Source organism: Eubalaena glacialis, chromosome 2 (genome assembly GCF_028564815.1).
Source record: "Eubalaena glacialis isolate mEubGla1 chromosome 2, mEubGla1.1.hap2.+ XY, whole genome shotgun sequence".
Taxonomy (NCBI): domain Eukaryota; kingdom Metazoa; phylum Chordata; class Mammalia; order Artiodactyla; family Balaenidae; genus Eubalaena; species Eubalaena glacialis.
Genome location: NC_083717.1, coordinates 74,224,417 through 74,296,505, shown reverse-complemented (window position 1 = coordinate 74,296,505; position 72,089 = coordinate 74,224,417). Strand labels below are relative to the sequence as shown.

At 41.7% G+C, this 72,089-nt stretch overlaps 1 protein-coding gene across 1 annotated transcript; it reads left to right on the top strand.

Moving 5' to 3' along the window:
• Nucleotides 1–71,144: 71,144 nt before the first annotated feature.
• On the top strand, nt 71,145–71,672 carry LOC133085141 (ribosomal biogenesis factor-like). Its single transcript, XM_061182045.1, has one exon. The coding sequence runs from the start codon at nt 71,323–71,325 to the stop codon at nt 71,623–71,625; it is 303 nt and encodes a 100-aa protein (XP_061038028.1). The 5' UTR covers nt 71,145–71,322; the 3' UTR covers nt 71,626–71,672.
• Nucleotides 71,673–72,089: the final 417 nt, after the last annotated feature.

The following is a 72,089-nucleotide window of genomic DNA, read 5'->3' as shown; positions in this document are numbered from 1 at the left end:
GAGGAGAGACGTGATGAGGAAGGAAGTGGGACAGTAAAATCTGAGGCTTGGGGGAGGGGTCCCCAGATGGGGTATTGCCCCGAGAGGCTTTGGCCAAGAAGGGAACAGAGGAAGGGAACTGGCAAATGACAGCAGTAAAGGAGAATCTGAATAAAAAATGCAAAACGTGGACGACAATGTCTATCTTCCTAGTTTTTCCTAGTTGTGTCCTGGTCAAACTCAATGTAATCAGAAATGACAACTGTTTTTGTTTGTTTGTTCCTTTTAGTACATCATAGTAATAGCTAACATTTACTGAGTGCTTGCTCTGTGCCACGCACCGTTCTAAGTACTTTATATCATGTCTATGAGGTAGGTGCTATTTTTGTCTCCATTTAAAAAACAGAGACCAGAGAGGTTAAATAATTTGCCACAGGCCACACAGCTATAAGTGGCTGAGCTAGGACTATGGACCCAGTGAATGAGTCTTACTCTTAAGGACCACTTTCTGCCCATTCTATATAAGGGTTAGGAGGGCATATGGATGTGTATCTCAAAGAAGAAAGAGAGTACCTGCATCTTCTTTCCAGGGAGGGCCAACAGGCCATTTAGTTTCAAGCCCTTTACTTAGCTTTGAAAGAAGATAAACAAGTTTTATTTCTTTTAAGGGCTATTCGTCCCTTCAAAGGATGATTTCACATAGGTCACTGAGTACTAATGAAGAAGACAAGAGGTGGAGTTAAAACTTTTGTAGGTAAGTGCGAAAGTGGTGTCTATGGGAAGTGTGGTGGAGGGGAGCTCAGGGGTCCAGGGTTAGGACACTGGGCCCTCCATTCTAACAACGGTCTCATAGTCTGTTCGAGGCTAGTTGAAAGAAAAATGGCTTCTTACGGGGATACCATTTTATAGTCCAAAACTGACCCCAGCACTAAGGTAATGTCCTGATATTCCTTGCATCGAATGATACTTGCAATCACGTTTCTCTCTTGAAAAAGCAAAAAGGCTTCCAGTCTGAGCTGGAGGTAAATAGAATGTGATTTGGTTATAGAATGCCTTTCATGTCATATATTCATTACTTAGAAGGAGCACCACATTTGCCTTTATTTTAAAATCACAGTAATTTAAAAAACAAAAGCCTAAGTGCATCTGTTTATGGTGAAAGCCCCCATCTGTTTGATATGATTTTCTTTCTTAAGAGCTTGAAGAATGGCTTAGGCTTTCATCTCTCTACCTAGTGGTTTGGTTGACCTTCTAATGGAAAGGCCTGGAACTGCTTAAGTTCTGTGTGCAGCCAGCAGGGTGAAAGCAATAGCCCATGGGGACTTAAGCTGGACTAGTGGCTCCATAGGAGCAGGATGCTGCCTGTCTCGTCTGATGCTGCAGACCTGGTGGCCACTCTAGTGCCCAACACAAAGAAGGTCCTTAATGAGGAGACTACAGTTCAGAGAGATGAAGTTATCTTTCCAAGATCACTCTACAAGTGTATGTGTTATCTAACAAATGCATAACAAATGACTACAAACTTATTACAAATTATTAATGAGGGCTCAGAACAACACACATTTATTACTTCATAGTTTCTGTGAACTAGAAATACAGGTGCGGCTTATCTGGGTCCTCTGCTTCAAGGTCTCTCACAGTTGCAATCAAGGTATCAGCCAGGGCTGCACTGCATCTGAAAGCTCAACTGTGGATGGACCCTCTTCCAAGCTCTTGCTTGCTTGTTAGCAGGAATTACTTCTCTGTTCACTGTTGGCCAGAGGCCACCCTCCATTCCTTGCCTCTAGGCCTCCCCAAAATGTGGTCACTTGTTTCTTCAAAGAGTCTGGGAGAGAGGTCTAAGATGGTGGGGGAGTAAGAACCTGAGCTCACCTCCCCCTATGGACACACTGAAACTATACTTACATACAAAGCAATTCCTCTTGAAGACTTGAGGGCTGAATGAACAGCTACTGCACATAGAAGGACCATATAGAAAGGGGTAGGAAAGATGGAGAGACAGTATTCACAGGAACCCCACCCCTGACACGGTGACCTACAGTAGAGAGGGATGTTGCTGAGGGCCCCCAGGGAGTACTCCCCCGCCCTGGAACCAGTGGAAAACCCCAGATATTTAAAGGGCACATAGACTATATGAGAAGGAAATCCATTTACTAACCCTAGAGCTTCTGGCAAATGAGCAGGGAACTGCTGAAGCCCTCTCTAGCATTAGAGGCACTGGTAAGTGCTATTGTTTGAGTCCCCCCCAGGTCTCCCCTTGGCCCATGTGTGCTCCAGCTCCAGCTGCCCTACCAAGCTAGCCTTAACCCAGGGACTGACCCTGACTAGGGTCAGCTCCAGACACAGTTGCCTTGCCAAGTCAGCCTCGGGCTAAGCACTCTCCAGGGAATAACCCTGGTCTAGGCCCATTCCAGCCCCAGCTGCCCTGCCAGGATGGTCTCAGGCACAGCACTCCCTAGAGACTGCCTCCCCGCTCACATTTGCTCCAGCTCCAGCTGGCCTGCCAAAGCTGCAAGGTGCAAGCAGTCTACATAGGGGATGCTCCCACACAAGGACCACTCCTTCAAGACCAGGAGAAGTAGTTGTTTTGCCTAATTCATAGAAACAAAAAACGAAAGTTAAACAGAATGAGGAAATAGAGAAATATGTTCCAAATGAAAGAACAAAATAACCCCCCTCAAAAAAAACCCCTTAAAGGTCCACATAAAAAAAAAAAAAATCTTAAAAAAAAAAAAAGAATGCTCACCAAACTCAGTGAGAGAAGAATGGAGGAACTCAGTGAGAACTTCGACAAAGACTTAGAAAATATAAGAAAGAACCAATCAGAACTAAATCATACAATAACTAAAATAAAAATATATATCACAGGGAATCAACAGCAGATTAGATGATACAAAGGAATAGATAAGTTACCTAGAAGATAGAATAGTGAAAATCACCCAGACAGAACAGCAAAAAGAAGAAAAGAATTTTAAAATATGAGTAGAGTTTAAGGGACCTCTGAGATAACATCAAATGTACTAACATTCACATTATAGGGGCTGTAGAAGGAGAAGAGAGAAAGGGACAGAAAATTCATTAGAAAAAATAATGGCTGAAAACTTTCCTAACCTGGGAAAAAAACAGACATCCAGTGCAGGAAGCACAGAGGGTTCCAAATAAGATGAACCCAAACAGATCCACACTAAGGCATATCACAATTAAAATGGCAAAAGTTAAAGATAAAAAGAGAATTTTAAAGGAAGCAAAAGAACAAACAAACAAATAACTAATCATATACAAGGGAAACCCCATAAGACTAGCAGCTGACTTTTCAGCATACACCTTACAGACCAGAAGGGAGTGGCAGGATATATTTAAAGTGCTGAAAGAAAAATACTTACAACCTAAAAAACTCTATCTGGCAAGGTTATCATTCAGAATTGAAGGAGAGAGAGTTTCCCAGAGAAGCAAAAACTAAAGGAGTTCATCACCACTAAACCAGCTTTACAAAAAATGTTAACAAGTCTTCTTTAAGCAGATGAGAAAAAGCCACGACTAGATATAAAAAATATATATGAAAGGGAAAATCTTACTGGTAAAGGCAAATATATAACAAAGGCAGTGGATCGGGCACTTAAAAAGCTAGTGTGAAAGTTAAAAGACAAAAGTATTACAATCAACTGTAACTACAGTAAATAGTTGAGGGAAACACAAAATAAAAAGATGTAAAATATGACATAAAAAACATAAAACATGGTGATGGGGAGTAAAAATGTAGATCTTTTAGAATGCCTTTGAACTATCAGCTGAAGTGACTATTAGCTTAAAATAGATGGATATTTTTATACAGGTTGATATATATGAATCTCCTTATGGTAACCACAAACCAAAAACTTACAATGGATACACAAAAATAAAGAGAAAGGAATATAAACATAACACTAAAGGAATCCATCAAACCTTAAGGGAAGAAACCAAGAAAAGAAGACAGGAACAGAGAAGAACTACAAAAACAATCAGACAACAATTAATAAAATGGCAGTAAGTATTTACCTATCAATAATTACATCAGATGTAAATGGACCAAATATGCCAATCAAAAGACATAGGGTAGTCAAATGGATAAAAAAAAAAAGAACCATCTATATGTAGCCTATAATAGACTCACCTCAGATCTAAAGACACATATAGACTGAAAGTGAAGGGATGTAAAAAGATAATCCATGCAAATGGAAAAGAAAGCTGGGGCTGTAACAAAAGATAAGAAAGTACATTACATAATGACAAAGGGGTCAGTCCAACAAGAGGATAAAACATTTGTAAAAATATATGTACCAAACATAGGAAGACCTAAATATATAAAGCAAATATTAACAGAGATAAATGGAGAAATAGACAACAGCACAATAGTAGTAGGGGACTTAGCCCACTTACATCAAATGTTAGATCATCCAGACAGAAAATTAATAAGGAAACACTCGTCTTAAGTGACACATTAGACTAGATGAAATTAACAGACATATATAGAACATTCCATCCAAAAGCAGCAGAATACACATTCTTTTCAAGTGCGCATGGAATATTTCCAAGATAGATTATATCCTAGGCCACAAAACAAGTCTCAATAAATGTAAGAAGACTGAAGTCATATCAAGCATCTTTTCTGACCACAATGAAGACTAGAAAATCAACTACAAGAAGAAAACTGGAAAAAACACAAACATGTGGAGACTAAACAACATGCTACTAAACAACCAATGGATCAACAAAGAAATCAAAGAGAAAATCAAAAAATATCTTGAGACAAATAAAAATGGGAACACAAATATCCAAAATCTATGAGATGCAACAAAAAGAGTTCTAAGAGGGAAGTTCATAGCAATTCAGGCCTACCTTGGGGAAACAAGAAAAATCTCAAATTATCCATCTAAAAGTACATTTAAATGAACTAGAAAAAGAAGAATAAGCAAAGCCCAAAATTAGTAGAAGGAAGAAAATAATAAAGATTACAGCAGAAATAGATAAAACAGAGACTAAAAGAAAAGAAAGTATCAATGAAACTAAGAGTTGGCTCATTGAAAAGATAAACAAAATTGATAAACCTTAAGCCAGACTCATCAACAAAAAAGAGCCCAAATAAATGAAAGAGGAGAAATTAAGTTACAACCAACACCACAGAAATACAAAACATTATAAGAGAATACTATAAACAATTGTATGCCAACAAATTAGACAAGCGAGAATAAATGGTTAAATTCCTAGAAACACACAATCTTCCAAGACTGAATCATGAAGACATAGGAGATCTGAATAGACTGATTACTAATAACCAAATTGAATCAGTAATCAAACCCCCCCCCCGAAAAACAAATTCCAGGTCCAGTTGGCTTCACAGGTTAATTACACAAAACACTGAAAGAAGAGTTAATATCTATCCTTTTCAAATTATTCCAAAAAACTGAAGAGGAAGGAATACTTTCAAACTTATTTTACAAGGCAGAATTACTCTAATACCAAAAGCAGAAAATGACACCACACAAAAAAGAAAATTGCAGGCCAATATCCCTGATGAACATAGATGCAAAAAATCCTCAACAAAATATTAGCAAACTGAATTCAATAATACATTAAAAGAATCATACACCATGATCAAGTGGGATTCATTCCAGGGATGCAAGGCCATATATGACAAACCCACAGCTAACATCATACTCAATGGTAAAAAGCTGAAAGCTTTTCCCTTAAGAGCAGGAACAAGACAAGGATGCCCACCCTCACCTTTTTTATTCAATATAGTATTGGAAGTCCTAGCCACCGCATTAGGCAAGAAAAAGAAATTAAAAGTATTCAGATTGGAAAGGAAGAAGTAAAACTGTCAATATTTGCAGATAACATGATACTATATATAGAAAACCCCAAAGACGTCACCAAAAAACTATTTGAACTAATACATGAATTAAATAAATTTGCAGGATACAAAGTTAATATACAGGAATCTGTTGCATAAACTAATATACACATAATGAACTATCAGAAAGACAAATGAAGACAACAGTTCCATTTCAATTGCATCAAAAAAGCATAAAATACCTAGGAATAAATTTAACCAAGAAAGAGAAAGACCTTTACTCTGAAAACTATAAGACATCGAGGAAAGAAAATTGAAAATGACACAAATAAATGGAAAGCTATACTGTGCTCATTGATTAGAAGAATCAATATCATTAAAATATTCATGGTACCCAGAGCAACCTACAGATTCAATGCAATCTTATCAAAATACCAATGGCATTCTCTACAGAATTAAAACACATAATCCTAAAATTTGTATGGAACCACAAAAGACCCTGAATAGCCAAAGCAATCTCAAGAAAGAACAAACCTGGATGTATCATGCTCTCAGACTTGAAACTATACTTCAAAGCTATAGCAATCAAAACAGTATGCTAACCGCACAGCACAGGGAGATCAGCTCTGTGCTTTGTGACCACCTAGAGGGGTCGGATAGGGAGGGTGGGAGGGAGGGAGATGCAAGAGGGAAGAGATATGGGAACATATGTATATGTATAACTGATTCACTTTGTTATAAAGCCGAAACTAACACACCATTGTAAAGCAATTATACTCCAATAAAGATGTTAAAAAAAATAAAAAATAAAAAACTAAAAATAAAAAACACAAAATTAAAAAAAAAAAAAAGTATGCTACAAGCAAAAAAGACAAAAACAAAAACAAACTCCCCAAAACAAACAACAAAAAAACAGACATACAGATCGATGAAACAGAATAGAGAGTCAGCAAATACACCCACACTCATATGGTCAATTAGTCTATGACAAAGGAGGCAAAAATATACAATGTGGAAAAGATAGTTTCTTCAATAAATGGTGTTCAGAAAACTGGACAGCTACACACAAAAGAAAGAAACTGAATCACTTTCTTACACCATATACAAAAGTTAAATGGTTTAAAGACTCAAATTTTAGACCTGAAATCATAAAATTCCTAAAAGAAAACACAGGCAGTCACCTCTTTGATATTGACCTTAGCAACATTTTTTGAATATATCTCCTCAGGCAAGGAAAACAAAAGCAAAAATAAACAAATGGGACTACATCAAAGTAAAAAGCTTTTGCACAACATATGAAACCACTGACAAAACAAAAAGGCAACCTACTGAATGGGAGAAGATATTTGCAAACAATATATCCAATAAGGGGTTGATAACCAAAATATATAAAGAACTCATACCATTCAATATCAAAAAAAACTAACAACCCAACTAAAAATGGACAGAGGTCCTGAATAAACATTTTTCCAAAGAAGACATACAGATGGCCAACAGGTACACAAAAAGACGCTTAACATCGCTAATCATCAAGGAAATGCAAATCAAAACCACAGTGCAATATCACCTCACACCTAGAAGAATGGCTATTATCAAAAAGACAAGAAACAACTGGGAGAGGATGTGGAGAAAAGGGAACCCTCGTGCACTGTCGGTGGGAATGTAAACTGGTGCAGCCACTGTGGAAAATGATATGGAAATTCCTTAAAAAACTAAAAATAGAACTACCATATGATCCAGAAATTCCACTTATGGGTATTTATCCAAAGAAAATGAGAACACTAGTTCAAAAAGATTAAAATCTTGCCATTTGAGGCAACATGAATAGACCTAACAGTATTATGTTAAGTGTAATAAGTCAGACAGAGAAAGACAAATGCTGTATGATCTCACAAGTGGAATCTAAAAAACAAAGCCAACAGCAAACAAAGCAAAACAAAACAGAAACACACTCACAGGTACAGAGAACAAACTGGTGGTTGCCAAAGGAAAGGTGGGGGTGGAGGGAAGGATGCAATAGGTAAAGGGGATTAAGGGGTACAGACTTCCTGCTCTAAGATAAATAAGTCACAGGGATGTAACGAATGTACACATGGGAATCTAGTCAATAGTATTGTAACAACTTTGTATGGTGATGGATGGTCTTATTGCAGTGACCGTTTCATAATGTATAGAAATACCTTGTACACCTGAAATTAATTTGTTAATTATGATTCAGTAGGGACAGAGAGAGAGAGAGAAAGGGACTCTGCTAGGAAGATGGAAGTCACACTTTTACAACCTAGTCATGGAAGCAACATCCCATCACCTTTGCCATATTTTACTGAATAGAAGCAAATAACAAGTATCACCTGCCCGTGAAGCGGGTGGCGGGGGGGCTTATACAAGGGCATGAATACCAGGAGCAGGTAACTGGGGGGGCTATCGTAGGGTCTGGCCACCACACTCAGGCAAATAAAACCAGGACTACAACCTATGATAAGCATTGCCTCTCCACTCTCCCCTTTCCTTAGCTAACCATACATATGTACTTTGAACACACATATAGTATAACTTATTATGAGCAAGGCAATGTAAGTATCAGCCACGATTATAGTGAAAGGGTTCACAATCTACTAGGGGAGATGAATGAAAAAGCTACACAAAATATACAAGAAAATATTGATACCGAAAATTGTGGGGAGTGGGGGTCAGGGGGGTATTCAGGTCCAGAAACATAAGAAGTCCAATAAAATAAATTCTACTTTGGGGCTGCTATTGTTCACAAAGTATATAGACAATTTGAACTGGGTCTGGAAGAGTAGATAATAACCAAGATTTATTGCCTTTTGCGTGTTTTACTATGTTAAGTGTTTTATATGAAATATTCTACTTAATTTTCATAGTAATCCCCTAAGGTTGGTTTTATTATCATCTCCACTTTAAAAATGAGGAAACTAAGGCCCATAGAGGTGAAATGACTTGCCCAAGGTGGTGCATAGGGAACCAACCACATCTAACCCAGAGCCCACTCTTATAAGCATTGTTTCCAATGGGACTAGCCAGTCTAGGCAAGTGGGGGAAAGTCATTTCCAGCAGTGCAAACGGCATTAGCAAAGAAGTGAAGACAGGTAAGCACTAGCTAGCCTTTTGGCTGGAGAAACTACAGTTCCCTCTATCTAGAAAGTTCTTTCCTTAGCTCTTCATAGGGCTGGCTCATCAGTGCCTTTGGATCTTAGCTCAAATGTCATTTCCAGATAAAGTAGTTAGGAACTCCCTCCCCCCTCCCCTCTATCACCATCATTAGCTACTTTTGTCACTTCATCATGTTTGCTATTCTCATAAGTCAACATAAGCCATAATTGTTTTGTCCATTCCTTTCTCTACTTGGTCACTGTCCCCCCTCCTGAATGTGAGCCCTATGAGGGAAAGGACCTTGTTTGGCCATTACTTCTGTGTCCCCCATGTCTTCACAATGCCCAGTACAAAGGAGGTACCTGACCAAGTGTGAAATCATTACAGGAGAGAGGTAGGGAGGAAAGCTGAAGCTGGTTTTTGTGCAGTTAAGGAGTCTGGTTTTTATTCTGTAGGTGATGATGGAGCCTGTGGAGGATTTTTGAGCAGGAGAGTGACATAATGACAGCAGAGTTTTGAGAAAATGACTGTGTGGACTACATGCTTCTGGACAGTGATATTAAAGAACAGTTTGTTTTCAGAGTTCTTGTGACCCTTTCTATGCCCTCAACCTCTCTAGAACCAAAAGATTTTCAGCCGTCTATCTTTCTCCTGCCAAGAGGAAAACTCATTTCGAGGGAGATATAAAATACTTATTTCTGATCCTTCCAGGAAATTTTGCATTTTAAAGGAGAGCTGATACTTAACACTGGCCCCTAGGTTCCAGACCTGGTTTTGGATCCGGTGTGCTGTGTGATCTCAGGTAAACCCTTTATGTCTCTGAGCCTAAGTTTCTTCTGTGAAATGAGGAGGTTGGGCTAGATGCCAATCCTATGATCTCACTATGCTCATCTCTAATTAAAGGCTGGGGTGTTTTGATAGATAATCAAGGATAGAAAAAGACTTTTTTCTAACAGTAAGGAACTTTTTAAATTTCCTAACCAGTGGTCAAGAAAAATTGTTGACTTACATTTACCTAGATTACAGGTGAGTTGGTTTGTTTTTCTTGATACCTTTATTCATGTTCTGCTTCCTCCTCCAAAAAAGGTCCAGAAACATGCAGCCAACCTCTTGTGAGACACAGTCTCAGGCGATAGATGGGTCTCCATTGTTTCTGCATTTATAGCACACTGTCATGAACTATAAAATGAGCTTGAGCCAGAATCATCTTGGGGGTGGCCCAGACAGGACTGGCTAGTGAATGAAATATCACAGGGCTTCCAAGGATGTGAAAGTAAGAAAGACTTGCAAATAAGTTAACTCCAGAAATCCTATTGCTGCTGCCCAACCCCAAATCCTGCCTCTCTTGCCTACCTTCCTGATTCTCCCTCCACTCATCCATCCTCAGGAACCTTCCCTGCCATGTGGCTTTGCAGCCTCCAACAAAAATGTATTTAGTAACTCCCGGAAAGATTTCCATCTAGTACTTTGCTACAGAATACAAATGGGGCATTTGAGCAGTGTTTCATGGTTAGGATGTACCACAAATTGCCACATCTGTTTAAACTCCTGTTGAAACTTGTGCCTCCCCCTTTCCCTTTCTTTCAGCTTCCCCGCTGATCTCCCTGCCTCCTCATCCACACAAACACAAGCATTCTTCCTACTTCGGGAAGCTTAGATGATTTTCCCTCTAAAACTTCAGAGAAGGAGATTGCCTGGCAGTTTTTGAAAGTTTCCTTGAGTTCTATTAAATTGAAATATCATTTTTAGAACATGGAAAATAGTAGTGGAGCGCGATGGTGGTCTTCTCAGAGCATGTCAGGATAATCAATCTTTTTAAAGACCTGCAGGCGTGAAGTGTGACAGTGCTCAAGAGCTCGGATCCAATGTGTCTGACTTGCTGGAGTCTCTGCTGAGGAGGATAATTTATCATATCTTAACCGTGGAACCAGTTGGATTAATTGTTTCCCATGCATGTATGTATTTAATCGTGCATATGTCTCTAAGTGTGATAGAATCACTTGATGGGCTATCCTTTCATTTCCTAAACTAATCAAAGCCTCTCTCTTATCCCAAATCTGCCCACCCTCTCTCCCCCAAAATCCTTAAGGAACAAAATTCCAATCTTCGTATTCAAAACACAAAAACAAAGAGCATATTTAAATGTCTTCTTCTAATACTGTTTCAGAACAAGAGAGACTTCATTAAGTAGAAATTAATCAAGTTTTGCTCATAACTGCAGTTATTCAGCAAAGACTAGAGGGCATATCCTATGCCATCCTGACAAGGAAGGTACTGCCATGCATAGGAACTGGTGCTGGGTAAGGACTAGTCAGTCACCTTGACCTTCCATCTTGCCATCTGCAAAATGGAGACAGTACTAGAGCTCAGGTTGTGGCCACAGAGGCTTGTTTTCTGAGAAGTTACTCAATGCATCTAAGCCACAGTTAACTCACATGTGGAACAGATGTGGTATTGCTCAGATGTCATATGAAGTAAATAAAACACTTCATTTGAAGTGCCTAGCTCAGGGGCTGGTTCATCCTAGGTGCTCCATAAACAGCATAGGCCTACTAAGGTAATGGTGAGGAAGACACAGTCAGAAGCAGTAGTCCTCAAGGGGGTGCCAAGGTTATCCTTTGGTAGTGTGCGAAGAATATACAGTGATTTCTTTTGATATTTGTATTTTATCTACAAAGGAAAAGAAAATAGCTTCACGAACACTTAAAATACTGGTTGACCTGTGGCCTCTCTCAGTCTGCGTGTCAGTGCCACGTGACCTGGGAGGCAGGCGAGCCATCTTAAGGAACGGGCGGGCTCATCACAACGAGGATGGGTGGGCAGTGGGGCCCTTGCATTGGCCTTCATGTCTGTGTGTTGAGATGAATTACTGTGTGTGCAGTAAGGTGGGCTGGCAATATTATCGAGTTTTAACCAAACTAACCCTTGTAAACTAGACAAATGACTAAAAAGGATTCCTGCTCTACTTAAAAAAAAGAGTATTAAGGATACTCTTATCTTTAATTAAAAAAAAAAAATTTTAAAAATTGTGGTGGGGTCTGAGGTTTTTCTACTTGCAAGCTAATAAGCTAGTTTGCCACATTTCATGGAAACTGGTAGAAGACTCCTGGGTCAGAGACGAAATACTTGACTACTCACAGTACAACAGGCAGCATGGGCCGCGTGTCTGTCCTAGCTCCCCTTGCCCCAAGTCCCTCAGGGCCAACGTGGACAGCCTGGGTGTCACAGCTGAGCAAAGTCTGACGAAGGAAGCCCAGATAGTCTATAAAGGGACGGCTAGAAACCTGCCCACACTCTGCCCCAGAGAAAGACATTATCTTTATAATATTAGACAGCAAACAAACCTGTTCTCTGCTCTAGAAGGAGCCACTATTTTTATGTTTCAAGGCTGTTTGCTATACAAACATCCTTGAAAAGATAGCCCAGAATGAAAGCTGCCAGAGCCTGTGCTCACAAGACAAACAGAAAAAAGAGGAGACTGATGAAGACCTGACTCACAGAAGATATTATGTATTAATGAAGTACAAAGGAAAATAAGAAAATATCTCAGCTTAGACTCCTACCTCCAGAATGAGCAAGCCCTTTTATATGATATAAACAGTGATGATCTAATTAGATCAAACCAGAGGTCAGCTAAAAAAATTAGAAGTGATAAAAGACTATCTGAAATACAGATTTATATGTACTCCCATGAAACATAAACCTTGATGTAATTACATATATTGTGCCTTGAAATATTAGCAAATCATAATAGCATGTTTATATAATTTATCAATAAATGTACACATAAATAAAGAACTAAAATTTGGGATCTGTGCTCAACTTGTTTAACTTTGGGGGATATACATTCATATCCTTGTTCTAGACTAGAGTGGTATGATATGCTGGGAGTTGGAAGGATTCCAGAATGCAAAAGACTTTGGTATAATTTTCTTCTAAGTTCTTCTCTAGTCATAGCAAAAGTAGAATCTTCCAAAGAGCTTCTTCTATACTAACAGCGTCTATACACGATATTTTTGTTGTTACAAAACACATTTTGGCTTTAAAAAGAGGGCAGAAGTCATTCCTAAATTCCTGATCACCTCTTGAATTAGGTAAGGGAATTTAAACTTCCTCCAATCTCAGAAGCCAGTTTCTCCAGGGAATAGAACTTCCCACTGGCCTGAATGAGACCTTCCACCTGCTGAAGGGAGCAGAGCCATGCCACGGTGGAGCAGCGCCTGCGACAACTAAGATTGTGTGCCTCTTCCCAAATTCTCCCTACCTCAAACTCCTTGAATCACATCTCAGTTTCCATCCAGGCAAAATGAGAGGGAAGGGACTCAGAGTCAGGAGTGATGGGGCAAGGATGCTCTGGTTATTAGTGAGGATGCAGCTCTGCTTTGCCTTCTGGAGAAAGGGTTTGCTGTTCACTGTTTTGCCTTGGACTTTCTATGTATTCAAGGCTGTTCCTCATCTTCCTTCTTGCTCTCCCAGGCTTTGCCATTAGTCCTGGCAATTCCTCAACAGGGAGTTGAGAGCATTTGCTCTTGTCTAGACTCCTCTGGGAGTCTATTTTCACAATTGTTTGGTGCAGAGACTCTTAGGAAAGCACAGAGAGGTCACCCTTGGCTCATCAGCATGGTCAGGAAGCACCCCTAGTGCTTGTCTAGCTGCTGAGGCAACTAACCGTTTCACCATCCTACAGTCAAAAGGCTGGAGTAGAAATCCTTATTTTAGCCCCAGCAAGTGGGCATCTCACAGATTTTGAGGTCCAACAATGCTGTGTTTGAATACCCGCTCATCTCTTGCTAGCAGTGTTACCTTGGAGTAATTACGTTGCCATTCCATGCCTCGGATTCCTCATCTGTTCACCTGGGTTGACACTCATATTCATCTTGTGAAAATTGTGAGGCAAGTGCATGGCATGTGCCAGGTGCTCAATAAACACTAGCTGTTCCTCCCTCTTTGGAGTAGCTAGGAAGATTAAATTAATAATAGATAGGAATGTTCTTTTTAAGATTTCAAGCTATTCTAATTATTAACTTATTTTATTTGGTGGTTGCTATTCCTTACCCCAAGTTTTCTCTGAGGCTTCCTGAGTCTAAAACCCTTTATCCCAATGGAAAGGATTGTTTCTTACTCTTGTGAGGTGGGGGATGGCGGAGGTGGAAGGACTTAATTAGTAAATAGTCAAATATTGGCAGCTAAGACAGAAGACTGGTTCATTAATCTGGGTTTTGGAAAAGCTGAAGCCAAGAAGGGATTAAATGTGCAGGGATTTTATTAGAGGAAGTGCCTGTGAGAGAAAACGGGGCAAAGCTGGGAACTCTGAAAGAGCTGTCAGACCGCCAGGCAACTCTGATTCCTCAGTGGAAAAGGGGGAGAGAAAGAGCATCCCAGACCACATGCAGTCTAAGGAAGGGTCTGCAAGGTTGTTGGCGGGCCCTTGAACCCCAGTGGCCTGGCAGAGGAGTTCTGTGTCTCCCAGAAATGGGCTGGCCTTATGATCTCTGCCACCTTCAGTCTGTACCTAAGAGAAACCCATGGAAAGCATGGCCTCAGTGCAAATGCAGTGATGGATTTCAAAGCACAGCAGCTGCGCCCTTGCTTAAAGCACTCCTGTACTGGAGACCTGGTAGGTAAATTCTCTTGGCTGTCCCAGGCCAGTCCCCTGCACATCCTCCTGCCCTCCTTGGGACAGCTTCAGAGTTAGACACAGTAGGCAGTCTCTTTTCCTGTACGATTTGAAGGTGAACTAGGAATTCATGTTGTGCTAAAAAATATCTCCCCATGTCCTGCCAGAGTGACTGAAATTCCACCATTGGAAATTGACTCCCAAAGGTCTCCAAAGTCTCCTTAAGAAAGGATTAATTTAATAGCTTCCAAGATAACACGCTTATGCCACTGAGCACCAGATAAAAAAGTGAGAGTAGGGGGTGACAGTGGTGGGGGTGGTATTGGAGGATGGGGGTGCCATCATTTTGAGAAATAGTCCTGGGTGAGCCCTGAAGAAATCTGCAGACTTCAACAGTTTTCCAAAGAACACCAGGGAAAGCATTTGACCCAACAGAGCACTTGACTGATCTTCACCAAAAAGACGAGGCTTTTGTGTTGGGGAATGAAGCATGCTCTTAAGACCTAGTACGATACCCAAGCACTCTCTCCAGCGGCTCCCAGAGGCAGCTTCACGTTGGCAAACTTGGTAAGTTGTCCCAAGGCTGTCCAAAGTTCCCAGAGCATGTGCGTGTCTTTCGGCTCATGGAGCACAGTGGCTGGCATAACTGGGCCCAAAGCCTCGAGCTCCCAGGCCTCTTTGGTGGCCGAAGGATTGTGTTCCTCCTCTAAGCACGGCACAGTCAAGCTGGTACTAGAGCTCCTAGGTCTGGAGCTTGTATCTGTTGTTGGCTAGATCTGAGTATCTGTTAGAGGGCAGACCTAAAAACACCCTGGGAACTTTCCCAGAGATACGTTTCTCATGGAGCCAAGAGGACAACATAAGTGATCCATTCTGAACTTATTAATAACTGTCACGTTTCTGTCAGGGCACCGGAAGAACCATTTTGGGGGCTTGGTACCTTGAGTTCTCCATAGTAAGTCAGGATGCCAGCATGGGCTAGAGCCATGATTCTGAAATGAGACTGCACTTCAGAATACCAGGGGGACGTGGAACAAAATACAGATCTCCAGGCCTCGTTGGAGAGTCCTATTAAGGAAGAGGGCCTGGGAATCTCTATTTTAAAAGCCTTCTCATCTCCCTCATTCTTTCTGATGATCCACCATAAGTATATCAGCTAAAAGCCGAGTCACTAAAGTGGCAGCAATAGCCACTGGATTTTGCTTAATCAGACTTTGTCTGAACTAAATCTTTTTTGGAACAAGCTGGGGTATAACTAATGAAATAACATAAAATAACGCTACTTCACACACATCAGAATTGAATGGGTCCCTGGGGAACAGACTCTGAGATGGAGATTAGCACGCAGGGCTTTTAACAGGGAAAGCTCCTGGGGACAGCACCTGTGGGAGGGAGGGAAAGGAAACAGAACTGGGCAGAGGGAAACGTTAGCTGTAATGAAGTCTCAGTACAAGCCCTGAGGGACCCAGTGGGGAGCTCTGGAGCTGGGATGGTCTTCCCAAATTGTCCTGAGTTGGGGCAGGGAGCTTGGCTTTCGTACCCTTACGTCGATCAGTCATTGAATTGCATGTGGGCTGCCCACGGAAGGAGGTGTGACCTTTGATGGGACAGTTCTCCTCAGCCAATGCAATTCCCAGGAAGGGCTAGAGGGTTGCCTTCAGCAAGCATTCCCAGCACCCGGGGAACGTTTTCTTTTTATTTCTGAAGAGGGATCTGGGCAGAAGGGCACACATCTACTACAATGGGGTTAAACTTCAGATGGGATTAATTTGTATTTAGGCTGGGACAAAACCCAGCATCCTCTGCCCTCCCTCAGCTCACTATCTAGGATGAGCCCCTGGATGCCAAAGAAGAGTCAGGAGCTAGTACTTTTCCCAGCGTGACAGACTCTGAGTGATCAATTTATGGGAATAAAGTGAGACTGGATTGGACTGGGCGTTTGACTCTTAGATCTGATAGAAGAGAAAGAAGGCTATCAGAAGTGAGAATACTTAGCTGGTTGGTGCACTGTGCTAATAAGACTAAAGGTATAACACCCATGTGGGCCAATGAGATTCATTCTTTTGCTCATCATTAACTTGGGGTGAGCGTGCATTAGCAGATAATTCGAGGCCAAAGATTATATCAATTCCCCGAATCGTGTCATGACAAAATAGTGCTCTACTATGACCACCCCTTCCCCCAATAAACACACCTTACCCCAACCCCACACTATCTCCAGAGAATTGAGCTCCCAACAGCATAAAGTCTCCAATTAATTATGAAAAGGTTTATTATGGCAGAAAATAATGTCACCAAGGCTGAATCCCGGATATTTGACTGTGCTGATTTTGATAGGCCCCTTCCAAGTTTCACAGTGGTTACATTCCCCTAATCCCTTAGTAATTATTAGAGATGTCTAGGGAAAAAAAAAACCCCACCACATTCTTTTGATGAGAATGATTGTTTGGTATTCCTATTTATTTATTCACTTGTAATGAGCAAGAGACACTCGGTGAGGAACACTCTATCAGATCCCTTTATGCATAAATTATTTGAGGGTAAGATTTATGCTCAAAGAATAATGAGGTAAACAGGAGCAAACGGAATAATTTAAAAGCAATTCATAACAAGGAAGCGATCACATACATACCGAAAGCATGGAGAACCCCATCCTGTTGCTCTGTTTTGTTTGAAGTCAGGTCAAAGGAGAATTTCATCCCAGGGTCCAGTTCTCCAGTGAAACCCCAAAATGCTTTCTCTTGTTTTAACCATGTCACAACTCGAGACCTGAGTGCTGAGAAAGAGAAACCGTTGGTACCTTCATTAAGATTGTTTTGGCTTACTTTTATTTTCTAAATTAAATCATCATCGGTGCTTTTCCTAAAAGTTTCCTCCTTGAGAAAGGGTGCTCATCGAAACTATGTTTAGTTCGCCAAAGCTCTTAAAACAATATACAAAAACTTAAAAGAGAGCCAGGCTTGGAATGCAATTCATATGCAAAGACTCTGGATCAAGCCAAAAGGCATTACTTAAAACTATGAACAAATAACTTTGTGACTAGAATTGTAAACAGAAATATAATTTGCTAATGGTTTGTTCCTGAAGTCAGACGTCCCTCCTCTTACCTGGTTATTAATCTGGGACATCAGGGAAATGAGATAGAAATAATATATCTGAACTTCATTTAGAAATTTGACAGGATTTCTTCTGCTGTCTGAATGGGTTTAATACAGAAATATGTTCTGGATAATCAATGGCAACCTGGAGGTATGTCTTTAAAACAATGTTGCAGTCCTGTATTTTTTTTCAATGACTGTATTACAACTAAAATGATTGATAAAATCTGTGAATAATAACCTAAGCTAGGAGGAATAGTTCTATAGCTTTAACTACCAATTAGAAACCTATATGCTCCAAATTTACATTTCTAGCCTGTTTTCTGAGCTCCATATCTATCCAGCAGACACTTCTACCTGATACACCAAAAAGTCAACATGGCTAAAGTTGAATTAATCACCTCTACTCTACCCTCCAACTGCTTCATCTCCTATAATTCCTAATAAATAGAAGCTTCACGTAGCATCTCAAGCTAGAATATTTCAGTTTATTATATTACGTCTAGAGTACAAAACACCCAGTTGTCAGCACCCCACTTCTATCCCCTTGAGCCTTATTTCAGGGCATGCTGGCCTGACTTCTATCTGTCCCTCTTTACCTGAGGTCTTTCTCAGGCCTCCAGAGCCTACTCTGCTTGCATACATAGCAGGCCAGGCATGCTGGGAACTAACCACCCACTGTTCCTCAGCAATCCTTGACTGGATTATTGGCAGGAGGTGGTGTATACATACCCAGGCTCCCTTGCTTCCCAGGTGGGATGACGCTGGGGGTCATGTTTTATACTCTGAGAGTTCCCAGGTGGGATGAAGCTCCAGCTGCCCACAACAGTAATGCTATTGGCTGCCTTTACTTCCCCTTCTGCTTTTCCCACTCCCCTACTCATACCTTCTGGGATCACTTCACAAATAAATTACTTGTACTCAAATCCTTGTCTTAGGGTCTGCTTCTGGGAGAACACAAAGACATCAACCAATTACTGCCAACTAAGCAGAAAATAATTATCTACTAAATCAGAATTTGAGGATACCAGGATTAAAAAGGCATCTCCTTAAAAAATATTTTTTAAAATTTGGCAATTTGACAGCACCTGCAGGCTGGGATGATATTGATAGGAACAGCTAAGTTAGAGGGTCCAACTGCACTTGGCATCCAGATCGCTGGCTACTGAGGGTTGCTGTTCATTGACCTTAACAGCACCCACCTCTCTGGGCCTACTTTCTACCACCTGTCCTTCCCTCTTGATTCCCCCCAACACCTCCCTGTTTCACATCCCTATGTCTCTGACTGTTCTATTTGCCATTGTCCTAGAAATTTCTATTTGTCCTTTGAACCACAATAAAGCTGCCCATTCTTCCAGGTATCCTCTTGCCTCATTCCCCTACACCAATGGAGTCGTTCTCCACTCTGATTATTCCTAGTGCAGAATGACACAATTATCAATCAACTGAATATTTAATATTAAAATACAAGTGAGTTAAATTGGAGGGCATAGAAATCTACCCTGGCTCTCTCATGCACTCACAGCCTGAGCATGATGGTTCTTAATAATGATTCATTTGTTTATTATCATTCCTTTGTTCCTTTGTTCCACAGCTAGTTGAGTTAGAATGCAATCTTTAAACAAGCGTGCAGAACTTAAATCCAGATAAAGTACCCTGAAAATGAGGGAATATTACTCAGTATTTTAAAACAATCATTATAATAAAAGTAAAATGCTTATCACGTTAATTGAGAAGAACAGGATACAAAATTCAGTGTGCAGCATAAATTCAAAAATTGTGAGTTTGGGCTTCCTTGGTGGCGCAGTGGTTAAGAATCCGCCTGCCAATGCAGGGGACACGGGTTTGAGCCCTGGTCCAGGAAGATCCCACACGCCGCGGAGCAACTAAGCTCGTGCACCACAACTACTAAGCCTGTGCTCTAGAGCCTGCAAGCCACAGCTACTGAGCCCTGGTGCCACAACTACTGAAGTCCGCACGCCTGGAGGCTGTGCTCCACAACAGGAGAAGCTGCCACAATGAGAAACCCACGCACCGCAACGAAGAGTAGCCCCTGCTCGCCGCAACTAGAGAAAGCCTGCGTGCAGCAATGAAGACCCAATGAAGCCAAAAATAAATAAAATAAATAAATTTATTAAAAAAAATAGTGAGTTTGAAAAAAGTGGAAAGAAATCCATTAATGGTAATGGCAGTGGATGTCGGGGGTGGGACTCTGGTGATTATTTTTCTGCTGCTCTCTACTTTTTATGTTTTCCAAGTCTTCAATAATGAGCAGGTTTCAGAAAATAACAATGACACCTTTTTCACCTGTAAGGAATGATTTCCCATAGATCAATCACCATGGAAGAAATTTTATAAGTTATTAAAGAATTATCTACAAACCATGTCAAGAGACCATGAGGCTTTATGGGTGAATCCCTTCAAATGTTGAAAACTACATCACATCAGTCTGCTGCCACATAATTTGTTTCAGAGCATAGGAAAAGCTGAAAAGCTACACAGTTTTGTTTTTTAATGAAAGAAGTATGACCCTGAAACCCAGTCTTATTACACACACACACACACACACACACCTTACCTATGGATCAATGACCCTAATCAATGTAGGCAGAAGAATACTAAATAAAATACTAGCCAATCAAATTCAACAGCATCTAAAAGAATTTTCTTCTGCAGTCAGATAAACTATCCAGGAATGAATAAGTGACTTAATATTAGGAAAACTATCCCTATAATGAATAACATCAATAGGGCAAAGGAGAAAAATCATGTCAACGAATACTAAGCAAGCAGTAGGTAAAAGTTTTAAAGTATATTTCATAAAACTGGGGATAGAAGGATCCTTAATATGATCATTGATCAACACACTTAGCCATAAACAATTTTAGTTATGGGTAACGTGCTCTGTAATCATTCTGACCTAGGTTTAAATTCTGCCTATACATTTTCTGCCTATGAGATTTTCACTAAGTTACTTAATCTTTCTGCTTTGGTTCTGTCTATAAAATTGGCATTATAATTTCTTACCACATAGAGTTAGTGTGAGCATAATTCAAGCGATGCATTTTAAGTGCTTAGTACAGTACCTGGAATTTAGTGATACTCAGTAAGTGCTATAATATCACTTATATTAAGTGCTGTTTAATACCCTGTACATTGTATTTGTACATTGTTACTTACACATTGTATACAAATGTGTATACATTACAAATGCATAAAAACATTTTTAACAAATTCTATGATGATGATAACAATAATAAACACTAGTAGTGATAATAGTAAAACTGTTGTACTTCAGAATTTACTTGTGGAGATTCTTCTCCCCTATACCCCAAATACACATGCCTGAGGGTCTTCTCCCAGGTCATTCTAATGTATACCAAATGTTGTGAATCACTAAATTAGAGGCATTTCTAGTAAAATTATAAATAAGAGAATATAAAATATTACCAAACTGTTGACTACTGTTCTGAAAGATCCAGGCAATGCAACAGTCATGAAATAGAAGGGAGAGGTGTACCTATAGTTGATGAAGATAAATTTGTTATTTTCAGATGGCCTTTCATTAAACATAAAAACTTCAAGACAATCAAAACACTCTCTCATGATAAGCCCTCTTAGAATCAAGAGGAGGGGACTTCCCTGGTGGTGCAGTGGTTAAGAATCCGCCTACCAATGCAGGGGACATGGGTTCGATCCCTGGTCCAGGAAGATCTCACATGCCACGGAGCAACTAAGCCCATGCGTCACAACTACTGAACCTGTGCTCTACAGCCCACGAGCCACAACTACTGAGCCCTCACGCCACAGCTACTGAAGCTCATGTGCCCTCGAGCCTGTGTGCCGCAACTACTGAGCCCGTGTGCTGCAACTACTGGAGCCCGGGCACCTAGAGCCCCGTGCTCCGCAACAAGAGAAGTCACCACAATGAGAAGCCTGCACACTGCAATGAAGAGTAACCCCCTCTCGCCGCAACTAGAGAAAGCCTGTGCGCAGCAACGAAGACCCAATGCAGCCAAAAAAACAAAACAAAACAAAAGAATCAAGAGGAGGGTTCGTGACAGTGGTCAGATACAAGATCAATATACAGTAAGTTCCCTACATACGAACATTCAAGTTGCGAGCTTTCAAAGATGCGAACGTGCATCTGGTTCCAGCAAGGAACCAGAACCTGTGCCGTCAACGTCAGGCATGAGTGAAATTGCAGCTTGCCCTCCATCTCCTATTGCTGATGATCCTTCAGCTCTACCATCTCCCACCTCCTCTCCCTCCTCCAGTCAGTAACTCTTCTAGCCTGTTCACTCAGTGCCAGCCCCTGTATGCCAGCTGTTGTACTGTACACTATTGTACTTTTCAAGTTACTGTACTGTAAGATTAAAAATATTTTCCTTATTTTTTTGTGTTTGTTTTTTATGTATTATTTGTGTGAAAAGTATTATAAACCTATTACAGTACAGTACTATATAGCCAATTGTGTTAGTTGGGTACCTAGGCTAACTTTATTGGACTTAGGAACAAATTGGACTTACGAACGTGCTCTTGGAATGGAACTCGTTCATATGTAGGAGACTTACTGTATTTAAAAAAACAAAAAGCTTTTCAACAATATCCATTTAGACCATATAGCCATGTAATAGAAAAAACATCCATACGTAATAGTGCTAAACACATAAAATACCTAGAAACAACTTTGTAAGAAATGTGATACATATGAAGGAAAGTATAGTACTTTACCGGGTGGTACAAAAGAAGAGTTGAATAAACATAGAGATGTTCAATACTTCTAGAAGAGTGGGCTGAATATTGGAATTTGGGAAGCACTCATAGGCTTAATGCAATCCCGATAAAAATACTAATAAATTTTTTAAAAATTAAATAATTTGGATTCTATTTGAAGACTAACTATGAGAAAATAAACAGCCTGGAGCTTGACATACAGCGGGTACTTAATAAATGCTAGCTCACTTCCTCTTGCTTCTTAGCAAAGTTCTGATGCCTCAGACCATGGTGATCTCCTCCTTTAATTCTTACGATTACCATTCATTTGGCACTTACTGTACAATTTTTGGAAGCTCTACTTTACATTGAATTTTTAGTTAATTTACATCATTGGGTCATTAATTATTCTCTCCAAAATAGATTGTAAACTCCCTGAAGTCAAGGACTAGGCTTATATATATTTGAACCAAATACGTAATGCGCACTAGTCATCTACAGAGAACTGGGGGTGATAAGAAATAGACTACAGAACTGTTAATAGCTCATCACTATAGAATAAAATAAAATACTGTTAGTCACAGTTGAGGAAGTCAAACTTTGGAGCCACCTAAGCAATCTGAATGCCAACCACAGTCCTGACTGGAGTGAGCCTTCTCTTAGCTAGAGCAATTACTGCTGAATATCATGTTGGCTGAGGGGTCACTTCATTCCTAAAATATGCTGGAGCTGATAAGAAGCGGCAGAGGTCAATTCAAGAGTGCAATGAGGATTCTTGCAAAATAAGGGTGATTAATTAGAAGAAATATGTGTCTACTTAATAGCAGTCAATGGCCTAGGAGGCCAAAGGAATGAATGAACTCCCCAGTTCCCAAAGCTTCAAAGCAAAATATCTCAGAATCATGCTCTGAGTAGGCCTGGCAGATTCTCAAAGTAGAGTGGTTGCAAAATACTCACTTGATATTTTAAGCATATTTTGTATGCTTAAATTTCTAAAAATTGGTAAAAGTTGAGGAGAAGATACTGCTAGTCAGGAAGTAAACATGGAGAACGTAAGTATTAAATTGGTATGTGTGCAGTTTCCAAGAACTATGAGTAAGCAAACCGCTCCCTGACTTCACCTTATGGATGTCATTTTACCTAAATATATGCAGGGGATATTAATACTATACTTGTGTTTACCTTAACAACCACCAGGCCTGTGTGAAAATCAGCTTCACAGCCAAATAAAGTGACAAAAATGACAACTCCAAGAACACAGAAACCACTTTGCAAGTTTTGCTGGCATATTCTGTGTAATCTCCAGAAAAGAAGTCTTATACATTTGTACACTGGCTGCCTACCCTACCTATTTCTCAAGCCCCCATTTAACACTCTGGGGAGGGATCTTACTAAAATGCCAACACTCAAGTCAGATAAACGCCTCTAGCCTTCAAAATTTGTCCAGTGTTCCAGCTATTACTAAGAAGTGGGTAAATCTCACCCATAACTCAGAGCTCCAAATTTCTGAGCAGAACTGTGATGTTTCAGAGCACCTATTCACACACTCCCCAAATGAAGAGAAGGATTGTGAGAGCCTCCAAATGAAGTCAGCTTCAACACGACTGAGTTCACTGTGGCAAATGATCAGCTGCTGATGATAATAAATAAGGTAGGCCTGCCATCTCTGCATCACCCCCGGGTCCTCACGTAATTTGGAGGGCTACAACAAATGTAAAGACACTGAAGCTACGGCCTGCACTTTACCATAATTTAAAATACATTTGAGAAGAAAATTCACAAACAAAGCACAAGAATTAAATGGTAATTAAAGGTAACAAGAAAAACTGTTGAAGTTACATAATACTTATCTGATGATAGGAAGTTTCCAGATATGTGCTGCAGACAGTAACTCTAAAGGGGATTCAGAGGACAGAGACTGCACTGAGGACGGGGGTCATTAGAAGAGGCGTTAGGAAGAGCTCGGTCTTTAATTGGGAGGCCACTTAGCTTATCAATTAAGGCAAAGGGTTCTGAGCAACACACTGTGCTTTCCAATCCTGCTTCAACTCAGAGGAGCTGTGTGTCCTTAACACTATTATTTGATCCTTCTAAGCTTCAGTTTTCTTACCTGTAAAATGGGAATAGTAATAGGATCCACCTTAAAGGGTTGAGTCAGATAATGAATGTGAAGCAGCGTCTGGTATATGGTAAGGGCTCAAACAAACATCAGCACACAAACAAACAAGACAACTTGACCTTGAAAGATAGATTGTTTGTGCTGGAGAGGGTGTGGAGAAAAGAGAACCCTCCTACACTGCTGGTGGGAATGTAAATTGATGCAGCCATTACGGAGAACCGTATAGAGGTTCCTTAAAAAACTAAAAATAAAGTTACCATATGATCCTGGGCATATGTCTGGAGAAAACTCTAATTTGAAAAGATACATGCACCCCAATGTTCACTGTTGCACTATTTACAAGAGCCAAGACATGGAAGCAACCTAAGTGTCCATCGACAAAGGAATAAAGAAGACATGGTATCAATATATATACACAATGGAATATTACTCAGCCATAAAAAAAGAATGAAATAATGCCATTTGCAGCAACATGGGTGGACCTAGTGATTATCATATTAATTGAAGTAAGTCAGACAAATATCATATGATATCACTTATATGTGAAATCCAAAAAAAAAATGATATAAATGAACTTATTTACAAAACAAAAATAGACTCACAGACGTAGAAAACAAACTTATGTTACCAAAGAGGATAGCTGGAGGTTGGGGGGATAAATTAAGAGTTTGGAATTAACAGATACACACTACTATATATAAAATAGATAACCAGCAAGGACCTGCTGTATAGCACAGTGAACTATATTCAATATCTTGTAATAACCTATAATGAAAAGGAATCTAAAAAAGAATAGATATATCTTTAAAAAAATAAAATAGATAAACTACAAAGACCCACTGTATAGCACAACTATACTCAGTATCTTGTAATAAACTATAATGGAAAAGAATCTGAAAAAGAATAGATATATATAACTGAATCACTTTGCTGTACACCTGAAACTAATACAACATTGTAAATTAACTATACTTCAATTTTAAAAGTTAAAAAAAAAGATAGATTGTTTGGAAGTGGACTAAAGAGGGATATTATAGATCAGATGATGCTTGGCGGGAAACAGCTTAAGTCAGTCTCTGATTCCTTACATTACTCACCTAAGGTCCTGGTTATTTATTATAAACCACCAGGATTTAGGGGAATTTGGGAGAATATCCACCGGGCCTTTGCCTTAGAATGTGATGGGGAGGAAACCACATCTTCACTTCCTGATTTTCCATTGAACACATTTTGGGCCTAGCACACCACCATCGGAATAACATTCCAAAAAACTCACAAAGCCCAAGCTGAAAGAGCAAAATAACTGCCTGACCCAGGAGAAGGGGGTGAATTTTCATGAAGCCACGCTTAAGAGTCACTCTGACACTCAAAAGAGTTGTGTCTGTAACACACCATTGAGAAAGAGCTTTTCAATTAAGTGAAAACTTGAGCCAATCTAAATGTTTGGAATGGTGTAGACAGCTCACCCCCTTCCCACCCCTCCCCTGCACTTGCATTACCCCTTTCCCCCATTATTTTCATATTATTTCATTTTCATATTGTTCAGCAAATAATGGGCTGAAATTTTGGCTCCATTGATCAGATGTTTAGCATTCTATAGCCAGAGCCAATGAACAGAAAACAACTCACTCAAGAACCATTCTAGCCAAGAAAGGGCAATAAATGGGCCATTTCACTGTCATCCATAACGACTCCCAAATCCCACATTTCTACATATGATCTGACAATTACGGCTATGGATTGAGGATTTCAAAGCAATTTCTGCCATTCCAGGTGCAAGCATAGTTGTTTAATTGGTGTTTGCAGCTTAGGAGGAGGGAGTTTATTGGACTCTTTCTCTATGGCCTCCCAAAATCCAGCTGCAAAATCTAAACTCCCTTGCAAAACAACTTCACACCTAAGCATAAAGATTCAGGGAAATATTTAGAGGAGCAAAAAGAGAGCTCACTATTGAATAGCAGCTTTCAGGGGAGGGAGGAAAGGCCAGCCACGATGTCCTTCAGCTCCATGTTTCTGGAGGACACGTTGGCCGTAGCACCAGACTGCCAGGTTGGCAGAAGCTCCTGGTGCGTGCTGCATCTTGCCTTCGGGGGGAGACCTGTGACACCTTTTCTTCTCTCATACCACGGCGTGGGAGGCATGTCAGAGAATCTACAGCCAACATAAAAGTCAATTTTTACAATCACTTCTGTGCCGAATGGCCCACTTTCCCCCTTGCGCTTGGGGACTTCATCGTATTACGGAGAGGCAGCAAAACAGGCCCATTCTTTTCGGCAACCAGAGACATCTTCAGGCAATCACTGTGAGAGAAGAGGGGCTCGCAGACCAGCTTGCGATTCCCCAGCAGCCACTATCACAGGTTCTTACAGGTCACCTTCAAGCAGAATGCTAGGGATAAATGCCTCTCATTTTAATCATGGAGTACAATTTTTAATACAAAGAAAATGCATTGATACAACATTACCACACTCCTAATAATGCATTTTTATTTCACAAAGCAACAGCTAGACTATGGCTAGGCCAACTCTAATTTCTTCAATCATAGTCTGTTGAGTCCCTCATCATATCTCGCTTGGATGACTGTAGCCCTTTCCCACCTGTCTTACTGTTTACCAGCCTCTTGTTATTCAGTTCACCCTTCACACCAATACCAGAGTGTTGTCTAAGAGACAGTGTGAACGTCTGAGCCCATTGCTATAGTAGTTCCACGTTGCTATGGGAGGAAAGCCAAACATGGTTTAATGAAAGACACTACCCTCTGCTGATGTCTCATGATCCTGCCCTCTCTTCTCACCTACTCTACCCTCAACAACCTTATGACAGCTATTTTGAACTTCTATTTATGGAAGACTCCTTCTGTAGATTCCATCCTCAATTTATGCTTAGAGAGTTGATACTTCTCTTCCAAAAGTCACCTCCTCTGTGAAGCCTTCCCTAATGACCCTTAGACCTAGAAGGTTAGCTTCTTCTTCCTTTGTGCTCCTGGAGCTCTCATTACTCATTTCTATCATGGAAGTCGTCATACAGGATTTGAAAGACTGAAATTCCACAGGGGAAAGAATGAGTTTTACTCCCTTTTCTATGCCCTGGCACATACGGAACTTTCTAAAAATGACCAGTGAAAGAATGAATGAGAGAGTGAGTGCATACTTGCTGCTTAAGAGGCCCTGGGCTTGTGTCTTCATTTTTCTCAATGTCTACACTTACAAACTGTACTCTGCCCTTAGTCATGCTCTCACGGATGTGTGTCACTGACCCAAGCAGCTGGGCTGACAATCAGACTCGAGGTGCCTATTCCTGATGATAGATGAATTCCAGCGCACACTCACCAGCCCCATGACTAAGCTATCCAGAATACAGCTCCATGAGGGTAGGGATTTGGGCCTACACTGGGGCCTGGTTTATAGTAAGCACTCACCAAGAGGGAGAACAGAGGGAAACCAGGTGAGGATCAGTGTCATCTCTGTGTTGGAGGAATCACACATGGGCTCAAGCTGAACTTCCCAACAATGCATGTGTTCAAATAGAGTATCACTCCACCTCTCAGAGGGTGGTAGCTCTGTTTCTTAGACTTTGAAAATTACCTGCTTCTCCAGAAATATTTACCTGGTGCAGGCAGCCTACCTGTTGGGGCCCCTCTCAAGATTTATCATCTGTGAAGATCCCTCTGTATCAAGTTGGTCCTTTCTTTTCTTAACCTCTCCCAGCATATATTTTGCCAATTAATTATAATCAGTTCTCTGTGTGTTTTAATCTTGTTTTCCCACCTCAATAGGTATCAATTTGGATACATCATTTTTAGATCCCATAGTGAGCAGCCCCTATACCAAGCACAGCAGGGACTCAACCCCTTCTTGTTTGATTGAAATGTTGAGGATTCACCAGTCTGGAGGGATTAAATGAGTGTGCGTTAGCGTAACAGCTAGCACCACAATCCCTCTTAGAAAGGAACTAACTACATTGAGAAAACACATTATTGGGCCATTTGGGGGTGAAACGATAAAGTCTCCAGAACAAGGTCTGGAAAAAAAAAAGCAGAATTGGAAGACAAGGGCCGAACAGGAAATTAATTGCTCTACACAGAAAGTGAGAGGATTTCCTTTTATTCCTGAGAGGAGGCAGGGAGTGGAGAGGGAGTAAGAGGTCCCACCCACGTGGCCAGAGTCTGGAGCCCAGGTTGGCAGGGACGGATTTCTAAGTAGCAGGATGTGTAAGATCAAGTCTATGGTTTCCCTCATTCTTCTCCTCAATGTTTTAGGTTTTCCTCCCACACAAAGGCCCTGTGCAAGACATCTGTATGTGTGATTGTTCACTGATGGAAATCCATGAGAAAGTAAACTGCTATATTGAGATCATCAGAAGCCAGAGCTGGATTCACACACATGAGCTATCAACTGAGGGAATTAACCTGAAACAAGATCTCAGAGCCAGAAGCGAGGGGAAAGCCATGAGTCTTCTCTCCTCTTCCTTCCCTCAATCCCCAGATCCTATGAGGATGGGGTCTTACTACAAGTGGGGTGAGTTTCAAATGAGCTTTAGTAGGATCTCAAAGGGCAGATATTGAAATTGACATGTGCATTACACATGGATTACAGGCTATCAAGACCTAGGGCTGCCGTCAGTATGAATGAGTACACTGAGGCCTGGAGTGGGGAAGTGACTTGCCCAAGGTCATTCTGCTCTTTGGTGAAGGAAGTGGGTCCAGCACTCAGGCTTTTCCCAAACATTATTCCATCTTCTACTCTGTGCAGTGCCTCTGTCCTTAAATTGACCATGGGGGCCTAGAAACAGCGTCTTTCCAAGACTGTGGCATTTGCTGGACTTATAATTGGAGAAATTTAGGTTACTGTCCATGCCACTAAGGGCTATTATTTATCTAAAGGCTGGGATTACATCTGTGCCGCCTGGCCATCCGGGAGAGCCATCTGTCATTTGGGGGAATCCTAAGGGGATCTGGCATGGGTGGATGAGGTCCTGGGAATGGGCTGAATTGGGGATGCTGCTAAGTAGCCTCCAGGCCTCAATTACCAAGAGCCTCTTCACCTTGTGCCGCCTTTACTTGTGTGTTTCAGGAGCCCGGAAGGGAGCTCCTCATGGCTGCTGGAATCTCACATTTGCAGTTATGGAATACAGAAGATTTGCTTCCACCAGTCTCAGGACCAGTACCTGGGAGAGGCATCCCAAGGGAAGGTCCTCTCTGGGAGGCTGCCTTCTTGGACCATCCCCTTTATTCCCAGGGAATCAGGGTGGCTTAGTGGAGTCTGTGAAATTCATTTACTTCTTCCTGTCCATTGGGTTTCTTTCCTGCAACTGACATTGCCCTGCAGGTACAGATAGGTATCATGAAGCTGAAATTGTGCTAAAACAAGGGGATTCTGCAGGTCAAGGCAGCCACAGGCTTAACCGTTAGCTCCCAGCCACCAGGCTTGAGCAATGGCTGTCCCCAAAGAGCCAGGGAACCAGAGAGGTCACAGGCAGCCTGTCTCCTCAGGGGTCTGGGAAGGCTAGGAGAGAAACTGTCTGTCCGGGGTTGATTACAACAGAAACCAGAGCAAGCAGAGAGGAAGGGAGATGATAATGCTATGCAAATACAGCAGCCTGCTTTTGTCTCTTCTAACCACAAGCTCTAAACATTTGATAACAACATCAAAACCGCAAATTTCTTTATCCCTGCTATTGTGTGAAACGATGGCTTCAAGAAAGAGAGGTTAAGGAGATTTAGTCGAGGTTAGCCAGCAAATCAGTAAATCCTGGAAATGATTCAGTCTCTCTGCTCTTCTCCAACTACCACCCTTTACTGTTTTCTATTGCTGTTTAAATATGAAGCTGTGTGAGCAAACAGAAAACGCTGTAGGTCCCTTCTAGTGGGTATGCAAACACAGGCTAAAAGCCATTTCCATTTTTGACTGGATGAAAATAACTTTTAGGCATTTTCTGTCTTCTTTTTAAATGATTGCCACGATAAAGCTTTGAAAGGGGGTCAGGGGGAGGGAGTGTTTCTGAACCAGAAAAGCTGCTCTGGGAATAATCAGTTTTCCATAGTGAGAAGCAGGTCTGGGATTGACTTGTGTACCTCTTAGCTGCTAATGACCTACTGCAACGCAGGTTTGGATTTGGAAGCATGCAGGAAGTGTTTGCTGAGTTTTAGGCGTCTGAGAAGTTGAAAATGAACTTGCAAACCTATTCCAGATTGCCCTCTGATTTCAGGGGTAACTGATTCTAATAGTGATAAAGATCTTTATTCCAACATCACCTACTTCATAAAGTCTTCCCTGGACACCCCCTCTCCCATTCCACAGCCTCTTCCTACCTTTTTTTCTCCTCTATCCTTAACATTTATCACTATTTAACATATTATATGTTACTTATTTATCACTGTCTAAAGTAGTGTATATTTACTTATTTATCTTGTTTCTTGTCTTTTCCCCAAGTAGAATCTAAGCTTCCTGATGGCAGTGATTTTTCTTGTTTTGCCCACTGTTTATCCCCAGGGTCTAGAACTGTGCCTGACACAGGGAGGTGCTTTAGGAAGACTTATCGAATAAATGAATGTAAGGAAGATGATCAAAATGAAATCAAAATTCTTACAAGGTGTCTGCTCTATGCAAAGCACTAGTAGCTAATTTAAACAAGTATAAACCATAATAATTCCCTTGTATTGGTCTGCTAGGGCTGCTGTAACAACATATCACAGACTGGGTGCTTAAAAAATAGAAATTTTCGTACAGTTCTGGAGTTAAAAGTCCAAGACCAAGGTGTTGGCAGGTTTTATTTCTTCTGAGGCCTCTCTCTTTGGCTTGCAGTTGACCACCTTCCTACACGTCTTCACATGGTCACCCCTTGGTCTATGAGCATGCACCCCTGGTATCCCTCTGTGTGTCCAAATTTCCTCGTCTTATAATGACACCAGTCAGATTGGATTAGGGCCCATCCTAACAGCCACATTTTAATCACCTTGTTAAAAGCTATATCTCCAAATATTGTCACATTCTGTGGCATTGCAGGTTAGGGCTTCAACATATGAATTGGGGAGGGGGCTCATAACATCCCTCAAAAGGATTAAAGTGTGTTAGGAAAATAAGATATAATTCCTTAGATATTAAAAAAAATTATCAGGGAGAAAGAACAAAGTAAATGTACGAAACGTAAGATACATCTACAAGATAGATAATGAAGTGGTAGAAGGTAGCAGGTTTGTAGTAGCTCCTTCTCTTTATCAGGTATTGGGGAAATTACATATATTTCTGAGCCTTGTTCCTCATCTGGAAAATGGGAATAATGGAATTGATGAGGAAATTACATGGGATGATGTATGCCACATTCCCAACAGCTTGGCATGTAGATGGTGTTTAGTAAATGCTGCTTACCTTCTTTTTTTCTTTTCTCCAAAAATACTACATTCATTTTGGTGCCACGTATTAACAGGAGCACTGATAGCACTGTGAAGACTGCCTTTCCTAGGCAGTCCTTTTTGTTTAACCACAAAAGTGATATCATTTTTTACTGATTATGAAATAATATACACTCATGTTAAAATTCAAACACTATAGAAGTGAAGTAGAAAGTGAAAGAAACCCTGTTGACTAATACCCTCCCCAGCAATAGATAACCACGGTTCACAGTTTAGTGTGTAGCCTTCAGCCTTTTTCTCTATTTTTATATAAACATCTAATTTGGTTTTCATATAAAAGTAAAGTGATCCATGATGGGTATTTTTCTACGCCAATATGTACCGATCCAGCCCATTCGTTTTTACATTAGTATTTCATTATACTGAAGAAGGGGGACTGAACCTGATTTCTTTTCCCTGGAACTGCTCAGAGCCTTTAACATACACAGTGACTATCCAAGAGACTGATACACTCAGTGGCATGTGCCAGTTATCAAATTATATATTGTGTCTCAGCTCTAAACCCATGCTCTTTACTGGGTCTGCAGTGCTGGGATAGGACTCCGCTTTGATGACTGGCCTCCTGACATGCTCGGCCACTAGAGGGCTCTGGGGGAGACAGGGAGGATGGAGGAGGAACTTCCTGTTTGTTTCCTGCCTGTTTCACTCCTGTGTCACCCTAGCAGCACTTCTTTGAGTTGGCAGCAGCAAATACTTCTCCTAGCAGCAGCTGAATCCAGTCTGTTCTTTTTCCAACGCTTGCAGAACCAGCCTCATTGCATCCGAGATGCCAGCACTAGCCAGTTAGCTCCCCTCCTTAGAGGTCTACATCACAGACCCAAGGGGACTCCTCCTTCGAGCTCAGAGTCTAGCACCTGACAAGCTGTACCACCTCCTCAGAGGTCTAAGTTTCAGCAACTTGGTGTCCCTCCTGCAAGCTTCTATGATTTAATAGAACCAGCCCTGTAATACCAGCTGGCATATTTAAAATACGAGTCCTAGGGGAGATCGCTGCTTCCTGCAGTTGCTACCTCTGTGGTAACTTAGTGTTCTTGTTCTGCCTTCTCTGTTAGTAGTTAACAATTTTATATCTTTATATCAACTTTTTTCTGTTCAAATAATTGGTAGGTTTCTGTCTCCTGACCGATTTCTGACTGGTACATGACACTTCTGGACCTTATTTGACTATGGCCCCGTCCTCAAGGGACAGCTCAGAGTCCAGCCTTCTGCCAAACACTCTTGGAGAGAGGAGGCTCTGAGCATTACTATTAAGTTAAAAAAATAGATATGGGAACATATGTATATGTATAACTGATTCACTTTGTTGTAAAGCAGAAACTAACACACCATTGTAAAGCAATTATACTCCAATAAAGATGTTAAAAAAAAAAAAAGGAAAAAAAAATATATGATCATTAACAAAGGCTCATAAAGACTCGGTGAACCTCCCTGTACAAATAAGGGAAGGTAGAAAAAAGGCTGTATATGCTACCGATTTTAATATGCAACCATCATTTTTCAGCAACTAGATATGCCATTAGTGAAAAGACTTTGAAGAATCACCAAGATGCATGTTGAAAGTTAACCCTAAGGGTTTTTGTTTGAGCCAAGACTCGCAGATCTTGAACATTTAACCTTCGTCTGAGTTCATTTTATCATTTCTTAAAGTCTTTTAGTCATTCTGGCTTAATCATTTATCATGTTCTTTTTCTCTTAGACTGGTGGATTGGGATATCTTTTCTTTAAAATATAGTATTCAACCCAATAAGCCATGAATATTCTCTCTCCACTTACAAAGCTAATTAAATTCTCCTTCCTACAATAGTATTGATTCTTCCTGCCAACTTTTCCTTTAAAATATCCTTCACACTCATTGTTTCCTATTCATCTCAGCTGCCACCAATTCCATTTGCGTTCCTCCTCTCCAGCCTCGCTCGCTACAAGAACCTCTCTATGATTCTAACCTCCAATGCTCCCTCTTCCAGTTTACCCTCCATGTCATCACCTGACTGATTTACTGAGTTCCATAATTCTTCTGGTCAAAACGCTTCAAAGGTTCCCAAACACCTGCATTTCTAACTTCTTAGCACGATGCTCAAGTTCTTCTCAAAATGACTGCAGCAATTTGATCTCCATCAACTCAAGTTCCTGAATCTAATGCTCCAATCAAACATGTTTACTCATTGTCTTTAAGTTGGATCTCTGCCGTCTTGCCTACAAGCATGTATTCATTTCATTATCCTATCGAGAAAGCCCTACCTGTTCTTACTCCCTTCCAAACATTATCAGGTCTGCAAGGCTGAACTCAACATCCTTCTCTTAGCAATTGTCCTTTCCAGTATGCTGGTCTCTTCCTTCCCTGAATCCCTATAACGTTTAGTGTTTTCACCTCTAAATAAGTAATACTAGCTGCCATTTATTGAGCACCCACTCTACGACAGTACTCACCTGGGTACTTTGTTATCACTAATCCTCTTTACAACTCTTCATCCTGTTCTGGATGAAGAAATTAAGACTCAGATTGGTTAAGTTTCCTAAGGTCATGTAGCTTATCAAGAGGGGGCTTCAAGAGTAGAGGCTTCTGGGCTTCCCTGGTGGCGCAATGGTTGAGAATCTGCCTGCCAATGCAGGGGACACGGGTTCGAGCCCTGGTCTGGGAAGATCCCACATGTCGCGGAGCAACTAGGCCCGTGAGCCACAACTACTGAGCCTGCACGTCTGGAGCCTGTGCTTCGCAACAAGAGAGACCACGATAGTGAGAGGCCCGCGCACCGCGATGAAGAGTGGCCCCCGCTTGCCACAACTAAGAAAGCCGTCGCACAGAAACGAAGACCCAACACAGCCAAAAATAAAAATAAATTAATTAATTAAAAAAAAAAATGCGTAGAGGCTTCTTCCTTCAACTCTACCATGCTGTTATCCATTGAACTTCCAGTCAGAAGACCTGGGTTTACCACAGGTTCTGTCACTAACAGTAAAATCTGTGAAGTGCATGGATCACTTCACTTCTACTGACTTCTGTTTTCTCATCTCCAAGGCCCCTTCCATCACTAACATTCAGAGAGCCAGTTCACAGAGGGTCATGGATCCGATTAAGTTCTTCTAGATGAGAGAAAAGATCTCAGAAAATCCCGACTGGGATTTTTATTGGGCTTTTAATTCCTGGGAAAGGGAAGATGGGGTGGGGTCAGGACACTGAGGTGACTACTCTTTGCAGGATGCTTGGAGGCATCTTGTCATATTGAATTAAGCATTTATCTTTATTTAGAAACTCCAGAAATTTTACAGGAAGGGTTTGTTAGGAGAGAGTTTAAATTATCAACCTGCCATAGAATCACAGATGAACAAAAGCTATGGAGATTTCTTTTTTCCTCTATACGGCAAAGGGGTTTGCCTTTCATTTTGAGGCGCTATGGAAGAGCAGACACACGTCTCTTTTTTCAGATGGGAGACTGTGTTTGGCAAATGCCAAAGCAAGCTGGGCCGACCCCAAGGAGAGTGCTAGGTGGCTGGAGGTCTGCAGCTTTTGCTTGAACACATGTCCTGACCCTTGGCCTTGCAGAGTGCAACTACACAGCACTGACAGAGCACTGTGCACGTGGAAATAGGAAGCCAATATAAAGACAGGGCCATTTAAATCTCAAAACCACGATTAAGTTTAATTCCTCAATGTACTTACCTTGACTGTAGTTGTGTAACAGGGAAGAATAAATCTTACTCCATATTAGACCTGTTCCTTTTACCCTAACCTTTGTATTCTATTGCTTTTGCTTCAAGTTAAGAATGTTGTCTAGAGCCTGAAATATACAGGATAGCCCATTCTCAAGACTCTGACCTTTAAGGGTATAACACTTTTCCATTCATATAGAGATTAAAACGTTGTAGAACAGAGAATAACATGTGTCTTGCTGGAGGTTTATGGGAACATCGTGACCTGACCTACATGGACAGCTGCAAGAACAAAGGATCCCGGCACCAAGAAGTTTGCAGCAGCCAACCAAGCCCCTCCCTCACCTTTTAAAAATGCTTTGCTGAAATCCTTCAGGGAGTTCAGGGTTTTGGGGGGCAGGAGCCATCCATTCTCCTTGCATGGCCCTGCAATAAACCTTTCTCTGCTCCATACTGCAACGTTTTGGTTTGTTTGGCCTCACTGTACATCAGGCACACGAACTTGTGTTCAGTAACAGTTGTGGAAAGAACATGGATTTAGGAGTTAAGCAGACTGAAATTACAACCTGGCCCTTGTTATTCACCTCTCTGAGTTTCAGTTTTTTCTTTTGTAAAATAAGAGTCACACCACTTGCCTATTGCATTATTTTCTAGAACTCGAGGAAATGAGAAGGTAGGTAAGTACTCTCAGAGAAGGTACTCACCAAAGGTTACTTTCTCTCCCTGCCTGTACTTTAAATAGTTAATCAAATGCTAGCAACTAAACTATATGTATCTCTAAATTGAAATTGAGGTGGGAGGGTGGATGGTGTGTCTAAGAAAAAGGCCACAGGAACACTATCCCACTTTATACATTTTCTCCTCATTTGAATATCCCATTTGTCAATCTTGCAAGGAAGAAAAAAAAAATCACTCATTGTTTGGGAGATTTCATGCTTTCCCCTCCATCCTGCTTCTTGAGATCAATCCTAAAAGAGTCAGCGCGGCACTTCTCAGCACTGCTACCGCCAATCCCAGGAAGCTGGTTCTTCTAGCATGCTTTTAAGTGCTCGCATGACTAATAAAGTGTGACATGGCTGAGATTTCCTAGGCTTCTCTTTGGGAGCATACATTCTAGCTGACAAAATATGACTAAATTTAGCTGCCTTTAGACAGCAAGCATCTTCCAAACAAAGAGGGCATCAAAGGCAAAAACGAGCCATAACGTGTCTCTGTCCTAACATGGATTTGCCCAGCCTCTCACTGGCGGCCTGGCCCACGGCACAGAGACACACACACTCACGAGCAGTGTCTGAGCTGTGCTGATGGTGACAAATACCAGGTAAGGTGACAGATAACTAGGTAAGGTGTTCGTCCTGCGGGCTCTGACCCAAGAGTTTTTACCGAGGTGGGAAATGGGTGTGTTGCGCAGCAGACAGAGCAGGGACGGTGATCACAGTATCCGAAGCTCTGGTAGCGCCATCTGTGTGCTGATCTGTGCTCTAACCCTGCCCTCTGCAGCCTCCAATCGTAACATATCAGGCCTGGAAGAGAGCCCAGAGGTCATCTCACTTAACACCCCTGTTCTGTGCTTGGGACCACCAAGGCCCAAAGAGGGGAAGCAACTTGCCCAGGGTCCCACAGCCAGTGGGTGGCTGACCTTAGGCAAGAAGGCCAAGCTCTTAACTCTTGGTCAAGCTCTTAAAACCGCTCCAAAGGAAAGAAAATGTGGGAAATCTGCCAGGACATATGGGAGGCACTTTGTGGAGAAGAATCGTATGTTGCTGAAGCATCCTAAGAGCTAAAACTGTCTCCCTTCCAGCTCAAAGTTTGTGTAGTTGGATCCAAAACATTGTGAATGCATTTGGCATGGATCACAAAGAAGACACTGACCTTGCTGTGGCAGGTGATGGCACCGAGGGTGACAGGGGACACTCCCGGCATTCAGACAGAGACCCAACAGCAGTCAATCAATCGTAGGCTCAGACTCAGAAGCTCAAAGAAAGAGAGCCACAGTCCCCTGAGGTGTCAACTACCAAGCATGGAAAGGACATAGAATAGAGCCTTCCAGCCGATGGCTAGAATTTCAGATCCAGGCACATCCTCTGCATGCCTGGCATTACTTGTTGGCCCTTGCATCATTCCCAGCCCCTTCTTATGCTTTCCCCATGCCTCAGGGAATGATAGCTGGGAGCTGCATTTCCTAGCTTCCTAGGTCAGCAGGGTTCCTGCTATGGTTTAGGTTCTGCCTATGAGATGCATTTAAATGAGTGTTGGCAGAGAAGCAGAAGTTATTTTTTTTCTCTGGTAGTGCTGGTGAACATATGGCTTTGGCCACATGTTATCAGTGGCCTCCATGTTCCCCTGACTGTCAGAGGTTGCAAGGCCAGCTGTGACCATTGCCCAGGGAGGTTTTCTGCAGTTTCTTGACCCCCGGGAGGTGGCAGGAATTTCCTGATTCTCAGAATCACAGCTAAGGCGGTAAAGCTGAAAGCTGGTGGCCACCCCCTTGCTTTAACATATCCAGCCAGTCCTTCCAAAACTTTCAAAAGCACCTAATTCTGTGTTAAGTTCTTTTCTGTTTGAAATATCTGCAGTGGTTTCTGATCTCTCGACTAAACACTGATTACCAATAGATTTAGTTATAGTAACAATTAATTTATGGAACACTTCCCAAATGCCAGGACTATACTAAGCATCATCTCATTCAATGTTCACTATAATACGGTAATCATTCTCATTTTACAGATGAAAAAATGGAGGATTAGATAGATAAGATGACTTGCCTGGGTTCACCTACTCCGCAAATGGCAAGCCAAGATTGAACCCAGGCTATCCCACTCCAGAATCTACACTCTTAGTCACTTTGCAAACCCACTCCCTTCATTTTAGAATTACAGCCTGCCTCAGAAGAGTCATGCTTAAGGCCACCATTGGAGATAAGCTTAATCTCAAAGGAAAGAGGAAGAAATCAGCGTTCAAGGAGAGAGACAGTGGAAGACATTCTTTGCCTCTTCCCTCTCTCACCCCTTCTTCTGCAGCTGATGAAATTTCACAAGCACATGCCAAGCCTCCATGTGCCTGACCCTCTACCTCAAAGTAACCTCTCTCCATAACTCCCCACCATCACCTGCGTGATAAGAGTTACTGCCCCCAGTTTCGGGATGAAGCCAGTTCAGATCTCCTCTACACAGCCTTCTTCACTTAAGCACTCTATGGCTGCCCCAGTCAGAAGAAATGCTTCCCTTGCTCCACTGCCACTTATGACCACTGTCTCAACCCACTTTGAATTAGAACAAGTTGCATGTATGTTCCCCTCTTATTGGTTTGGAAGTGTCAGTTATCAGGCAGCACCTTTAATTCACACCACAGCAAAACTTTGAAGGTGCCCCCGGCTCTTTCATGGGAATCTCCCTGCCAGCAGAATTCTGACCATCGGAATTTGGCTACACAATCCCCTATTTCCTCTTCAAATTCCCATTTCCTGATACCTCATCAGCTTCTACTGGGTTGGCCAAAAAGTGTCTTTGGTTTTTAAGTAAAAACAAAAGACACATTTTTCATTTTCACCAAGAACTTTATTGAACAACATGTTCACCCCTTTGTTCCACTACCTTCTGCCATTTTTCAGGCAACTTCATAATTCCATCTTCCCAAAACTTTTTATCTTTTTGAGCGAAGAACTGTTCCAGGTGCCTTTTACAGTCTTCCAGGGAATTGAAATTTTTTCCATTATGAGAATTTTGTAAAAACCTAAATAAATGGAAGCTGGAAGGTGCAATGCCTGGTGAATACGGCGGATGGTTCATAATTTCCCAGCCAAGCTGTAACAGTTTTTGCCTGGCCATCAAAGAAACACGCAGTTTTGCGTTACCCTGATGGAAGATTATGTGTTTTCTGCTGACTAATTCTGGATGCTTTTCGTTGGTCTAATTGGGAGCAGTATTTGTTGGAATTAACCATTTGGTTTCCTGGAAAGAGCTCATAATAGAGGACTCCCTTCCAGTCCCACCATATACACAACATCACCTTCTTTGGATGAAGACTGGCCTTTGGTGTGGTTGGTGGTGGTTCATTTCGCTTGCCCCACGGTCTCTTCCGTTCCACATTATTGTACAGTATCCACTTTTCATTGCTGTCACAATTTGTTTTAAAAATGGAACGTTTTTCATTACGTTTAAGTAGAGAATCGTATGTGGAAATACGGTTAAGAAGGTTTTTTTCCGCTTAACTTAGGCGGAACTGAAACATGAAAGCGATTAACATAACCAAGCTGGTGCAAATGATTTTCAGCGCTTGATTTGGATATTTTGAGTATGCGGCTATCTCCTGCATGGTATAACGTTGATTGTTCTCAATTAATGTCTCAATTTGATTGCTATCAACTTCAACTGGTCTACCCGACTGTGGAGCATCGTCCAGTGAGAAATCTCCAGCACAAAACTTCGCACACCACTTTTGACACGTTCGATCAGTCACAGCACCTTCCCCATAAGCTGCACAAATCTATTTTTGCATTTCAGTTGCATTTTTACCTTTCTTGAAATAATAAAGCATAATAGGCCAAAAATGTTGCTTTTTTCTTCCATCTTCAGTATTAAAATGGCTACACAAAAATTCTCCAATTTTGATGTTTTTTTGTAAATGCACGTTGATATGACAGCTGTCACATACAACCTAACAAAATTGTTTCGAATGAAGTTAAAGACAACTAAGTGCTACTAGAGCCATCTTACAGAAAAAAACGAGTGAATCTTTTGGCCAACTCAGTATTAAGTTTCTGTGCATGGCTCCTGACCACAGCTCTGATTCAGGTATGTGCACAAAACAGAGCTGGATCTATACTGGCATTCCAGAAATATTTCTAACACTCATATGGTGCATTACTCCTCAGCCCTATCCCTGACTGCCAGACAGCCTGTAGGTTTCTCACTGACAGCACAGTGACCCTTTCAAAGGAGAGATTCAGGAAATGTTAGTTGAACTGAAATAAAAGTGAATGCCCATAATTTGGAAGAACCCCCAGAAATGAAAGATTCACTGAAATTGACAGTTACTAAAGAAGAAAGAGGTGTCATCTGCCATCTCAGGGGCAGTAAGGAGGTCAAGGAGGATGGGAATGGCCCAAAATGTATTTGAGAAAGTGTTTGTCCATTTGATTAGAGAATTCAGACAGAACAGATTAGATAGGATCCAAAAGAAAGAAGGAAGATACATGAAAAAACCTGGAGGTAGGGACCACATGGGGCTTTCTGAAGCTGAAAGGCAGACCCAGGGAAGCAATTGTCAGGGGATAAGTGTCAAGAAAAGGCTTTGTAGGGAAAGGAGAGGCACAGGAGGGAATGGGAGAGGAGAGAGCAAGTTCTCAGAAGATGGAATATAAAATAGGGACATGGGTCACAAGTTTAGGAAACAGATTAAAAGGGAACAGCGATGAATAAAAAAGAAGAAAGATGATGAAAGCAGGGAGAAAGACAACTACAGATTCTACTAGGCATTAAAAATGGCCAGGAAGATCGCTGAAAAATCCTTCATATGTGCAAAGTGAGCGATATGCATACTGGGAGATTCCTGTCATTGCTCTGAAGTTTCTGACTTTTCAGACATACCTATCCTTCACATGATATGTTGGTCAAGCCGTGCAGGAGAAGCATCAATAACAAATAGTCTCCAAGTCTCGTTGGCTTAAAACTAGGACAGTTTATTTCTCGCTCACACTATAGGTCCATCGTGGTTCAGCTGATGCTCTGTTCTACATGGTTCTCACTTAGGGACCCAGACTTGAAGGGGGTTGCATCTCCCTGAGGGCATGAATACTGAGACAGAAAAGGAGAACACAGTGAATCATGCACTGACTCTTAAAGCTTCTGTCTGGGAATGAAGCATATCACATCCACTCACACTCCATGGACCACCAGCAAGTCACAGGGCTATGACTACCATCAGAGGGGGCGGGAGTGTAATCCTACTGTGCACCTACAAGAACTAGAACCATTTTGATAACGAGAATTAATGACTCCAATGTAGTAAAGTCCCAGGTTCTCTATTTCCAGCATGGTGTTTTCTTAACCAGAATCCATAGAGCCCTAAAGTAGCAGAGCAGGAAGGGACCTAGCAAAGAATCTAGGCTCACTTTCTGAATTTACTGGTAGGAAAACTGAACCTCAAAGAGATGAAGTGACTTATCACGGACCACACTGCTGGTGGAACAGCAAGGTTGTTATTTCCCAGCTCTGCATGCTGCTTGTACTAGGGCACTTCTATTAGCCTAATAAATATCTACTCATTTGAACTACCAGATTTATTTCATTTTGCAACAGGCTTTTAATTACAACTAGAAGAAAAGGAAGGGTTTTTCTTGCCAAATGTCTTGGTGCTGCCAAGTTCCTTATACATCCAATCATGAATCTCAACCATATCAATACCATATAAAATAAATAGAAGGCAACTAGAGTGTGAAAATAAGAATTTGGGTAGCATTAGAGAGAAATGTTTGATGATACACATTATCACTTCTGCAATACACAGAATTATTTTTGGCCATTAGGAGGGGTATGCTTAACTGTATATGTGTGTGTGGTTTTTAATATGTATTTGCATCTAGGTAGAATATTTCCAAAATGATGCCTAAGAAAGTTGTAATGGCGGGAGGGGATCTGCAATCAAGAGAGAGACTTTCATTTTCCCATATGTCCTATTGTATCATTTGGATTTTTCTACCATGCGTGTATTACTTTTTCAATAAAAATAGTTAATAAAACAATAAAAGCAGTTAGATTTTAAAAAGTAACAGATGTCAAAAAATGCTTAATGGGGCTGTGCAGTATCTTTTAGAGTAACATGAAGTAGAACAAGACAAGGAAAAAGACTAAAATGGAAGCAACTGACAGCACTTACCAGCAGGCAGTACATTTTTTAACAAGTTGCAATATATTTTTATGTCAGACAAGCATAATTTAAATATCATTAGGCTGGGATAGTCAAGATCTGGGTTCAAGCCCCCCAGATGTACTGCAATCTTTTGCTATAACTTTGGGAGTAAATCACTTGAACTTCTTTGTGGTTCAGATTTTCTATCTGTTAATAGCCCAAGGTTTGGGTTTTCTATACCAAGGTCCGCTGGTGCCCTGGCCACTTGAGTTTTACTGAAGAGCCAGCACATGGAGTGGTAAGATGAAGGGCCTTGGACACAGACATACTCTGGCTTGCATTCTACACCACCCACTTCTTAACTGTGAGACCTTGAGCAAATTACTTAATCTCTCTTCATTTTCAGTAAGGTTGGGTAATGTCTGCCTTCAGAATTGCTGTAAAGATGAACTAAATGCCAATACAGAGAATTCCTGGTCCTTGACGGTGCTCAAAAATATTAAATTCCTTTCTGAAACCATCTCAACAAACCAACTGAAAAGATCCTGCAGCTGAGGAAGACAAAAATTACCCATTTCTGGCATCTAATTCTTTCCTTTAAGTGAGTCTATGTTGACATAAACTAGGATGGAACAGGCCCAGACAGAAGTGACAACCTTCTGGTGATCAGGATCTTTAATCCATAACACGTGTAGTTCTTGATCCCAGCTACTATTTCTTTACAGTGTTATCTCAACAAGGAACAGACATCTTAAGAAAGCAGACTGATTATGAGAATAACAATAATTTTATAGTTTATAAAATGCTTTTACACATACTATTCCATTAAATCCCCCAAAGAAATTGTGACTCATTCATCCATTTTTTCAATCATCTAGTCAATAAGTAGTTATTGACTATCTACTACATGCCAGGCACTGTACTAAGTGCCAGAAATATACTGAGAGATAAAAGAGCTATATTACCTGCCCTCAGAAATCCTACCATTTAATGGGGGGGGAAGACATACACTAATCAAATTATCACACAACTAAATGATAAATTAGATCTGAGTGCTTTTCAGGCAGACAGGACAGCATGTGCAAAGACCCTGTGGCAGAAAGGGAAGGAATCATACTACCAGGGGACAGAAAGATTCCAAAGTGACACAGACATAGCATGAGGTGACTTCTAGGAGACCCCGGAGAGGTGGGTTGGGGTGGGGTAGGCTTTGCAGTGCTAAGGAGAGATATCCTTAGGAACTACAGACATTTGCCAGGGGCTGAATTCAGAGCACGGAGCTGACAAGGTGCACAAAAGAATATGCTGGCTGTAAGCAGGTGGAGAAGTAGGCAGACACGGGTTAAATCACCTGTGCTTTCTGAATGGAATTCAAAAAGCCTGAGGAAGTCATTGTCCCATTTGTGTCTTGGAAAAGCTCTACAAGGGAGGGAGGAAGGGGGGAGGGAAGGAAGGGTAGGGTTCATGAGCCTTATTTCCAAGATAGAGGGAAGAAAGCTATCCAGTGCTTCAGGGAAGATGGTGACTTGGTAGCTTTTAATAAGAAATTCATGGTTTCAATACTTTCCTTGGTACTCATATCTTTTCTCAGTTCTTTCTCCTGACCCACAGACACCTACATTTATTACTGTTGATGGCCTTTGGAAATTGTGCCAGTACCCGGAAACCAGACAGTAAACTAAGTTGATCCGCAATTGTGTGAAGCATCTGGACGTACGGGGTACCCCACATAATCAAGACTACCGAAATCCCTGTCAACCTTTTCTCCAGGAGAGTGGGTTGTGAGTCTTGAGATAGTCACAGGAAAGGACAGTGGTTCTCAAGCCTGGTAACACATTAGATTCAGCTGATGACAATTTAAAAAAAAACAAAACTATGACTGGGTTCCAACCACTTGAGAGCCTCTGGAGTGAGGACCAAGCACTGGTACCTTCTTAGCGCTCATTCTGCTGCCCAGCCAGGGGGAGGAACCACTGGCACGGAGAAAGCACAACCGTGTCCACGTCCTTGGTTGTTGGTTATGTGAACTAGGGAAAGTCACCCTGTCTCTGGACCTCCGCATTCCTATCTCTCCACTTGGGGAGCCGTTCCTGAGGTCCTCAAAGGCCTCTGCCAGCTGTCACAGTCTAGGACTCTAACTCTACTTTAGGAAGTGTCGCTGCATCCACCATGAGTCCTATTCCTGCCTGGGTTCTATTGCTCCCTCCCCCAAGTGCCCCCCCCCAACTTGAGGCATGGCCTCATGGGAAGAGCGCTGAGCCAGGAGCCAGGAGACCAGTCTTCTAGTCCACACACACAAGCTGTTAGCTGACCAACACAGAAAACACCACTCGAACTCTTTAGACCTCAGTTTGCCACATCCGTTAGATGGTGCTCATGCTGACCCTTCTCAGTACTGAACGCAGGAAGCTGGACCAGACGACCCACCCAGGACATTCCAGCTCCAAGAGTCTCTGAGAATCCCAGACTAGACGTGTGAATTACGTTTAGAAATACAAATAAAAACACACAAACCAGTGCTCCCTGCGATGAATATTCTGTGGGCTCTGGTGCTTTACGATCCCCTCACAGTACAATTGTTCTTACCTGCACTATGCTGTTCTGACCTGTGACATGTTGTTTCAATAGCAGCACCTGCCCACAACTTTGAAGGAAACTGAGAGCAACTGGGGCTATAGGATCCATTTTGAGCTGCCCACAAGCCTCCAAGGGGCTGATGACTACAGTTGCAGGGAAGAAAAAGCGTTATTACCGCTGATGGTAGCACAAGGTCACCATCGGCAAGGAGGGGACAAGAGGAAGATCCCACATCAGTGGGATGTAAGATATGACCCCACCTAATGGGCCTATGTTATGATTTATGTGCTGTGGACTCCCAAACTCCCTTTCCTCACCTGAGCTCCGTATTTAACTGCCCCCTGAATCGTTTTTTTAAAAAAGGGGGGAATTCCCACGTCATAACATTGCGAGTTGGCCAAGAAGCATCCCTCTCCACGACCTCGTGTGTTGAGGCCTGTAAAATCTCTTGCTGAAATATCTCACCTATCCAACCCCACTCCATCTCTAAGCCTTTCCCAACCAAATACCCCAGCCTCCTATCTGCTCTTCTTGCTAATTACTCCCCCTCAATCTATCCTGGCTGAATGACTGCACAGTTTAATCACTCTGTCCCCTAAAAAGCCCTTCTATCTAAAGAAATCACCCCACTATTTCTTGTTCATCACCCTCTTTAGTTCCTTCACAGCACTTACCACAGTCTGCTTCTTCATATGTTTGTTCACTTCCCTGCTGTCTGTCCCTCCCCTAGAATCTCAGTGCCAGGAGGATATGTTCCTAGTCTTGCTCATGTGAGGCCTCAACGTTTAGCACAGCGCTTGGCACATGGTAGACCCCCCCAACTAAATATTTATTGAGTAAATAAATGAATGAAAGCTCATCGGGTAAAATCCAAATGTTTTAACCTTGCGTGCTAGACTCCCGCACCACGTGGCCTGAGACCCCCCTCGTTGCCCTATCCAAGGCCCCTGTTCCCCATGCCCTACGATAATAAGCGCTGTTCGCTGTTCTTCCGAACCACCATGGCCTTGAATGTTCCTTGAATGAACGGAGTTGGAACCTGCTGGTCCCAATGTCTGAAATGACACCCCCCCCCCTTCTAGCAAAGTCCTAATCATCTTTGAGAGGCGAGCTTACATTTCACATCTTTGAAAAGCCCCACCCACCACCCCCGCACAGCCCTCTGCCAATCTCTCTCCTGCACTCCCAGGATGCTCTGAAATCCCTTTACTGGATCTTTCACTGCCTCTCATTACGCTCATTTGTTGAAGTGACTGCTTCCCACTCTGGACTGTGAGCAACTTAGGAACAAACATTCTCTTTGTTCATCTTCGTTTTCCATCAGCACCTGGCATGGGATCCAGTCCATAGTTGATGAATGTCTGCGAATTGTACCTGTAATTCTAGAAGCTGTCCCGCGTGAACATTAGTCCCATTACAAGTTGCATCAATTCGTAACTGTAAGAACTGAAGAGCCAGTGGTCCTGGACTTCCTAACTAACCATCTCCGGAGGGTACACCCAGGAATTCCATTTATTCATAGACTTTCGATTGTGACAAAAAAGAAGCGGAAAAACAAGTCCACTTTTGGCAATAAAGTCAGATGGATTTCAAACAAGGAGATGGTCCTTCACTTTATCCTTCTGCTGGAAATGACCTTCTGTCAGCAAACATTACTGAGTGCCTACTAAGTACCAGGCACTGTGTTAGGCACCAGAACCTCCCAAAGTCAAGCAAGACATGGCCATGACCTGAAGGGGCAGGGAGAAGATATCCTTCCTGTTCCTCTGTCTTGAAGTTTAACTTCAAACCTGATTGTTATTGATAAATGAAAATCTCATCCAAGTTGGTGAGCCTGGAGGGCAATTCAAGCAGCTCTCCAGGAGATGAGGGTCCTTCTTTTTGCTCTTCCCAGGCGTCATGTCCAATGACTGAACAGCAGACAGCACAGCGATGGGGAGCACCCGACCTACTGACAAAGAGGCATGAGGGAAGGTCCCCACTGTGGAGGAGCTCCCAGAGGTCACGGTACCAGGCAGCCTAGGGCACATTCATGAGATTTAGGGCAGCACAGAAGTATGCCAATTTCAGAGTCTTGCCCAGATTGCCCCTAAATCATCTGAAATATTCCTTAAAAAAAGATCACTTGGATTTCCTGGATGACTCATTCCATTGCCCCAGAACACTGGCAGATGTCCCAATTGTTTACGGGCTTAGGATTTTTCTACTTTGGGGAAAAATGCCTCCAAGTGTGCAGAGCACAGGGGATAGATGAACTGCCCTTCCAGCGTGTTACGGTCTCCGCTGTCAATCGGAAGAGAGATAAGCTGCTAGTAAAGAATTCCCTACGAGCCTGAAAAGCAGTATTCATGCTCCTTACCCAGGGTGGCCTTTAGGAAGGTCAGCATCTGCTTCCACAGTCCTTCTCTCTCCCTGACCTCCTGCTAACATAGGGATACATATCCCTGGGATGACCTAACCTAGCTTAGGGCTGAGCAGGGATCCTTTTGAGATTTAGAGAGTCTTTTATGAGTTTTTGGCTTGATCGCCCTTTTTGGTTTTAAAATCCAAATCACATCTATTACATTCCTCAATAGAAAGGCTCTGCTGGCCAGAAGGGAATAATAAATTTTATAAATTACCCAATTAATCGCAACAGCAAACAATTAAGCTGGTGGGGATGGTCGGCATTCTACCTTCTTTTTGGAGGGATGTTTTAAGATGTACATGATGACATTGTTAATTTTATTATTGATGTTGCTTAAACTTCTTATCAGTCCCAAGAGATCGGCATTAACTGGGCTAATTCATAGTGAAATAAAGCTGATTTGAAATGTACCTCTCTGAAAAGTCTATCCTCATAAAATTTCTCAAGTTTCTTTCACTCAGCTCATGATATGTTTTTCGGAAGGAGGGAGATGACATTGAATACTCCTGGGGCACAATTACGGGCACCTATTACTCATGGAGCCCACCTATGAGCAAAGAGCCAGGCAATTCATAGGTGTTCCCCACTCTGGTTTCACAATCCATCAAACCCTGGGACTCAGAGGATCTGAGACCAGCCTGTCCTACTCCCTCAGGATCGTGCCCGACCCCCCCACCCCAACCCCGCCGCCCCGGTTCCCCACTGCCGCCCTCTGCTTCAGTTTTGCTTTAAGAACTGGAATTTGGAGACCTGCTCACATGGATCTGATGATCAAACCTCCATGCATCCTAGATTCCTTTTTACTGCTTTGGAGGATAAAGTGAGGCCCTGAACAGCGATGACAGACATAATAATAGTTACCTTTCTCCAGGGCTTATATGTGCCAGGAGTTTATACTCTTATTTTTAGTAATCATCAGAAGTCCTCTATGGTATAAATCATCATACTCCTTTTATAATTGTAAAGCTAAGGTTCAAAAAAGGTTATTTAACTTGCTTAGGACTGCTGAGTGGACCCAAGCAGGCAATGAAGGATCTGACATTTGGGAAGATGTACAATGTGAAATGGGCCAGAGCACATGGTTCAAGATTCAGGCTGGTGTTGATGAAAGGAACCAGAAACCAGACACTGGCCACATGTGTCAAGGGCCAGTTTATTGCCTTTTAAGAGGCATGCAGAACTGATGACAGTGACTTCAGCCAGTAGGAAATCACCAGCAATTATACTGCAGCATCAGTGTGATGGGGCAGAAGTATGTGTGGCGAAGGCAGTGGGTTGCTACCCTGCAACACCAGAACTTTAGAGCTGCAGAGACCATATAAGCCAACCCGTCATTTTGGAGCCCAAAGTGTACAAGACCTGAAAGTGCAGGTGACCTATCCAAGTTCACACAGCTTATGGGAGGTGGAATAAGGACCAGAAACCAGGTGTCCTATGCCCTAGGCTGATATCCCCGCTCACACATATGTGTTACAGTGTTGGACACTTATGAAACAAGTCAAACATAGCTTCTCTCTTTTTATAAGAGATTATAACATGGAGACAAAACCAGGAACACATGTAATAATATGGGAGCCCATAAAGTGGGGGATGGAAGGAAGCCTACTTTACAGTTGAGGGGGACAAAATTCCAGAGATGATAGGGAATTTCCCTAGGCTTTATTGTTGGTTAGTGGCAGAGCGAAGACTAAAATTTCCCAAATCTTAGCCCCATGCTTTCCCGTCTCATTTGTTGTCATTAGCCCTCTTGCCTACTGCCATAAATGCAGGTGACCATGGGCTCAACAAAATTTTATGAAAAAAATAACCCTTACCTAATATCAACTAGTAAGCACCTCTCTAGAAGAACAGGAATCTTCAATATCTAAAAGAATCAATACTGAATGATTAGAAGAAAATAATGGAAAATGAAGTAATTGAATTCAGGTCAGCACTTACTTTTCTAATCAACATTTTATTTCAAATATGCCTTGAGTGTATGCTGGGCATACAAATAACAACTGTGCTTATAATGACAATAACTACCACTTATTGGCCATCATTTTTATACATTACCTTATTTGACCCTTAAAATAATCTAATAAGTAAATATCCTCCATCCCTGAGGCATAGAATGTAAGCTGCCTACCTCAACATCCATTCTGCCTTTCCCTTTAGAAATACAAACTTGAGTTCCAACTGGATATATTGTTGCCCAGTCAACTAAATGTATTTCCCAGATATTCTTACATGTAAGTGTGGTTATATAACTAAATCTGGCAAAAGAAATGTAAGTAGAGTAGTCATAGAAGTCTTCTAGGAAGTTTTCTTAAGGGGAGAGGACATGCCTAATTTTGCCTCCTTTCTCTATCCTACTTCTTAGAACATGCATGTGATGGCTGGAGCTCTAGCTTTCATTTTGAGCCATGAGGATAACTACATCTGAGGCATGGTCAAGCAGACAACTGTAAGGATTCAGAGTCCCTGACCATTTTGTGGAGTTACTCTACCATTGCTGGACCACCTACTCTGAACATCCATTGTCTGTGGGGAAAAAACTTGTTTAAGCAGCATAACCTTAGGTTGTTCATTATATACAACCCAAACCTAATCCTAACTAATGTACAGTTGACCCTTGAAAAATACAGGGGTAAGGGATACCAACCCCTTGCACAGCAAAAAATCCATGTATAACTTTTGACCCCCAAAACTTAACTATTCATAGCCTACTGTTGATTGGAAGCCTTACCAATAACATAAACAGTTAATTAACACATATTTTCTATGTTATGTGTATTATAACTGTATTCTTAAAATAAAGTAAGCTAAAGAAAATGTTATTTAAAAAATCATAAGGAATAGAAAATACATTTACAGTACTGTATCGTATTTATCAATACCGTAAGTTTACACTGTTTACAAGATGAATCATCTGTCAGTACCTACATCAATATTGTGTTACATGATACAAAACACTGTAGATGTTATATGTATTACTAACACTAGACATCAAAAGTGAAAGATGATGTGAAAAAAATTCATATTTATTTACAGTTATTCATGCATTGATAACAAAGAAGCAGCAATATAGTCGACTGCTTTATGGTAGCCTAGTGTAATCGATAGGAATGCTTCATGGTAGCCTAGCCTATATACCAATAAATGAATCATGATAAAATTTTTATGGCATGCAGTATTATAGTCATATTCATAACACAGTACTGGACACATTGTTACATTAAAAAAAACACACCAGCGAAGAGAAGCTGATGTGCACTTTCTCCAATTATGAGAGAGAGGGGCATACTGTATGGTAATGTCATTCTTTGAAAGCAAAGGTATAAAATGGTAAGAAAACTAACACAGTATTAATTTTATATTAAATATCACTCACCTTATACCTATGTAAGGACAGAATAGTATCTACACACATTTTATGCATTCATGACATTCCTAACTTTATCTTAATTTTTTCGATATTTCTAGGTTATGTGGCTCATCAACAACAAGTTTTTTTTCAAATCATGGCAAATCTCCTAATATTTTTCCAATATATTTATTGAAAAAAACTCGTATTAAAGTGGACTGGCAGCTCAAACCTATGCTGTTCAAGGGTCAACTGTAATTCCCTTTTGCCTACGAGGAAAAGGAAGCTTAGAGAGGTTAAGGAATTCCTTCCACTTCCACGACAGGACGCTAAACAGTTAACCCTTGAACAAGGGGGTTATCCACGTATAACTTAGAGTTGGCCTCTGTATCGGAAGTTCCTCCGCATCCGTGGATCCAACCAACCACAGATGATGTAGTAATACAGTATTTACTATTGAAAAATATCCGCCTATAAGTGGACCCACACAGTTAAAACCTGTGTGGTTCAAGGGTCAACTATATATGTAACATAAATCTATTGCATTTTTCTCCTGGGAGCACACGAAGAATACATTTCCCAGGTTCCCTTGCTGTTAGATTGGGGCCATATGGCTGAATTCTGGCCGATGGGATGCGTGTAAAAGTAATACATCTGTAACTTCTAGGCCAGGCAATAAAATCCCCTGCATTATCCTCCATGCTTGCTCTTCCATTTGGAAGCGATAATCCATGCTTAAGATGGGGTTATCACAGGATAGAAGGGCACTGAGTTCCTGCATGACTGTGGGGAGCAGGAACTCCTGCCATGCCCTACAGACCCACATTTGACCAACATAATAGAGAAATAAACCTTAGGATGTTAAGGCACTGAGATTGTGGAGTTGTTACTGCAGCTGGTGTTGCTGATCCTTATTAAGTAAACTTCATTCAGCTAGTGAGTAGAGAAGCTGGAATTCGGTTTCTGGGGTTGTCTGAGTCTAAAGCCTGTGCTTTGGTCCCTGCCTTGGAGGAGTTCATAATGTGTCATGAGAAGATGAATGGGTACATCATTAGGTTCAATGAAGTGTGGGAATCCCATAACAGAATTCTACATAGTATACAATGCAGCATAGAAGAGGTAATGGTCATTCTGAAGGTTTGAGGAAGTCTCAGCCAGGAGATGAAAAAGGTAACATTATACCAGATATTTTAAAGACACGAAAAAGCTTAGGGCAAAGCCTCTGCCTTCCATACCTTACAGCCAGGCTGTGGAAGCAGGACAACTGCAAATGAAGCAAAAGCAACAGTGAGAGGCAGTGCCCTGTGTGGTTAAGAGACGGACTAAGTGACAAGATACTGAGAGCATCTCAAGAGCTAAGATGAAAGTTGAGTGAAATCTGGAGTGCACATGGAAGGCTTCAGGGAGGAGACTAACTCCAAATTAGACCTGGAAGGACAGACGGGATTTGAGTTGGTACAAGGAAGATACAGGAAACATTTCATGGGAAAGAAACAGAAAGAGAAAAGGCAAAGGTGGAATTTTTCATTTAACAAAGATAGGTTAAGCCCGTACAGTGTGGCAGGAGTTTGCCTGAAACTTGAAAAGTTAAGTCAGGTGAACTTCCTGTCCTCAAGGAGTCCACGGTCTGGAGGAGGTGAGAATGTCTATTGCTCAATAGTCACCACAGCATGAAAAGTGCTCTCAGAGGCATGTGCAAAGCACAGGGGGCGTAGAGGGGATAGAGGAAGACCAGCAAGGACTTAGGTGAAGATTCCGCCGGTGGAGCAGGACGATTTCATGGGGTCCTAAAGGAAGAGTTGTAATTGTCCAGGCTGACAAGGTGCAGGCAGGGAAAACCATTCCAAGCACAGGAAACAGCCTCTGCAAAGGGTGCAAGAAAGGCTATGCTACGTCCATGGATGGTAAGACAACTAATGTGGCTACAGTGGAGGTTCATGCTGGTATGCAGCCATAGCAGCCAAGACTGCAAAAATAAGCAGAAGTAATTAGGAAGATTTTTAAAATCCAGGAAGAAGAGTTTACCTGAAGTGCAATAATCAAGAACCACCCACAGCGCAGAGATATAGAGTCCTTTAGACGTATGTATGGAATTCAGACCTCACTTTCCTCATTTGGGGAACATATTGGAAGGAGATCTGCATTTTCAACGTGGCTTAAAAATCTGGAAGGGAAAGTGTCAGTCAAGTTAGAGCACAGAGCGCACTTTTCATCTCAGACCACAGCCAACCATGGTAAGGCAAGAGTGGGAGTGGCAGAAGTAGATATGCATAGAGGAGAGATGAGAAAAAGATTTGGGCAGGAGAGAGAATGGTTAGGAAAAAAAGACATAGAAACTTCAATAGTGAAGGTAATTGAAGGTGCAAATCCAGGTAAGGCCTCAAGGTATCAGTTGTTTTCTCCTTTTTTTCTCCCAAAAATATTGAATACCTTACTCTACTACCTTTTTCCAAGCACATTTTTGATTTAGCCATGAACAACCATAGATGAAAGGTTGATAAATTGGACTTGATCAAAATTTTAAATGTCTGCTGTTTCAGAACCACTTTTAGGAAAATGAAAAAATAAGCCACAGACTAGGAGAAAATATTTGCAACACACTGATAAACACATCTGATAAAGGACTAGTATTTACAGTATATGAAGAGTACCTGAAATGCAATAATAAGAAAACAAATGACCCAATTAAAATCTGAACAAAAAATATGAAAAGATGCTTCACTAAGAATGAGTTATAGATGGCAAATAAGCAAAAAAAAAAAGACGTTAAACATCATTAGTAATAGGGATATGTAAATTAAACCACAACAAGCCAGCACTACACACTATTCTGATGGTCCAAATTTTAAAAAGATGATTCCAGATGCTAGTGGGGATGCATACCAAGTGAGACTCTCATACATTGCTGGTGGAAATGCAGAAGCATACAGTCACAATGGAAACCAGTTACGACAGTTTATTATAAAGTTAAATACACACTTAGCATATGACCAGTAATTTCGTTCCAAGGTATCATCCAAGAGACATGAAAAGTTATGCCCACATAAAAACCTATGTGCAAAGGTTTATGGCAGCTTTATAATCACCAAAAATGGAAGCAATCCAAATGTCCATCAATTGGTGAGTAGATAAACCAATTGTGAAACACTGCTCAGCAATAAAAAGGAACAAACTGCTGATACATGCAACAACACAGATAAATCTCACCATTTTGAAAAGTGAAAGAAGCCAGACTCAAAGGTCTACATACTCTGCACTTCCATTTATGTGATATTCTGGAAGTGGCAAAACTATTAGAATAAGGAAGAGTTCAGTGGTTGTCAGGTGTTTCTAAGATAGTAGAAAAGTATTCACTACGCAGAGGTCAGAGATAACTGCCTGGGATGATAGAAATATTCTACATCTAGATGGTGGTGATGGTTGCAGAGTTGTCTATGCTGTTAACATTCATGGAACTGTCCACTTAATAAAGTGGATTTCATTCTTGGTAAATCATAACCTAGTGACTTTGACTTAAGAAAAAAACCCACAACTATTACATTCAGAATGGATAAACAACAAGGTCCTACTGTATAGCACAGGGAACTATATCCAGTCTCCTGGGATAAACCAAAATGGAAAAGAATATGAAAAAAAAGAACGTCTCTATGTGTAAAACTGAGTCGCTTTGCTGTAGAGCAGAGATTGCCACAACGTTGTAAATCAACTATACTGCAATTAAAACAACAGGAAAAGAAAAAGAAAAACACAAAAAAACAAACCATCAGTGTAGAGAGGCACCGTGTCCTTGAGGAGCTTGCAGCCCTGTCTCTGGACATGCTGTCCAAGCCTCTTCCCAAGTGACCACTGGCTGACTCTCCTTCCACGTGGCCTTGAATGAAGTGTAGTAGAGATCTTGAAGCAGGCTTTCTAGACCATGGAGAAACACCGCAGGGGAGCTTCAGACTTTCTAGATGGAAGGGACTAGGCATGGCAAACTGAATGGAAGAGGGGTCTGGGGATTTATGCCGATCTTGCAGATCATAACAAGCCCATTGTTCTTATTCAGGTTGCCTAACACAGACCAAAAAAAAAAAAAAACCCTAGCAAAACCTCCTGAGGAAGCTTTATTCACACTTTACATCTGATTAAGAAATTGTCCATGCCGGGGAGGGGTAAATTAGGAGTTTGGGACTAACATATACACACTACTATATATAAAATAGGTAACCAACAAGGACCTACTGCACAGCACAGGGAACTCTACCCAATATTTTGTAATAACCTATAAGGGAAAAGAATATAAAAAAAGATATACATGTATGTATAACTGAATCACTTTGCTATACACCTGAAATTAACACAACATTGTAAATCAACTGTACTTCAGTAAAAATAAAATTTTAAAAAAAGAATATGAAGAAAAGAAAGTGTTAGAAAAAAATGAGATATTACCCTCAAGGTATTTTGCTTCTCTACCAATCTCAGTTTCTCACATGAAAGGTGAGTATCTACCTAGAATCCCAAATGTGTGTTTTAGTGACTGCTAGAACAATCTAGCAGCTACAGTTAAGACTAAATGTCCCTCCTCTGAAATATCAAATGTTTAAATATGATTACCGAATGTTTAATAGTAAAATTCCAATGTTAAGTTTTGAAAAAAAAGAAAAAGAAATTATCTGTGCCCAATTAGATTGTCTAAAACTTGCAGTGGCCTGAGGAGGGTTAACTACCCCATGGCTCCCTCACTGCAAGTCAGCTTCTGCTGCATTCACCTAAAGAAGTAATGAACTGCCTTTACATGAAAAAGCAAGGCTCTAACCTCAGCTTCCCTCCTCATACAAACTCCTCAGGGAAGAAAATCTCTTGGGCAGATGGACCTCAGACAGGAACAGCTCCAGGAACCATGGATTATTCAAATGCTGAAGTGCTGACCCAGACCTTAAAGGGGCTCTCAGGGGGGTTGCCTCTAACACAAAGCATGTCACACTGCTAGTGGGTTTCTCAGAAAATATCCCCTTTCCTCCTAAGAGATCTGAGGGAAATACTTTATAAACTGAAGTATGTTTTCCTGGAGGGCACCATTTCTTCAGCTCATTTGATTATCCATGAGGTTTTTAAGCCCCATAGTTTAAAGGGGTTTCACTAGAATACATTTTTTAATCAAATGGTTATGAAATCCCGAAGGACCCCCCAACTGCTTTACTTGGGTAGCACACCATGAGCAACTGGAATTAAAATGGGACCAGAGAAGATAATCTATGCAAAAGTAAAGCCAGCTGAAAGGTAAAAAAAAAAAGGAAACAAATCAGCCACACCACAGAACATTCACAGCTCTAGGAAAACATCAATTAAAAGTATTAGTTACAAATAATTCCTGAGGAACTCACACCAAAATCCCCCACTGTGTCTCTCTTACTATTTACTTAGGTGTTTTAATTTGCACCTAATGCAAAATGCCTTTCTTCCTAGTTTTGGTTTCCCATTTGCTTTATTCCTCTCCAGGCAGAATGATGACTGGCTGTTTTAAAACATATGACTATTTTGACAACTTAGAATAAAATAAGCGAGTTACCTCTTTATCGCTAAGGAACCCTATAATTTGGTAATTCAGCACTCAGCTACCTTCCATGAGAATTCAGCTTAGCTGAGCATCAACCATGTCTCAGACATTGAGCTAGGCACTGTGGCTAGAAATGTGGATAGAGGTACAGTCCTGTTTTAAGGAACTTGAGGTCCTGAAGAGTATGCAGACATGGAAACAAATTGTTATACTTTGTGATAAGTGATACTGCGAAGGTACAGTACACAGGGGAGGAAATGAGTACCTCTGCGTCATTGAAGCTGACTACTAAGCCCACCCTTTTAAGGATGAACAGTAATTCCGCAAGTCAACAAGGGTGGAAGGGCATTCCAGACAGGGGAAATAGCACGCGGGAAGGATGAGTTGTTGACAGCATGATGCATTTCAAGGACCGCAAGAACTTAGATACTGCAGGACCATCAAGTGCAAGGTAGAAGAGGAATACGAGAGAAGCAAGCAGGGACTGGATCACAAAGAGCTTTGTCTGCCGTGCCAAGGAGTTTAGACCTCACCAATAAGAAATGCGGCACCAGGCAAAGGTTCCAAACAGAGGGCAGACGCAATCATATTTCTATTGTAGAAAGATTACTTTGCCAGCAAAAGGAACATCAGAGCCTGAGCAGGCAGAGGCAGATTCATTGGAGAGATGCCACGGATACCCAACAGTGGTAGTGGTGGTGCGGGGTAAGGAGAGGCAGAAGTTAGGACAGGTCCCAAGTTTCTAAGTCGGGAGGCTAGGTGGTTGATGGTGTCACCCAAAGAGATGGAGAATATGGAAGAGAGACGAGGTCTGAGAGGTAAAGGGTGGAGGTGGGAAGATGATGGCTTATTTGGGGAGAAATCAAGTTTTCCATCTCGGTGGAGATATCTGGGAAGTGATGATTAAAAAACCTAGAGTGAAAAAAAAAAATCACCTGAGGAGAAGGTGAGAAGAGCAGATGAAGAAGGCAGAGCCTGGAGAACGCACCAGAATACTGAAGGCAAGCAGAAGAAGCAAGTCCAGGCAAAGGCGCTAAGAACAAGAGCAATGGGTCCAAACTAGAGATTTTCAGACTCTCACTATCTGACTGTGGAGCCCTTTTCTCCAACAAAATCTCAGCTGAGTCTCAGAATGTAAAACAGAAGTAGAGTTGGTTCCCAGAAGGAAGCCCACTAACACTTTAGCCCACAGAGTAGAGCCTGAAAAGCACAGAGCTGAATGATGCCATGGCAAGCAGGGAGCACAAACACCCCTCCTCAACAGCAGTAGGTCTGAGGAACAGACCTCCCCCTACCAGTGAGTTAAGAAAATGAAACCTACAAGCTAGTCATGGCATTACAAAAAATAATGCAAGACAAATCTGGGTTTATTGCATGTTTGACAAGTATGAACACAGAGCAAAGATTGGTAACACCAGAGGACCACCTCCTCCTCATCCCATTGAAGAAACAGAGGTCGAGAGCTAGGTAGCTGATTGGTTTGCCAAACTAGTTGTCCTAGGTCACAATCTAGACAGTGGCTGAGTGAGGACTAAGTTTCTAGTTCAGGGTTCTTATTACTGTATTCACTCCATGCCAACTCTGCTAGAGCTCAATCTGGAACTGAAACCCAAGCCTAAAGCAGAATTGGCAATTCCATTATAATTCTCAGCTTTGACTCCAGGCACAGTGCTGGGCTCTCCAGAAGAGCTCACTCAATGCTTCCTGCTTGAATGGCGGAGCTCATGTAGAAAGAACTTTGGGAGCCTGGGTTGCTCTTCTGAGGTCAGAGAGCCTTTGGACCAGAAAGAGTACTTCCATTTATTCAGCATTAACCACCTAGAACAGTTCCTTAAACCGAGGTCAATGGTGCTGGAGAAGTGTTAAGACTTCCACCTGTCAGACGGCAAAGCCATCTAGGAAAAGATGGTACAGGGTCCTCACAATAGCACCGTGGAATGCCAACCTTCCCTACCTTCAATGACTCCAAGACAATCTCATGAGAATATCTGTGCCAAGATGACAGGACCAGCTATGGGACCAGAGTGGCAGCTAGATCGCCAAGCAAGTGGAAGTGGCAGGAACATGGCTGGAAATGGAGGTCCAGAACATGGCACCCCTGTGGCTTCTCACCGCTAAAATATCCTAGTAGGAGTTGGCCATAATCTACAAACTCTCGGAAATAGGAGGCAAGCCTAAAAGGTTTATTATCCACCAACCTCAAGGGTCAGCCTGAGACGGATACTGGAAGAGGAAGGAGGAGCAGGCAAGCAATTTGCCTTTAAATTTATCTTGCTCTTCTGGAGCGGATTAACTTTTGGCTTGCTGCAGCACAATTCTCCTCTAGGTTTGCTGCTGGCAAAGCTAGTGACTTACTGCTTGCTGCAGCTTCACCACCCTGAAGAGCTCCCCCCGCCTCCCCCTCCCTGCAGGTATGTGTGTTTCTCTTTTATACCACTGGAGTGAAGATGAGGAGTTTCAGGCTTGGTCTGACATAGCCTCTCCCACTTGAATTACTAGAGTCTCGTCACAGACTGGAGGGTAACAAGAAAGGATAAGTACATAACAGTTTTCCATCCAAAGAAATTCAAGTCTCTATCTTGTCCAGAGGCGGTATCAGAGGTAATTTAAGTAGGCAGAGTAAAAATATACAAAACGCAATCTGGCTTGGGAGAAAGAAGTTCCACTCTCAATGTTCCCAAGTATTATATTTGGATTTTGAGGATCAAATATAAAACAGAGGCTAGCCAAAGATTGCTTAACTTCTAAAAGTCCCGGCAAGTAACCCAAATGAGTTGATGTCCTCCTAATGCTGTTCTGGAATTCTGTTAGGGGAACAGAATGTCCCACAAGATTCCAGGAATCTCTACATCTGCAACACAAGTACAAATAATTTTCTCAGTATTTTAGCCTTTGTTCAGTAGGAGTCGGTTTGCAGGGGTGGAGTCTATAGAAATTGCTTACTGCTGGCTTTTAAAAATGAAGTCAGACCAAAAAGCAAAGGAGAATCTCTAAACCCACCATGGGAACAGGTCTCAGTGAGGGCAGTGTGGGGCTTAGGTTTGGGAGATGGTCCTCCAAGTAGCCCTTTGGGAGAAACCAAATGAGAGAAAAAGATCAAAACACAACTTGAGCCCAGGGTTACAAATTACAGCATTCAGCATGGTAACATACAGAAACAACTATCAGTAACTAGGGCGTGGATGTGGGTTAATCTTGGAGTGTTAGGAAAAATCAGACAGACAGACGGTGGAGGCGACCACGACATTTGGGCTCTCTGCCTTCTGAGGCTTCTTTACCCAGCTGCCAGTTCTTGGGAGCACATAATAGCAAGAGTACCTGTGGGCTGGACTACATGCCTCAACCAGACCGAGCCTCAGGCAGTGCTTCCGGACTTGGCCTTAACAAGGAGGCTAAAGGGACGGAATGTGATCCATACTGACAGAATCCAGCCTCTCTAGCTGCCTGCTTCATCCTTGGAGCCACTCACTAAGGTTCCACTCCAGCTCACAGAGGCTGTGGAATAATAGCTCATCATACTAGCCACCATCTACTGGGCACCATGCAGGTGCTTTATATGTATACATTCTCCAATTCTTCAATTTAGTCTTCTCTACAATCTTATTACATGGCTATTACTTTCAACTCCATTTTATGGTTGAGAAAACAGAGGCTTATAAGGGTCAAATAACTCTCCTAGAGTTTAGACAATCTTCAAAGCCAGGTTGGTCTAGCTCCATACGTGTGCTCTCTCCTCTCTAGAAGGTGTGGGAACAGAGTAGCTAGTCTAGGACACATCCCCAATGAACCATGTTTCCAATGTTCCTCTGGGGGACACCTATCAGTTCACCTTACTTAGTTCACCCTTCTTGCCTTTCTAATCACCACCCCACTGATCCATAAGAAAGCTAATAGGAGAAGCTTTTGATAGTGAGGCAGGCACTAAGGATGGACCACAGAGGATCCAGGCACTTCTTTCTGTTGAACACATGCTCCTGAATGTTGAGTCCTAATCCAGTAGGTCCTGCATAATGAAAGGAGTACAATTTACCGAAAGGAAAAGAGAGGAATCTGTCTAATGACCAACCTAGGAAAAAAATGTGCAGAAAATGGTTACTCAAAGAAACCAGGCAGAGAAAACTAAAGGGGCTAGAGGGGAAGGCAAAATGTGTCTTTTTAAAATGTTTCTGTGATTTTAGTGATTATCCAACTTGATGTAATATTTTTAATCAAACTTCATAAAAATGAGGAACTCATTTTATCCCATATACTAACTTTTCCATCCTAGTTAGTGATTTCTTTAGATATTATTATAGTTAGTTGTGCATGAGTCTGCCTGCCGAGGGCAAGGCTGGCTTTTCAAATCTGGTTCCGCTGGACCAGTGCCCAGCCCTGGGCTTCAAGCAGAGTTGATCTCTAACACATATATGTTTGATTTATGAACAAATGGATGAACGGAGGAATAACTGATTGGATTTTATTTGTAGTGGCCAGGTTTAAATATTTTTAATATAAAATTTAAATTATTTTTCTTTCCTTTAAAGGGCAGCAGCTGCCTGTGAAATCCTGCTGTTGGCTAATTTCAGCATTTCCAGCGTGGGTGGAAGCACTTTGGCTTTGGCTGATCTGGGCTGCAGTGTCGCTGTGGCTCTCTCGCCTCCTCTGGATGACCACTGCCTATATCACTCGCTCTCCACTTCTCCCTTCTACAGAGAAGAGGGAATAGTCAATCACTACCACTGTCTTCCCCAGCCCACTTCATCACACCCTGTTCCTTACAGGGCCACAAGAAAACCTCATTTTCTTAGACACATGTTAAATACCCCCACCACATACACACCTGTGAAGTTCTCCTATGGGATGGTAAAATATGAAACAATTGGAACCAGGGGCACAGAGGTACCCAAATCCATCCTCAATTAAAAAAAAAAGAAATACTACAGAGACAGCTGTAGAAAACACCAACACACCCACACTCAGTGCCATCTTCTCTCTTTACCACACTCCATGGCAGACCACGTGGAAGTGGGCTGCCTCTTATCCCTGCATGCTGGTTTCTCTGAAAGAAGGAAAAGCCAGGGTCTGAGTCCAGAAGAGAAGAGAACAGGTAAAAGGTCAGGTGGGTTCCCTGGAGGCACAGAACTGTGAACACTGATGAGCGTTCCAACTCATCCCTGCTGTCAACCTATTACGCCTGGAGTCCTGCTGTGGATAGATGTCCTGGTGGTGAAGGACCTTGCCAAAATGCACATTCTACTAACCCATGCACACTTACTTATTGACTCATTGACTTGGAAGGCAACAGAGCATAGCTGTTAAGAACATGGACCAAGCTGCCTGGGTTCAAATCTTGACTCAAACACATACTAGCTGTAATCTTGGCTTATCACTTCTGTTTCTTTATCTGCAAAATGGGGACGATGATGTTAATAATGGTACCTACATTACAAGATGGTTACGAAGATTCATGGAGCAGGTAGGTATAAAGATTTTACTTTGCCATGTTGAAACTACTTTATTCTGTGAGACTAAGGGCTATCAAAAAACTCATAAGATTCATCTTCAAGAAACTTAAATCCTTCAAAGAAACATGAGATATGCACATTCACATCTAAAACCCTGGGTCCAGCGACTTCCCTGGTGGTCCAGTGGTTAAGACGCCACGCTCCCAATGCAGGGGGCCCGGGTTGGATCCTTGGTCAGGGAACTAGATCCCTCATGCCGCAACTAAAAGATCTCACATGACACAAGGAAGATCCTACACACAGCAACGAAGATACCGCATGCTGCAACTAAGCCCCGGCGCAGCCAAATAAATAAATAAATATTAAAACAAACAAACAAACAAAAAAACCCTAATCCTTAAGGGCCATACTTTAAAAAATAATAATAAAATAAAATAAATAAATAAAACCCTGGGTCCAAAGTGATAAGTACTATACGATAGGTACAAGGAAGTATTATGGGAGTTCCGAGAAGTTATTTCTTCCAAAGTGGTGGAGGAGGAATTGAGAAAACTTTGGAGAAGGGGGCAATGGAACTGAGTCTTAATAAATGATAGGAATTATAGATGCAGATATGGAAAATATGGGCATTCAACAAGAAGAAACTGCAGGATCAAAGATAGAGAGGTAGGAGAATCTGAGGTATGTGTGGAGGAGAGAAAATAGTTTGGTTGGTTAAGGCAGGCAATTACCAATGCTTCAGACCCCACCCTATCCTTCTAGGTTCTGATTTAAGTGATCTCTGTTCGGGTCTGAGCATTAGCAAGGCAGTGGCTATGATGGCTGAAAACCAGCGCTGACTAGTCAGGTAACTCAGGATTCAGAAGTGAAAGGCTTTGCGGCCTGGGTGGGACTTCCCAGGTGTCTCCCCAGGCTCAGGCTTAACTACTGAAGACCAAGACGGCCATTAAGTGAGACTCAGAAAAAGATGGAAGAAACAGAGAACAAGGAATTGTGGGAGGGCTTTCTGGTCTTCCTTGACATCACATAATAGATTCATCATTCATACTTTGATGAGAACCATTTGTATGGAATTTTACCCCACCTGTAGATAATGAGCACCATAGGTTTGGTGCCTATATTCTAAGTAACATTCCTTTTCTTGGTTCTTTTTTTCCAAAAACTTTTTTTATTTTTTAATTTTTATTTATTTATTTTTTGGCCATGCCACACAGCATGCAGGATCTTAGTTCTCCAACCAGGGATCAAACCCGCGCCCCCTGCAGTGGAAGTGTGGAGTCTTAACCACTGGACCACCTGGGAAGTCCCTCCTTTTCTTGGTTCTACACCTCCCAATCAGCTTCCTCTCCATCTCAGTTCTTTGCCTTCTGATTCCTCAATCACTCTTCACAAATTTCACAAACGGTCCCCTGGGTTCAGACAGCTAGGCTTTGTTGGACACATCCTCACTTAAGTGCTCCAGTGCCTTCATCCATGTGTAGGCAGTTGACATGTCCCTTCTCTGCCTCAGCCTTTTCACACCAGAGTTTCATTTTCTTAGTCAGCCTCCTGTCCCTTGAACCATTCCTGTGCTCTCACTCTGTATCTTCTCCAGCTCCATCTTCTCTTTCTGGAGATGTGAGGACCTGAAGTAACATTCCACTATCCCAGCTGTGGATTCCATGTAGTTCCACATAAAAGCCCCGCTCCATCAAATAAAGGGCTGCTCCCATCTCACTAAAACCCACCTCCTAACTGGGATCTGATTAAACCTCTGGATACATGAGCTTTCCCATGCATTTTATTTAACATACATGTATATGTATGTATATATACACACATATGTATAATAATTTGTTCCAGGTTAAAGCTAAGTACCTATTACCCTCCAAGTGCAAAGTCTGACTCTTTCAGTTTAAAGAGGCTTATTGTGAACCAAGTAGAAGGACGTCCTATCTTCAAGACACAAGAGTCTTCCTTTGATTTCATTTTCCTTGGTCCCCATCTGTCTGAACGCTGCTTAGCAAATGAAGTTCTGCAGAAGAGAAGGAGCTGGGATGGCATCACTGACATCCTCAAAGAACAGAGGAACATTTTTAGCACAAGCACCGTCACACACGTTTTCTACCGCTTCCATGAAATGACATGCACTGTACGAAAATGACACCTGCCATCTATTCTCCAGTACATCACAAAATGCAGTGATTTTATACATAAATCTTCAACAGAGGAGGAACAATGAGACACGAGCTCAGCGTTCCTTTGTTTTCAGTCAGTCCTGGGCATGGTAGTCACGGAGCAAGGTCAGGAACACGCCTGTTCCTGCAGCCTTACTGCAAAAGGAGACCGGGAACCACAAACCCTGCCTGCACCCACTCAAGCCCTCTGCTTTTAAACTATCCTTTTTTCCCTCATTTCAAAATTATCTAAAGACCAATTGGTTCCAGGCAGCTCTTTCTGTATATTAATTTTTAATTGGAGAAATAGCAATTAGATGGCTGCATTGATTGCCAGTTCCCGTAATCTTTTTTAATTTGAGATAACAATCTATTTAAAAAATGAGTTTGTCCCTACAATATCTTTTCTTAATGGCAATAATAACTGAAGTTATATACAAAACCAGCAGAGCAGTCCACAGGGAAGGGGTCTAAATTATACATGGAATATTCTGCACCTTGTTTGTCAGTTACAACAAAAACCTTACCACAGGTGCCCTATGAAAATGGTCAATTTCATATGTTGTTTTTATTAATACCATTTTTGAAACAAACAGAGCAACTCTGAAAAGAAGATTTTCATGGTATGAGGCCTACTTTTCCATACTCAAGAAACTTAAGACATGTAGATGATAAAAATTTTTACTCAGCTCCTTGCTGTGGACCCTGGGCAGAGGAAGATTAAGAGGGATAAAGAGGAATTAGAGAGGAATAGACATCCTACTTGGGAGGAACTCCCAAGCTATCCCCAAATACTCCTAGCAGGCAGGAGTGTGGAGGGCTCCAAGGGAGTCTGCAATAAATAATCCTCCTTTCCCAACCAGGTTCTGAGCAATTTGAGAAACAGAAGAGTTGAGATAGAGGCCAAGTATCACCTTTATTACTCACAGAAGCTAAGCAAAGGAATATAGCTTAGGTGAGAGTCCAGTGGACCAGACCACTGAACCCCTGAGCCAGGAAGGCTTATTACCCACCCAGTCACAATGTGGCAGCCACCCAGGAAAGAATAGCATATGGAGGAGTCTAGGACCCCAACTGCTCTCTAAAAAAGGAGGGGGGCACTTGCAAGAGAAAGAACAAAGGTACGGCCAGCTGAGCGTGCTTAGTTACTCTTTCCACATTTACCAATCAGAGGGCCACACCCCCTCCCCAGGGTGTGAGAAAACAAAGGCCAGGAGTATGTATTAAGGAAAATCACTCCTCATGGAAACCAAGATTGAGAAAATGGATTTTCCTCTAAAATTAAAAGAGGGAATTGGGATCCAGAAGAGGTAACCGGAAGTGACTTGCTTCCACCCAAAATGACTTTTTTGGAGGGTTCTCTCATAATTTTATCTTAAAATTGTATAAGATTTGTCTTCTGTTCCATAAAATTTCATAGAAAAGGTTTGGGTCAGACCACCTGAGAAATTTTATAGTGGTCATTTGGAGAACTCTTTGAAATTTGAGCAGATGTGAGTTTGAATTCTACCCTTCTAGTTTGAGTAAGTTCTGTATCTTAATTTCCTCATCTGAAAAATGAGGATAATGACTGGCCTACCTTAGTGGGACATCAGAAAATGATTAGAAAAGTTAGGTCAGAGAAAATGCTCTGGAATGTACTAAGAACTTGATAAATGTTATGTGAATTTATGTCTAATTATATTCCATAAAAATGTCTGTGTTTATGCTATGAGTCTCATGCTCCTGGGCACCCACTGAGAAACCTGGGGTTCACAGCCTCCAGCAAGAGAAGCTTTGTTTATGTGCCTCAGCTGATCATTCCTTCTCCGCCTTCTGAATCTCAAACCCCTCTCCTCCAGCCCATACCTCAGGCAGTGTGACCTAAAAGCCTGTGATGAAAAGTGTTCAAGTGAAGATGGAAAGGAGGAGAGAGATGCAAAGGTGACCCCTCAAGAACTTCTAATCCAGCAAGAGTAAAGAAAAAAAAAACCTATTATTCACAAGTGAGGTACAGTGTGGAAATAGTACAGATCAAAATTTATGGTAACCTGGAATGGGAATGGGGTTTAAGTCTTCCCTCCCCACCCTGCTGTGATCCCTCAGGAGTTTGTCTCAATGTGCTCACTGGAGACTTCTTAAAAGGGACTTACCACCTCTGACCAGAACTTACAAAATTAAGAGAACACCAATATGAGCAGATACGTTCACCAGAACTCATCTGAGAATGAGCTAGCTGCCATGACTCTTGAAAGGCATAATATGCAGAAAAATGATATACAGTTTATTAGGATAACTGCCTCAGAAACACATTACCCACAGGAAGTGATAAAATCTAAGATACACATAACTTAAATAATGTGATGGATAAATTCATGGATAATAATAATAGCTAATATTTATTACAGTTACTACAGTACTGAGGACTTGGCTTGCATTATCTCACTAAAAAATGACAGATTCCCATAAAGCATGGTTCCAAAGGAGCATGGCCTAGGTGGAGTTCCCTGGGAAACAGACTCGGAGGCCGAGGTTTGTGGGCAGGAGGTTGACAGGGGAGAGCTCGCAGGAACACCACCTGTGAGGAGTGAGGGAAGCAGGACTCAGCGAGGAAGCAGTGCCAACACAGTGCAGTCACAGAAGTCTCGGGTGATCCCACAGGGAGCTCTGAAGCTGAGATGGCCCTTCAGGGACATCCCCAACGGAGGCAAGGGGGCCAGGACTTATACCCCTGCAATGACCAGTTATTGGCTACAGGCTGCTCCTGGGGAGGGGATGTGGCTGGAGAGAGGCAGCACCCTTCAGCTGAAGGCAATGCACAGGGAGAGACACACTGAGAGCGGTCAGCAGACAGTGCTCCTGGTAGCTGGGGGACGGAGTCTTGCAGGCCTCAAGTGGGGATGCAGAGGCACACCACAGTATTCACTCCAGGAGGGAGGAACAAGATGAAGCTCAATTTATTTAGCGCTACATTGGTCCCAGGCACTGTGCAGGGCACTTTCCTTATTGTCTTTAATCCTGCTGTGTAGGCATCAGTGACTTATTCCAACCTCCAGAGAAATTTCAAGATCCCCTCCTTCCTCTAAACTAGTGGTTCTCAACTGGGGGATGGTTTTGCTCTCCAGGGGACATTGCCAGAGCAGTGTCTAGAGACATTTTTATTTGTCACAACTGGGAGTGGGGTACTACTGGCATAGGTAGAGGCTAGGGATGCTGCAAAACATCCTACAATGCACAGAACAGCTTCCACAACAAAGACTTTCCAGCCCAAATGTCCACAGTGCTGTGGGTGAGAAACTCTGCTGTAATCATTAGGAAGGAGAACACACAGTGGGGCCACAGTAATCTGGGAAAGAGTCTTCAATCACGTGGCTCATCCACTTGGCTTTTTCCTCTCCTGGTTCTTTTGGCATCTCTAGGCTTCTTGAATTTTCTGAATGGAAGGCCTTGATCCATGTGATTTGTACCCAAAGGTGGGCCTGGGTCTGCTTCCCCTTTGCCACTCCTCCAGCCTGGCAGGACCAGGTGGGTTTCATGAGAGGGGTCTGGGGTTGAGGACAGAGGATAGGCCAGTGTTACTCTAGCCTGTGGGGGAGAAGATGCTCCATTCCTTTGCTTTATCTTTGTGCTTCTTCTTGCCATCAGAGGGCTAAGATTACAAATGCCCAGATAAAGTGGGTGAGAGGAAAGGGGCTCAGGAGGATACACTTATTCTGGGTCTTAGGCCAGAGAAGCACAGCTGTCTAAGCTTTCAGCTCACCAGGGAAGAAGTCCACTTACACATAAATAATATGCATTCTCCTGGAATGCCCCCTCTGCAGATCTTCAACAAACTCTCCCAGTTGATGGGCCATTCTGGATCCCAACCACCTCTATTTTTTCCATCAGAAGAATAAGAATTGTCATTGATGTCACCATGTTACAGATGAAAAAGACAGGACATAGAAAGGTTAAGCAACCTGTCCATGGCCACTCAGCTAGTTAATGGCAGGGCTGAGATTTATAACCAGGTTTGTGTGGTTACAAAACACATGCTCATTGTTTGAGAAACATATTTACTCTTTGAAATTAATCAGATGGGATGTGCACGTCTTCCTATACGTCCCTTGATACCCTGAGACACAATCTGGGCTGGACCCAGTCTCTTAAGCTTTCTGCTCTTTTCTTATTTCTAGTGTAAGAACTCTGAGCTTTCTGATTTCTAAGGGAAGGCAAGAAATGAAAGACAGGCTGGGTGATTTATATAAAGTGATAATGTGAGCCCATCTCCTTGTAGCCATCATTTTAGTCTGCAATAAAAATGACTGGTCTGACACCCTCCAATTCCTGAATATCCAGAAGGCCTAACTGCTTGGACTCTTAGACATAAAGCTCTCTGTTAATAGACCTGTCAATTTCTTAAAGTGAGCAGTTTTTCATAACACTCTATGAAACCGGGAAAAAAAATAATATTAAAAAAGAACATAGAATTTAACATGAAAATACATGTATCATTTATTGAGCATGAGCTAAAAGCAGCAGAAAAAGAAACTGAAAGAGGAACAGTGGCTAGTGATGGAAAACAGAAGACTGCTTAGGAACAGGATTCTTTACCTACCAAACAGGGCCCCTATTTTTAGCAACTTAAAAATAACCCAAAAAACAGACATTCATTAAGTATTAAACTTAGAAGTAAAAACCTTTATGTTTTTCTAATAGCAATCTAGTATCCTTGTTATGATAGATTTACTAACCTCAATTTAGACTCTCAGAGATCAGATTCATGTCCCATAAAATATATAGGGAATACATTACCGAGCAAATATATAGTAATAGTTGACATAAATACTTATGAACTATTAATTTTTCAGTTATAAACGATGTTCTTTTCTTGAGCCTTTTTTTTTAATAAATTTATTTATCTATTATTTATTTTTGGCTGAGTTTGGTCTTCGTCGCTGTGCGCAGGCTTTCTCTAGTTGCGGCGAGCGGGGTCTACTCTTTGTTGCGGTGCGCGGGCTTCTCATTGTGATGGCTTCTCTTGTTGCGGAGCACAGGCTCTAAGTGTGCGGGCTTCAGTAGTTGTGGCACACGGGCTCAGTAGTTGTGGCTCGCGGGCTCTAGAGCGCAGGCTCAGTAGTTGTGGTGCACGGGCTTAGTTGCTCCACGGCATGTGGGATCTTCCCAGACCAGGGCTCGAACCTGTGTCCCCTGCATTGGCAGGCGGATTCTTAACCACTGGCCACCAGGGAAGTCCCTCTTGAGCCATTTTAATTCGTGAAATTATTTAGAAGGCTACAGACACTAAGGAACAAACTGCTATACTGTGTTATGCAAATGTTTTTTCCAAATATGGAAGTCATAAGAATAGAATACATCTAGTGATCAACATATAATTATAAAGAATATTTCAAGGCTTCATTAATGGCAGCTGTTCATGAGATAGTTGGAAGTGTTCAATGATTTTTATTATTCCTCTATAAATGTAGCTAATTTATGAAGGTCATCCCCCTTTACATTGCTCTATTATCATTTGCCCCAAATTTTAAGCCTGTTCAAATATAATTTAGAGGATATGTTTGCCTATCAAGAAAAATCTGAGAATGCAGACGCTAACCTCAATACGACGGGTTTCTATCTTTTTTTAGAGATAGCGTAACATAATAAACAAGCACTGGCGTTCAAGTCAGTAGAGATGGGTTAGGGTCTCACCCCACCACGATCAAGCTTTTAACCTTGGGCTAGTCACTGAACCTCACCATGTCTGTTTTTTATATGGAAATGAATGTACTAATCTCTGCCCTACCAACCTCTTAGGGTTGTTGTGAGGACACATGACACAGTTATATGAAAATACTTTGCACACTGAATGAAGGTAAATAGGGTATCAAAATGAGAAACAATTACGTTTTTGGAGAACATTCTGTTGAGAAAGAAACAGTGATCAAATGCAAACATATTCACTTGGGGAGGGTAGATCTGACAAGCCTAAGGTAGAAGCGGGTTTGAGAATTCTTTATCCCCCTTCCTCAGGTGTGCAAACCATCTTGATTACTGATTTACTTCTCGCTTGATCCCTTGCTTTGTTCATCTCAAATATCAAGGGCTTCCAATACACCCCCTCTTCTGACCAATCCTTCCAATGAGAAGGTACATTGGTTTAACATACCTAGAGCTACCATAAGGTTATAAAAACATTTTGAATGCTGTAACACTCCTGAAATGGTATACAATAAAAACAGTAGAAAGAACAATAAGTATCATTACTGACTCATGATAGTAGGGCATTCAGTTAAATTTGAAGTCTATATAAACAATGTTTTATTTTTCACCATAAGTATGCCCCAAATATTGCATGAAACATAATTATACTAAAAACTATTCATTGTTTACCTGACATTCAAATTTAACAACACGGGTTTGAACTGCATGGGTCCACTTATACAAGGATTTTTTTCAATAGTGAATACTATAGTACTCCATGATCAGAGGTTGGTTAAATCCACGGATGCAGAACCTCCGATACAGAGAAACTGCAGATAGGAAGGGCTGACTGTAAAGTTACACTTGGATTTTAACTGCATGGAGGGGCAGTGCCCATAACTTCCAGGTTGTTCGAGGGTCAACTGTATTCATCTGTGCATTTTTCTTCCCAACCAAAAAGTGAATTAACTGAGGGAAGAGACATTCATTTTGATCACCCAGTGCCTGGTTCAATGCCTGGCACATAGCAGGTAATTAGAAAATGTTTTATGAATTGAAGATCACAGCTTTCTTCACATGCCATGCTCTCACCATGGGAAACCTTGCTCATGTCTGCTACTTAACTGATCAACCACCAATGGACAAGTCAACAATGCATGTCTCTGTTCTGGACTTCTCTATTGAGCTCCAGATCCATGTTTTCCAACAAACTATGAGCTGTCTCCACCTATATTCCCAAGAGCACCTCAAATGCAACCTGCCCAAGACTGACCACATCATCTCCCTCTGAAAGCTGCTTCTCTCTTGGCACAGTATCCTGTAACCCAGGCTAGAAAACCAGAGTCCTTCTAGATTACTTCCTCTCCCTCACTTCCCCCATCACTAAGCCCTTTTCATCAAGAAATTTTTGAGGAGCTTTTGAAAGGCAAGTTCTGATTCAGTTAGTATGGCCTGTGGCCAGGGAGTGGGTATTTTCTGAAAGTGCTCAATTTGATTCAGTGGTATTTAGGGCCCAGTGTCCTGTAGAACACAGCAAAACACCTAGAAACAGCCTCTCTGTACAGGCCTACTAATTCAATTAAAAACATGGAAATAGCGGTGGGCGGAACTACGACCTGAGAGGGGACCCTTGACTGGCTCCTTCATCCCGGAACTTCCTGGATCCTGTGCGTGCAGATGGCGTTACCTGGAGCTTAAACCCCTGCACGAGGGTATCGGAGGACTGAAGGAGTTCTGTTGGGGTTCGGAAGCATTGCTGTCTCTGTTGTTCCTGAGGCTAGACGTTGAAGGAGGAGAGATACAATACAATGGCCGAGAACAAACTAAGAGGACGGAAGTCCAGGAATGTATTCCACATAGCCAGCCAAAAAAGCTTTAAGGTTAAAAATAAAGCAAAACCAGTTACCACTAATCTGAAGAAAATAAACATCATGAACGATGAAAAAGTTAACAGAGTGAATAAAGCTTTTGTAGATATACAAAAGGAACTTGCACACTTCTTAAAAGGCCTTTCCCTTGAACCTCTGCAGAAACAGCTGATTCCTCAGCAGTCTCATGAAAATGAACCAGTTAATGTTGATGAAGCTACAAGATTAATGGCTCAGTTGTAATACACTGGTGATGCATCAAATTCCCCAAAAAGACCAATAAATTAAATGCTTTATACAAAAAACAAAAAAACAAAAAAAAAACATGGAAATAACCCCCATCTGTTTTGTACTAATAATTTTGAGAGCCTTATTAGCTTTTGACCTGAAACACTATTTTCATTTATGTATGGGAATTTTTAGTGGCCTTTGTATTCCTAGGTACTATTTGGGATAACTCCCCTACACAAAGCTCAAGAATGTATTTCTCATTTTATAATGAAAATTGTTACAAAACTTGTAATATAAAAATTCATGTTCTAAGTAGGCACTTACTTAGTATTCATTTTATTACAGGTCTTATCACCTAGACTCTGACAGCACCATCAATTAGAAATGAAAGGAATGAATAGAGAAAATAAATATTTTGGATTATTTAGAGTTATTCTCCTTCATACAAACACATACACACACACACACATTAGGAT

Bases quoted from the DNA above. Each gene is read 5' to 3' on its own strand.
- LOC133085141 (XM_061182045.1), top strand. From the start codon at position 71,323: ATGGCCGAGAACAAACTAAGAGGACGGAAGTCCAGGAATGTATTCCAC.